At 38.5% G+C, this 72,089-nt stretch overlaps 2 protein-coding genes across 2 annotated transcripts; one reads left to right on the top strand and one right to left on the bottom strand.

The window, feature by feature from the left end:
• The first annotated feature begins 21,917 nt into the window (after positions 1 to 21,917).
• On the top strand, positions 21,918 to 25,669 carry LOC113288953 (prostaglandin E synthase 2-like). The gene is made up of 6 exons (XM_026538114.1): positions 21,918 to 22,459; positions 22,551 to 22,685; positions 22,790 to 22,880; positions 23,144 to 23,238; positions 25,015 to 25,182; positions 25,296 to 25,669. Exons 1-6 carry the CDS (start codon positions 22,072 to 22,074, stop codon positions 25,454 to 25,456), a joined length of 1,038 nt encoding a protein of 345 aa, XP_026393899.1. The 5' UTR covers positions 21,918 to 22,071; the 3' UTR covers positions 25,457 to 25,669.
• Positions 25,631 to 26,723, bottom strand: LOC113288955 (heavy metal-associated isoprenylated plant protein 26-like). The gene is made up of 3 exons (XM_026538115.1): positions 26,491 to 26,723; positions 26,261 to 26,336; positions 25,631 to 26,135 (listed from the first exon to the last, which is right to left on the bottom strand). Exons 1-3 carry the CDS (start codon positions 26,569 to 26,571, stop codon positions 25,819 to 25,821), a joined length of 474 nt encoding a protein of 157 aa, XP_026393900.1. The 5' UTR covers positions 26,572 to 26,723; the 3' UTR covers positions 25,631 to 25,818.
• Positions 26,724 to 72,089: the final 45,366 nt, after the last annotated feature.

Genomic DNA, 72,089 nt, shown 5'->3' on the forward strand with positions numbered 1-72,089 from the left:
GGGCTTCACCAACTTCAACTGAACTGGGCTTGCCAAGTGTTGCTGGGCTCTGTCTTCTTTTGTTGCTGGGCTCGTGGTCTTCTGTGAGCTGGGCTTCGTTGCTGCTGCTGCTGGGCTCTGTTCCACCTATTTTTGCTGGGCTTGAGCGCGAAGCTGCTAAGGACGATCCTAAGGCCCAACTGGGCTGTGCAACTAAAAGGGGACCAAAAGCCTATTTTTGGGCTTCCCTCCAAAAATCAAGTAAGCCTAACCCATGAGTTAACCCACTTGGGCCTCATTTAAATTCAAATTCGGGCTTGTAATAATTAATTTAATTATTTAGTTGGGATTGTAATAATTTTTATTTTGCCTTTATTTTCTTTTTCTTTTTCTTTTTCTTTTTCTTTGGGACTGTAATTATTTTTTTTTTGTCTTTATTTTTTCTTTTTCTTTTTCATTTTCTTTTATGGGCTTGTCTTAATTTATTATTATTGTTTTTATTTTCTTTTATGGGTTGTGCTAATTTATGCTAGGTTTAGTTCAAAATTTTTTCCAAAGCCCAATTTTAAACCAAAAACCAAAATCCCTTGTTAGTCCAACACCCATTCAAAACCAAATCTTCGTAACCCTTGTGGGCCAAATTGTTTCCGATTGCTCTGTCTGACCAACATGTTAGTTGAGGTACCTACAAGGACATGATTGTGACCTATAGAGACCAAACAAACAGACTTGTTAGAATTAATCAAGAAGAACCTATCGAAATTCTGAGTTCTGAGGTAGACAGTCCAGATCAACCAGAAACAATGGGAGAACCCCGTACCCTCAAGGATTATATGTACCCAACTAAAGCCAGTCAACCTTCTTGTATTGTGCTACCCGAGGCTAATGGCCATTATGAGCTGAAATCAAGCACAATACAGATGCTTCCTATTTTTAGAGGTGTTGAGAATGAAAACCCTTACCACCACGTGAGAGAATTCGAGGAAATTTGTGGAACTTTGCGTTTCACTCAAATGTCCGACGAAACCCTAAAGTTAAGGCTTTTTCCTTTCTCCCTGAAAGATAAGGCAAAGGCCTGGCTTTATGCTTTACAACCTCAATCCATCATGACATGGGATGACCTCATAAAGGAGTTCTTCAAAAAGTTTTTCCCGAATCACAAGACTGCGACAATTCGTCAAAGTCTGAATAGCTTTGTGCAATTAGAGGGTGAGACCTTAGCTAGATACTTGGAGAGATTCAATTAATTATTGCTCCAATGTCCCCATCATGGTTTTGAAAAATGGAGACTTGTGCAAATTTTGTATGAGGGTCTAGATGTGTCCACCCGAACAACGGTTGAGTCGATGTGCAATGGTCTATTCGTAGACAAAACTGCTGATGTGTCTTGGGACTTCTTGATTGAAGTAGCTGAAAAGACGCAACAGTGGGAATCCATCCGTGAACCCAGAAAGACTACATCCGAAGCTAAGGCTTTTAGGATTGATGCAGATTTCGAGGGAAGAGAAAACATGGCATCAATAGTTAGGAGATTATATGAGTTAGAACTACATAAAAATTCAAAACCTTCCACCACTACTCTCCGAGAACATGTCGCTTCGTCTGTATGTGCCGCTTGTAACGATCCCAACCATCAATTCCAAAATTGCTCCGATTTGCTTGCAGTCCAGGAATCTAGGCTTGAACAGGCACATGCCATGTTTCAAAAACAAGAGCATAACCCTATTCACAGACCTACAATCCAGGATGGAGAAACCACCCTAACTTTTCATGGTCCAAAGGACCCACTCAGGGAGGACCATCTCAACCCAATCAGAGCTATCAAAACAATCAGGGATCTCAGAACAATCAAGGTTATCAATATCCTAGGAACCCTCAACAACAATCAAACTCTCAACAACAATCATATCCTCAACACAATACCGACAAGAGATTATCCACCCTAGAGGAATGTCCAGAGTCTTGTGCAAGTCAGAAAAATCTTGATCAAAAGATGGCAAATCTGCGATTCCATGAGGAGAGAAAAGGGTACACTTCCTAGCCAACCCCAACAAAATCCAAAGAGGATATTTCAAACAGGCACAACATCCTGCACTGAAACCTCACCCGATCAAGTCCATGCCATTACCACCCTCCGAAGTGGTAAAGTCATCGAGAACAACGTGGGCGAACCTAATGAATCTGATACAAATTCCACGCTGTCTCCACAACCCCAGAAAACCAAAGAATCTGAGCAAGTTGGAAATCTGACAATTCTACTGCTGTGAATGTCCCTTTGCCAACTCATTCTCCTGTTGCCCCCCTCCTCCTCAAAGATTGATCTATCAACAGAAAAGTACCCATTATAATGAGATGTTAGATCTGTTCAAGAGAGTCAACATCAACATTCCTTTTCTTGAAGCAATCAGCAAATCCCTGCTTATGCCAAATTCCTCAAAGACTTGTGTACTCAAAAGCGCAAGCTCAATGTGCACAAACGTGCTTTCTTAGCTGAACAGGTGAGTTCCATCATTCTGAACAAAACTCCACCCAAGTTTAGGGATCCAGGATGTCCAACAATTTCTTGCACTATAGGAGAACACACGGTCAATAAAGCGTTATTAGACCTAGGTGCAAGTGTTAACCTACTGCCATATTCTGTTTATGAGCAGTTAGGTCTTGGGGAGTTGAAGCCAACATCTATCACTCTACAACTGGCAGACCGATCTGTCAAGATTCCTCGTGGAGTGGTCGAAGACGTTTTGATCAAGGTTGACAAATTCTATTTTCCCGTAGACTTCATTGTCTTAGACACTCAACCTGTACAAAACCCAGACTGTCACATTCCTGTCATCTTAGGACGTCCTTTCTTGGCTACGTCCAACGCATCATTAATTGTCGTAATGGAGTGTTGAAACTGTCTTTTGGCAACATGACGGTAGAATTGAATGTGTTCGATATTAGTCAACAACCTGTGAATCTTGATGATGATGATGTGCATGAAGTTAATATGATTGAAGGATTAATACAAGATTCGTTGACTAACATTCTATCCGTCGACCCCTTTCAAGCATGTATGGAGAACTTTAACTCAGATTCCTATGATGATGCATACTGTAGTGACGTCCTATCTCTGCTCGAATCTGTACCTCAAATGGACGTCACTGAAAGAAATATGAAGTGGAACCACCCTTACTCTCTGATTCCAAGCTTATTCCATCCATTGTTGAGCCACCCAAGCTTGAATTGAAAACATTGCCTAGTACGTTGAAGTACGCATTCCTAGGTTCTTCTGATACTTTACCTGTCATTATTTCATCATGTTTAGACACGGAACAGGAAAGTAAGCTTTTAGAAGTACTTAAGGAACACAAAGAGGCCTTAGGATGGACCATCTCAGACTCAAAGGAATAGCCCACCATTTGCATGCACCACATTAACTCGAAGAGAATGCCAAACCATCTAGGGAAATGCAAAGGAGACTTAATCCTAACATGAGAGATGTAGTCAAAGGAGAAATCCTGAAACTACTTGATGCGGGTATCATATACCCAATACCAGATAGCAATGGGTTAGTCCCATTCAAGTTGTGCCTAAGAAGTCAGGCATTACTGTAGTTCAGAACGACAAGAATGAGTTAGTCCCTTCACGTACAACCACAGGATGGCGAGTATATGTCGACTACAGAAGTTGAACACAGTAACAGGAAGGATCACTTCCCGCTCCCTTTCATGACCAAATGCTAGAACGTGTGTCTGGACACAGTCACTACTGTTTTCTAGATGGCTTTTCCGGTTATAACCAAATTCACATTGCTACCAGAAGATCAGGAAAAAACTACATTCACGTGTCCCTTTGGGACGTTTGCTTATAGAATGCCCTTTGGGTTGTGTAATGCACCTGCTACTTTTCAGCGTGCATGATGAGCATTTTTTCTGACATGATAGATAGTTTTCTCGAGATCTTTATGGATGATTTCTCGTGTTCGGTTCTTCGTTTGATAATGTTTAAGACATCTTACCCTTGTGTGTCCAGATGTAAGAAAAGGAACCTTGTTCTAAATTGGGAAAAGTGCCATTTTATGGTGAATTCAGGAATAGTTCTAGGACACATCATCTCGGAAAAAGGCATTGAAGTAGATATAAGCTAAAGTAGACCTCATCACATTACCAAACCCCGCTCTGTGAGGAAATCGATCATTTTTAGGTCATGCTGGTTTTTACCGGCGATTCATCAAAGACTTAGCAAAATCTCAGACCTCTGTGTAGTCTACTCGCCAAAGATGTTACCTTCAATTTCGATGCTGCTTGTGTGAAGAGCTGGGAGGAATTAAAAACCTTCTCACCACCGCTCCTATAGTCCGACCACCCAACTGGGAACTACCGTTCGAACTCATGTGTGATGCCTCTGATTATGCTGTTGGTGCTGTTTTAGGACAGCGTGTTGATAGACTACCATACGTGATATACTATGCTAGCAAAACCCTTAATGATACCAACTCAATTACACACTACCGAGAAGGAATTGCTTGCCGTCGTTTTCGCATTAGACAAGTTTAGATCTTATCTCATAGGATCTAAGATCATCATATACACTGACCATGCGGCTTTGAAGTATCTTCTTTCCAAGAAGGATGCTAAAGCTCGCCTTATTCGATGGATACTCTTATTACAGGAATTCGATCTCGAAATCCGTGATAAGAAAGGTTGTGAGAATGTGGTTGCTGATCATTTGTCTAGATTAACTTGAGTCTATTGATGAGTCCATGCTAATCAGAGAATCATTCCTGATGAACAATTGATGTCTATCAGACCTTCCTTGGTTTGCTGACATTGTTAACTACCTCGCTACAGGTAGGATGCCCTCACGTTGGTCGAGACAAGACCGCTATAAGTTCTGGCTGAAGTTAAACATTTCCTTTGGGATGACCCATATTTGTTTAAGTACTGCCCGACCAAATCATTAGGAGATGTGTCCCCAACACTGAACAGAAAGATGTGATATCTTTCTGTCATGACCAAGCATGTGGAGGCCATTTCAGTGCCAAGAAAACCGCTGCAAAGATCTTGCAGTGTGGATTCTATTGGCCATCATTGTTCAAGGATTGCCATGATTATTGTGTTGCTTGTGAACGCTGTCAAAAGCTAGGAAGCATTTCGAGGAGAAACATGATGCCATTGAACCCCATTTTGATTGTGGAGATTTTTGATGTTTGGGGGATCGACTTCATGGGTCCATTCCCTATTTCTGACGGTAGATTGTACATCCTAGTCGCAGTTGATTACGTTTCTAAGTGGGTAGAAGCCATAGCAACCAGAACAAATGACCACAAGGTGGTACTTTCATTTCTAAAGGAAAAATATTTGCACGTTTTGGTACCCCTAGAGCTATCATCAGTGACGGCGGTTCACATTTTCGTAACAAGTACTTTGAGTCTTTAGTACGCAAGTATGGCATAACTCACAAGGTTGCTACTCCTACCACCCTCAGACGAGTGGACAAGTAAAGTTTCTAATAGGGAAATTAAGCACATTCTCGAGAAGACAACAACCCGTCCAGGAAAGATTGGTCATTGATTGAATGATGCTTTGTGGGCCTATAGAACAGCTTATAAGACACCAATTGGCATGTCCCCCTATCGTCTAGTGTATGGAAAGCCGTGCCATCTACCTGTGGAATTAGAACATCGTGCCTACTGGGCAATCAAAGAGCTGAACTTCTCTCTGGACGAAGCTGGAATTCAAAGGAAACTTCAACTCAACGAGTTGGAAGAATTGAGAAATGAGGCTTATGACAGTGCCAAGTTATATAAGCAAGAAGATGAAGATGTTTCATGATAAGCGTATTCTGCGCAAATCCTTCACTCCTGGTCAGAAAGTTTGCTGTATGACTCCCGATTACATCTTTTTCCAGGAAAACTGCGTTCCAGATGGAAGGGTCCGTACCTAGTACGCACAGTTTTTCCTCATGGAGCTGTGAGCTGAGATGTCTCCAACAAGAACGTTTTCAAAGTCAACGGGCAGAGATTAAGCCATTCCTTGAATTTCCACCCGACATTGAAACAACCAACCTGGAGGACCCGTCTATGTGGACTAAACTGGTCCACTCTTTCCCTAAATAACCAAAAAGTTTTCCAAATGTTTCCCTAAAAACCAAAATTTTTCTTTTCCCATCAAAACCAAATGTCTCCCACAAAACCAAATTTTTCCCAAAAAGTCCAATCCCATTAAAAACCAAATTTTCTTGTAGATAATGTGTTAGTTAAATTTCCTTTTGTATATTTTTGTGCTCATCCATTGTGACTCCTAATATGATGGATTTTTGCCTTGAATAACGGAGTTTTAATCGAGCTTCGCCGTACAATCGGGTATTCTCTCTCCTTTTACTCTACTCAGCATGTTCCTCTTCATATATTGTTTTATAATTCTTTCCATATTTTGAAACATTGAGGACAATGTTTAGTTTAGGTTTGGGGGTATAGAGTAGATACCACGATAATATGCCATAATTGAAAACAACTCCATCTTTTTGAAAAAATTGAAAAATTCCAAAAAAAAAATTGAAAAATCAAAAAAAAAATTAAAAAATCATAAAAATGGAGCTCATTTACCTTGAAATGTTGACTCTTGTGCAAATATGTAATTTAGGAGTCTTAGTCTAGATATTTAGGCACCCTGATTCTAGCACAATTCACATAGTGATAAGAAATTTGCACGCGCACGATCTACCAATACATGTATGGCCTCGATCTTCAAGGTGTTTGATAGGAAGTTACGATTGCCAATCACTTTAGAATACTGAACGAAACTTGACTAGCTTGTTCTTTGGTTGGTTGGGATAGAAGGTGGAGGTTACATTAAGAAAGACAACCATCGAATTTAACTGGGTGCATCAAAAAGGGCTACCTCTTGCAAAGTGTCATGTAATTTTTTTTTTTCTTTTGTTATGTATCAAAAGAGCTACCATATGTAAAAATCAATTTCAAGTTCTTGTGCAAAAAAAAAAAAAAACGATGTATATATTCAAAAAAAATATCAGAAAAATACAAAAAAATCAAGTATTTATCAATTCCATCATCTCTTGTTCCAAAAATAAAAGAGAGTAGTCAATGTAAATAAGAGTCATGTAAATAGTCATTTTGTTGTTTCATTGTAATAAGCAAGGAGGGTGTATGCCATTGATGTACAACGCGAGTAATTGTGAAATACCTCCAACTCATTCACAATTCTCGTAAAGTCCGGACAGCTAGCTAGATTTCGACCTTGGTTCTTAGCCTGAGAAACTATCTCTTGGTGATTAGTAGTCATAACATCCGATCTTTCTTTACACATGTGTAGATACACTTTACACTCTTATCACATGTCTTTATTTGTTATCAGTGCTAGGATTGTGCCTTGATAGCTAGATTGACATCTCCATTTTGCTGTGAGCTTAAACTGACTTGCACATGTCACATTTGATGGAATCTGAGCTTATATTTTGACCTAGAACTTTGTAGGTACGTTCTAAGCAAACCTTCACGAGACTTCAACTCGTCCACTAGGGACACTTAGTGGTTTAAAAGGCTTAGTGCATACGCTAAATGCATTCGAGAGACCAGCGACAGTGGTATAGGTAGGATTTCCTTAGTTTTGTTTTACTTGAGGACAAGTAAAATTCAGGTTTGGGGGTATTTGATGAGTGCTAAAAAGTGCAATTTCTATATATTTTTTTGGCATTTAACTCATCTTTGTGCATTAATTCTACATTTTACCCATATTTGTATTTTCTTGTTTTCAAGATAAATATTTTTTAATTAATTTTGCATTTTTAGGTACTAAATAAAGTGGTTAACTCACGGAGCGAAAAGAGCAAAGGAACGGCAAAGACTCTCGCTAGGAGGAAGCAAAGAATGATGTTTGCAAGAGCCGGATCAACTAGAAGTGGGCTTGAAGAGGAAGAATTGTTCTTAAAGAATATATGGGCTTGGCATACCCAAGGCCCAAAACCCTTACTCAAACACATTTCCACTATCCAAGCCCGTCTCGGATTTCAGCCGTCAGATCGAAGCATTTCAGCATCCTACGGTCGCTCCATCATCGCACATCAAACTCCGAAGCCCCCGCTTTACATCGCAACGCCCATCTCATCTTGGGTCGTCCGTTTTGCTACATCCCTTCATCCGATGGTCGCTCCACGCTTACCTCCGTATCACCGTTGGATCCACCTACCATCTTCACATCCGACGCGTTTCCTCGCAAATCATCACCCCTTGCCACACCCGCTCAACACCCTAACTTCCAAACCCATCGACCTCAAGCCAAACACTCCCTTCTCCCCAAACTATCGACCTCTTCTTCTCTTCCCCAAACTTCCTCTCTTCCATCACCTGCAACTCCTTCACCATCATGCCCCGACATTACCAGAACTCGAGCTCCATCACCACCTTCTTCCCCGACCATCACAGAAACACATCAACCCACTTCCCTGGTTCTTTCTATCTTGTTCTTAGCATCTACACAACCCTAGATGCTACAAACAAGAAAGGCAGAGCTAGAGTTCAGTTACAGTGGAGAGAAGACCAAATTGGAGCGTTGTTCGAGTTGACAGGAGCAAGTGGAAGCATGGGTCAGCGCTCAATTGCAGAGGAGACAACGAATTCAGAGGGTACGGTGAGTTTTCCCCAATTTCCCAAGAACCCTAATTTTATCAAATTTGGGGAAAATGCTTGTAAACCCTAATTGAATGTTTTGGGTATAAATAGAGATGAAGGGTGTGATAGACGCATTTATGTGTCTAATTTGTCCCAATTGTTTATATTGTTAGTACTCTATTTTGTACTTATTTGGTTATTTTATGTCTTTGTAGGTGTTTTTGGAGAAATAAGCTTTTGCGGTGAAATTGGCTAAAAAGTGGTTTTTGCGCTCGTGGGAGAAAATTACTATACGGACTCTCACTTTGGATAAGGGGTAACCTAATTACTAAGGGGCACCCCATTTCAGGGCATGTACTAAAGGGACACCGGAACTGGATAGGGGAGGTCATCTTCAAAGTTTCAAAACTGGATTTTGGCGGGAAAAAAGGCAGCAGCATCAACAGTTTTGGATCAATGATTTGAGCGACCTAGGAGGCGATTAAATGGGCAAATTTGGTACCCACGGACACACGACAGATAAGGGACCTGTTAGAAGCGATTAGACCCATCTAATTGGGCTGGATAAGTCAGAAAATCCACACAAAGTCAAGACAGTGCACACGGTTTCTGTTTAGGGTTTGAGATTAGTTTGAGAGATTTATGGGATATCTTGCTTGGGATATACATCAAAACAGTTGGGTAAAAGTCCTAGAAGATATTTGAGACGAGAGAAGAGCTAGAACAGCCTGTAACGCAACAAAGAAGATTATTCTTCAAACAACCTGTAAAGAATAATGGAGATTTCCAAGGGGTTTGATCGAGTTTCAAGGGTATTTAAAGCCTATAAATAGTTGGTTTTATGTCAGAGAAGGGGATGAAGAGTTAGGGGTCGATTGGGAGGCCAGCAGAGAGGGCAGGAGGAGTTGCAGGAATTGTACCTGTGCTGCTGCTGCCATTAACAAACCTTGAAGAACACGAAGAACGGACTGCTCAGAGCAGTTTATTTTCTGCAGCGTCAACAGCAGCAGCTGGGTGTCGTTGTTTTACTGCAGCTCACTGGTATCGTTTATTTCTGGACGATTTTGTGGGTCACAGAACCACTGTTTTATATTTTTCACTCTTTTAATCATATTTGAGCATCAAGTATGTATTTTGAGAACATGATTATTATGAGTAGCTAAACCCCAATACTGGGATGATGGAGGAAACCATTCTTTATGCATGAGTAATTTTATTTCATTCTTTTATGACTATTTGCACTATAGAATGGAATTATGATTTATTGATTATTTGTGATTTTGTCTGATGATGTATGCTTAATCCATGAGATTCTTGATGCATCATGCTATGATTTACATATAATACTTACAAAATCTATTTTTGGCAAAGTAAGAGTCGATATTTGTTATCAATATAAGCTTTAATTGTCTAGATTATAATTGAATCGCACGAGTATAGAATTGGTGAAATCCTGAGTCCCGGTATCTCTTGATCCTGTGACAATTTTTGTATATATTTTTGTTTATAAATCTATTCAAGACCGAGCATCGAATCCGTATTTACCGCAATCGAAGTATTACAACAATGTCGCCGCCGACGCGGACTTGTAATAGATTGTTTTTAGGTTTATTATTTATTTTATTTTTTTTTACTATTATTTGTTCCTTTTTACGTTTCTTTTTGTCTTTGATTTACAGGTTCGAAGTGGAATACTAAGGACTTGGGAACAAAAAGCTTAAAGCTAAAGTTAAAAGCTAAAGAGAAGAAGAAAAAGACATAATTTTTTTTTTTTTTAGGATTTAATTTTTATTATTATTTTTTTTTGTATATAGCTTTTATTTATTTATTTTAGAATTTGTAAATAGGCTTTATTTTTCATAATTTTGTATTTTGATTTTGGACTTTTTATTTGGACTTTATTCTGGACTTTGGACATTATTTTTAAAACCCTACGGAAGGGTTATAAATTAAAAAAAAAAAATTAAATACAAACTATTTGCAGGGAAGGACGACGATTACTATATCGTCTCGGCCCCTCGGGTTCGCACACGTCATAGGAGTCGTGGCCCGAGTCGACGACAACGGTTCATCGCCCGTCTGGTACGGGAGGTAGTCCAATCGAAACACCCGCGAATCTCCTGCAAGCGGGTTACTGTCTTCCTTAAGGTGATAATTGTTTGAGGACGAACCAGACTGTCTTTATTTTCCTAGTAAAGGGCAAGGCCTGGCCTAAACAAGATAAGGACTCGGATTTCATCACCGTTTCCTTCTTGCCCGCCTTAGGAAAACGAAACCAAACGCGAACCTAAGCCTAAAATTTTGAATAGAACGAGACCAATAGGGTAACGAGCTTAATAGGAAACTCGTTCGAAAAATATTGGTTGCTCTTTAAGCACATTTCAAAGTTCATGATGGTTTCTGTGAGTTGAATGCGTGATTGCGCCGCCTTGTGATAGCGGTGAGGCCTTGGGTATCAAAGCTCCACTGAGCTTCCCTCGCCTCGATTCAACTTACATTAGCTCGGATTGATTCCAGAGGGGTGTGCTCAAATTGTAACGAATTCCTTTTCGAAGGAATAAAAGCTGGTCTAGAAAACAATCTAAGTGGAGCCATCATGCTTTTTGTTTGCTAGATTCTATAGGTTTGATTTGGTCGAGTCGGACTTGTTTGTGATTGCGTAGAATTCCCCTGCAATTAAGAATGTCGAACTGGTATGATAGAAGCCAATACAATGAATATCGACCTGAATTTGAATATGGACATCATCAGTATTATGACCATAGTGAGAATAGTGACTGGGGACGCCAACCTTTTCAAGGTTATGGTTCATACCATGGTGAGCCCAATTACTATCCGCACGCGCATCAGTCATACGAGCAAGAAGATTATAATACTAGTTCTTCGTCTTTAGAGGATACAATCAAACTTTTGAAAAGTAGTCCTTATTATGATCCTTCAGTTCCTATTCCTTCTCTAGAAGAGACTCTCAGGAATTTAGCTAAGTCATCAAGTCAGTTAGCTGAATCGACGTATAAATTAGATGAGGTGAATAATGTAGTTATGGACGAAAGAACTGCAACAACAACTGAATCTGTAGAAGATATCCTCAATAGATTAACTCAAAACTTAGATCCTACACTAAGGGAACTTTCTTTGGAAGAGACCCTGAGAGGATAGCTGAGTCGACACGTAGACTTGAGTTAGAGACGAATGAAAGTATTGCCTCGAAATAACTTGAATTGCCAATATAGTGTATCCAATAATACCCTTGAGAATGAAGATACTTTTTCACATAATCAAGATAACGAGGTTTATAATTGGTAACACTACTTATTTAGATAAGGTTCAATCATCTCATAATATTATGATGATGAGGATAGTAGTGATGAAGAATCTGAAACATGTAGGCATAGTAATCAGGAATCTAGTAATCCAATTGAGCTTTATAGTGATTATATTATTTCTACTTCAAATCCAAAAATTTTATGATTATTCACCTATTCAAAAGGACGAGGATTTGATTAGGGATACCACCGTTTTAGACGATGTAGTTTTTCCTTTTGATTACGAAGCCGATAGTGGTTTAGAGGAACGGGTTCATTTCGAAATACTGTTTTAGAGTCTAAGTCTAGCGACTTAGAAACAATAGTCTTGGAAGAAGAAGATAGACCCGTAGAGAGAGTAAAGATGCACTAACCGATAATAACTTAGAAGAATCTCTTGATATTTTAAGGACTCTGAAATACGGAAATTCAAGAAAAAATTAGAGGTCTATCTAGAGAAACTGAAAACTCTAAGTTTGGGGGTGATTATCACTTCCCTAGTGCCTTACCTTTAACTCTCAGAAAGTCCCCACACTTAGGACTTGACATCAATGCCTCAACCATTTTACAAGATTACTTTCATACTCGTTTTCCTGAACCTAGTGATGTCCATAAGGAAGTTCAGTTGTTAGAAACCCATCCTCTGGTTGATGAGGTTAGACCAGGCTATGATACTAAGATCGACTTTGTTTTCCCACCAAATATTTTTGAAACAATTGTGGGAACGTATAAATTTCAAATGTGTCAATTATTAAGTTCTGAGACTAAACCTAATTACTTTAGGATATTAGAATCGACACATTTTCTTAAGAATGACCACTACTCTCACTGTGGTCAATTATGTAAGTCAAACCTGATTGACTTAGAGGATCCTCAATTATTTAGGTTATTATTTTGTGCTTCTAAGTTCTTATTTAAGTACTTACAGACTCTAGGACCTAATAATTCGGATCTCAATTTTGAGGAGTTGCAGCCTAAAGAATATATTTAGACCCTTTTATAGAATCTGAACCCGAACCACAATTAGATATAGATATCTTAATCAGGAAACTAGGTAAGGGAATGCTAGTCTTGTACATTTTCTTGGTTCACTGCAGTTTCCTTTTGTCAGCTCTTTTGGTGTTAAAGACCCACAGTTATTCCGGCTACTGTTATACGATTCGAGTTGACTAATACTTTTCTTAGTCTGGCTGAAGACTTTAAACTTAGCACTTCTTGGGAGGTAACCCAATCTCATGCAACCAGGTAATCCTTCCGTAACTCTTTCATTTCAAATGGTAACAGTTTCTCCTTGTTCATGCTTTTAATTTCATCTTTAGAACATTGAGGACAATGTTAGGTTTAAGTTTGGGGGTATGGGAGAAACTTTTTTAGTATGAATAAATAAACTCCAGAGCTTAGAAATTTATGCCTATTGAGGATTGCACTAACTAATCTAAGTGGATGGAAGCATTTTGATTGTAGGAGTTTGAGGAACCAATCTGATTAGATGGAATCATCTAAAGAGTCTATTCATAAAAGCACAGAGCTCAGGTGTTAGAAATAACATGATAGTTTCACCATATCTTGATGAGTCCTTTTCACTTCTATTTTTATTTTGTTTTGTTTTTAAACTATGTTTCTCTAAGTGATAGGTGGGCCCCACGATTCAAGTTGTTACCAATGCTAGGGTGAATTAGAGTGATTGAGATACCATGAAAAAAAAAAAAAAAGTTGAAAAAAAAAGAGATAAAAAAAAAAGATGAAAAAAAAAATGGTAGTTACCAAAAAGTAAAAAAAAATAAAAAAAAATAAAAAAAAATTGAGACCAGACCATTTGACCAAAAGGAATAAATTCAATAAAGTCGACCACTGGTACCCTTGTATATGCCAGTTGTGTTGACCTAGAGTTAGGTTATCGACCACTGGTACCCTTGTATATGCCAGTGTGTTGATATTAGTCAGACTAGTATCTCAATCCATTAGGATAGGTTCATTTTTGCGGAGGCCTTCAGACAGATATGGGAAACGTCGTTCACTTAGTAAACATCAAAACCATCTATGTTTTCTATATTCATCTTCTTGATCTATCCATGTGATTAGTTTAGACTCCGAATATGATGTCCATAGTGCAACTATCTGAGTAGAGCTCTGTCACTTTATATGAATTTTAGTATGCTTGAGTGCAAACTCGTGTACAGCAATTGGAATTTCGCATCAGGGTACTTCTTCCTGTAGTCAATAAGTATGCCAACCAAGGAGATTCTTTAGTGCCTTCCAAGGTTCTGCGTAGATAGCTAAGCTCTGGAGTATTAAGGTTTTGTGGGTACACCTCTGGTAAACCCCCTGGAGACAACACTCCGCCACTAGGGCCACCTAGTGGTTTAACGGCTTACTGCACGTGCTAAGTGTAGTCATTTTATTTTAGATTAGATTTGCTCGAGGACTAGCAAATAATAAGTTTGGGGGTATTTGATAGACGCATTTATGTGTCTAATTTGTCCCAATTGTTTATATTGTTAGTACTCTATTTTGTACTTATTTGGTTATTTTATGTCTTTGTAGGTGTTTTTGGAGAAATAAGCTTTTGCGGTGAAATTGGCTAAAAAGTGGTTTTTGCGCTCGTGGGAGAAAATTACTATACGGACTCTCACTTTGGATAAGGGGTAACCTAATTACTAAGGGGCACCCCATTTCAGGGCATGTACTAAAGGGACACCGGAACTGGATAGGGGAGGTCATCTTCAAAGTTTCAAAACTGGATTTTGGCGGGAAAAAAGGCAGCAGCGTCAACAGTTTTGGATCAATGATTTGAGCGACCTAGGAGGCGATTAAATGGGCAAATTTGGTACCCACGGACTCTACAAGACATAAGGGACCTGTTAGAAGCGATTAGACCCATCTAATTGGGCTGGATAAGTCAGAAAATCCACACAAAGTCAAGACAGTGCACACGGTTTCTGTTTAGGGTTTGAGATTAGTTTGAGAGATTTATGGGATATCTTGCTTGGGATATACATCAAAACAGTTGGGTAAAAGTCCTAGAAGATATTTGAGACGAGAGAATAGCTAGAAACAGCCTGTAACGCAACAAGAAGAAGATTATTCTTCAAACAACCTGTAAAGAATAATGGAGATTTCCAAGGGGTTTGATCGAGTTTCAAGGGGATTTAAAGCCTATAAATAGTTGGTTTTATGTCAGAGAAGGGGGATGAAGAGTTAGGGGTCGATTGGGAGGCCAGCAGAGAGGCGCAGGAGGAGTTGCAGGAATTGTACCTGTTGCTGCTGCTGCCATTAACAAACCTTGAAGAACACGAAGAACGGACTGCTCAGAGCAGTTTATTTTCTGCAGCGTCAACAGCAGCAGCTGGGTGTCGTTGTTTTACTGCAGCTCACTGGTATCGTTTATTTCTGGACGGATTTTGTGGGTCACAGAACCACTGTTTTATATTTTTCACTCTTTTAATCATATTTTGAGCATCAAGTATGTATTTTGAGAACATGATTATTATGAGTAGCTAAACCCCAATACTGGGATGATGGAGGAAACCATTCTTTATGCATGAGTAATTTTATTTAATTCTTTTATGACTATTTGCACTATTATGAATGGAATTATGAATTTTATTGATTATTTGTGATTTTGTCTGATGATGTATGCTTAATCCATGAGATTCTTGATGCATCATGCTTATGATTTACATATAATACTTACAAAATCTATTTTTGGCAAAGTAAGAGTCGATATTTGTTATCAATATAAGCTTTAATTGTCTAGAATTAATAATTGAATCGCACGAGTATAAGAATTGGTGAAATCCTGAGTCCCGGTATCTCTTGATCCTGTGATAATTTTGTATATATTTTTGTTTATAAATCTATTCAAGACCGAGCATCGAATCCGTATTTACCGCAATCGAAGTATTACAACAGGGTGAATGTTAGAATGATCTCTGGACTAGCCAGTAGACATTTGTTCTGTTTCATTGCAATTCTAATTTCAGTTCTTCTTATACAGTTAACAGTGAATGTGTGCATGTTGTTTTCCATTATCTTGAATGTTGAATGTTGCTTGAATTATCACACTTAATGAATGTTATTGTTGTTTACAAGTTTAGCATGAGCTAAACTGCATTAGGCTAAGGCTCAGTTGAAGCCTTATGCACTGTCAAATGACAAGTTGCTAGGATAGTTAACTCCTTGCCCTGTTTTGCTTGAGCATTGGGAAGAGATTAATGCTCATAGTGCCCGTGATTGATTGTTCTGTCAAAAGACAGTCAATGCTAGGGGCAAACTAGTGAGCAAATTAGTTTTTCCTCCCATTCTAGATGTATGCATAGGATTTTCAACTCAACCTAGAAATATGTTGTTTGATTAGGACACAATGCTAGGGGCAAACTAGTGACCTAAGCCTTGGCTTAACCACAAATCCTTTGCAATCACTTATAATTTCAGTTCTATTTTGTTCCCTGCTAAATTTACCTTCCTTCACTGTTTTTCTTGCATTTTGAAGTTGTTGTGCACTGAAATCAGTGCATAAACTCCCCCTGCCCTTGGCTTACAGCCTTGGTTCCCTGCTATTGTTATTTTATATCCTCTTCCATTTAATCTTTGTTGTGCTGCCATCTTGTGTTAACTGCTTTGCTTTGTTAACTGTTTTAGTTCCTTGCATCTGCCACATTACCTTGCTTTGCTCACTGCCATAGTGCTTTGCACCCATTGATAGCTTAGGAAAACTTCTTGTATGCTTCCACTCCCTGTGGACTAACCCCTACTCATCCCTATACTATAAAGCTTGGCCTTGTATACTTGCAAGTTTTGTGTGCAACCCCATTTTCACACCAATACACAATCTACTATGTTGACCTAATATAAGATAAATCTTAGAAATTTTGAGAAGCTAGATCCGGTCGCCAACTGCTCTAATACAATAAACCTTGCTGGTGACTTGAATCTATTACATCTCGTGAAACAAATGTCATCCTATAATGAGGTAATTCTCACCCCCTTTTTGTTCTGTAGTATATCTAGAAATGTTGTTAGTAAAACTGGCAAGTATTCTATTTACCTCCGAATATCTTTTGTATGTTGTGTCTTATCCATTATTAATTGCAATAACTTCGTGGAGACTACTTTGGCGATAGAGGTATGTACAATCTTCTACTGCATAAAATTCCATTGAAGCTTAAACACAAAAACTAGAATAGGATTGCATCACAATAACTAATTAATATGCTTGTTCTATGTGTATGAATTCTCCGTGTATGTTTTCCATGACCTAGAGTATCCAGTAGTGTCTTACTTCTGGCAATTTATTAAAATGATTGCCTGGAATCTCCAAGGTTTAGGAAACATTCCTACTATTAACAGCCTGAGAGATATTTTAAATCAACATAATCCGGACTTAATTTTCCTATCTAAAACAAAAAAACAAAACTGACTTAATTTTCCTATCTAAAACAAAAAAACAAAACTATGAAATGTAAAACATAATGCGAAGAGTAAATGTGTTAAATTTTTGGCTTGTCCCGCCTAGAGGAACAACTGATGGTCTTTGCTTAATTTGGAAAAATAGTTTGAACAGTAATATTCTGGATCATGCTTTTAATCACATAAATGTTGAAATAATTAATTCAAATGCTAATATAAATTAGATATTAACTTGCTTTTAAGGAATCCCTTATGCTCCTCTTAAAGAAGATTCTTGGGACATTATAAAGCAAATGTCGACTAGGATAACATAACCCTGGATCATAATAGGTGACTGAAATGTGGTCTTACATGAACAAGAGAAAAGTGGCAATCACCCTTTTAATCAGGGAGAAGCTACTAAGTTTAGAAACATTATAGATAACCGTGGTCTTCTTGATCTAGGATTCACAGGATATACTCAGACTTGGAATAACCATGGAACTTGTTTAGAATTTACAGAACAAAGACTCGATAGGGCATTGGCGAACAGTGAATGGAATGTAAAATTCCTAAATTCTAATATCAGACATATGAGTCCTTTAACTTCTGATCATGTGCCAATTTGTTTGAACACTCATAACATATGGAATGACGCTCCTACTCCTTTCAAATACTTTGGAGATTGGATGAAACATGATGACTGTAAACTCCTTATTCTGGATTATTGGAACAATCCACATGCTTTCTCTTTTGTTAAAAATCTAAAAAATGTGAAACATACCCTTATAACATGGAACAAAAACACTTTTGGTGATATTAGAACAAATATAGAAAAGACTAAGAAAAAGTTGGAGGAAACTAATAGAAAGCCAATCTATTTAGAGAAAGCAGTTGATTTAACAAATCTGAACACTGAACTCAAAAATGGCAAAATATTCTTGAAAAATTATGGAAGGATAAAAGTAGGGATCAAAACCTGGCTTTAGGTGACAAAAATACTAAATTTTTCCTTAGTAAAGCAAAACAAAGATTTAGAAGATATAGAATAGAAACATTGAAAAATGAAAATGGTGACTGGATTAATAGTAGAGAAGACATTGCTGATTGTATTACAAATCACTTTAAAGATATTGCAACAACAATTAATCCTAATATAGACATAAAAATGATTGAATTAATACCAGAATATAAAACTGATAGGGATAACGAAATGCTACAAGAAATTCCAACCTTGTTGGAGATTAAGAAAACGTTGTTTCGTATGGAACCAAACACAAGTCCAGGGCCAGATGGTTTTCCTCCCATCTCCTTTCATCAAAATTGGGATCTCATAGGAAATGATCTTACACAAATGATACAAAATTTCTTTAGAACTGGTCATCTGTTAAAGGAAATAAATGCAACTTTTATCTCGCTTGTTCCTAAAACCATTAATCCCACAACCCCAGCTGAATTCAGACCAATTGCCCTAAGTAATACTATATACAAGATTGTTTCAAAATTAATGGAAAATAGAATGAAAGGAATGCTCAGTAAGATTATATCTCCTTTTCAATCGACATTCATTCCAGGGAGACAAATTTCAGATAATATAACAATTGCGCATGAACTTATCCACACTATGAGAAGAAAATATAGCGAGAATGGGCTTATGGGTCTTAAAGTCGATATGTCGAAAGCATTCGATAAAGTCGAACGGAAATTTCTCATTGCCATAATGACAAAAATGGGTTTTCTGAATTTTGGTGTAATTTAGTATTTGAGTGTATTTCAACGACAACTCTTTCTGTTCTGCTTAATGGTTCTCCCATTGTTTTCTTTAAACCCTTTCAGGGTTTATGACAGAGAGATCCTATTTCCCCCTATCTCTTCTTGTTTTGTATTGAAGCCTTGTCGAGAACTATTGTTAATGCTGAATCTACTGGCCTAATAAAAGGAATAAAAATATGTAAAAATGCACCATCGGTGAGTCATCTTTTGTTTGCCGATGACTATTTAATTTTCTGTGCGGCTAATACTGCTACCAGCACAAACTTAGTTAAATTGTTTTCTGACTTTGGAGAAGCTTTAGGTCAGCTAATAAATCTTAGAAAGTCTGGAGTCTTTTTTAGTCCTGGAACTAATCCAGACACAAAATATGAGATACAACAAATTCTAGGTGTTAAGGATATTCCTTTGGATGATAGATATTTAGGATCTCCCTTATTTACTAACAAATCCAAGATAAAATGTTTTGAACCCTTGGTCGAAAAAATGCTTAGTAGGCTGGTTGGTTGGAATGAGAAGCATCTAAAAACTGTCGGAAAACCAGTTATGATAAAAAAAAATGTAACTTCTTCGTTAACTGTCTACCAAATGAACTATTTTAAAATACTTATGAAAATTTGCAAAAAGTTAAATAATCTTCAAAGAGATCATTGGTGGGGAAAGAATGAAATGGTAAAAATGAACAAGGAAAAAAAGGTGTCTATTTAAAAGCTTGGGGGTCTTTCTGTAAGCCTCTAAGTGAGGGAGGGACGGGGTTTCAAAATATATAAAACTTTAATCTCGCCATGTTGGCAAAAATAGGGTGGAGATTGAAAGAAAACCCAGAGTCCCTATGTGCTCAACTCTTAAAAGCTAAGTATTATCCTAACACTGATATCCTTCACATGAAAACAAAACCAAATCAGAGAGACAGTTGGGCTTGGAAAGGCATCTTAAACGGTGTCGAACAAATTCAGAAGCACTTGTTGTGGAAAATAGGAAGATGAACTATGGTTAATGTATGGAATGATTACGGGATTCCAGAAATCAATCCACCCATACAGAAACCAAGTAGGGGAACTGAAAACATAAAATGGCAAGTCAATTGATAACTGATGTGAAAACTTGGACTATGCACAAACTGAGAGTTTGTTTCAACCAAAACACAATAAACTGTATCCTAAAAATAAGCCTACCATCTCAGGATATGGCAGATACTTTTCAATGGGGTCTAACTACAAAAGGTAATTTTACAGTTAAATCAATGTATAACAAAATGAACTCTACTGGTGTTGATAGCAAGGATTGGAATCAAATTTGGCAACTGAAAGTCCCCTCGGTTAAAAATTTTGTATGGGAAGCAGCTAATGCTATTCTACCAAACAGTTTGAGGGTTGCCGCAGTCCTTCCCTATATAAATAAAACTTGTACTCTCTGTAATAGTGGTGAAGAATCTCTAACCCATTTATTTATGAATTGTATTTCGCAAAACAGGTTTGTATGCACCTAAACTTTAGCATGGACTATGTGGTTGAAAATAACAACACTTTTCATGATTGGCTAAATTTTTGATTTTCAAATACTAACAGAAATGGTTTCGTGATGCAGTGGCCAGAGTTTTGTAATATCATTACTTTGCATATTTGGAAGTCTAGATGTAATTGGGTCTACAGAAAGGAAAAACAAAATAGCGCGGTTATGGCAAATGAGATAGTAAACTTCATAAATAGCATTTCCACTATAACAACTCCAATTTACAATATCCTTCAAACTCTATATTACAATCCAATGAATGATGACTGTCTTAATATATGTACAACAACAAACAGAAATACTGAAACAAAAATGGCGTACAAATTGAGTATAGCCTTGACCATGATGAATCCCATTTCTTCTCCCGGTATTGGTATAACTCTTGCTGATTTTGCAGGCTACACAATTGAAGTCAGGGGAGATACCTGCAACTGCAATATTAGAGAAAATTAGAAAGAAAAGGAGCAGAAATAGCTTTCCAGTGGGCAAGAGAATGGAGTGGTCATGACGTGGCTTTTCAAAGTGATTCCATGCCTATTTTGATGTTGCTTAAAGAAATGTGTATTGAAGCTAGGAAACATAGATATACTATTAGTAATGACTTCCAAAGCACCAATTTGGAAGCCAAAAATTTTAAAATATCAGAACTTAATTTATCTACTAGAGTTAATGTAATGTGGGCAGCGAACACAACAGCCTATTATAATACTTTCGATCTCCAAGACAGTTGGAAAGGAGAGGATTTAGGAAACTTGTTTAACTTCTTTAATTCTCAGTACTTTAACGAAAATATATCATGGTCGAATCCTGTTCCGATTATGGTTAGGTACTTGGATTTGTAATGTTAGAAGGTTTTTTCCTCTTCTTTTACGAAAAAAGAAGAAGTGCATTTAGGACATTTTTCGAAAAGTGAGAATGTTATAAATAAATTATTAACATTATGAGAACTTAAATTTCACCTTTTTTTTTGAAAATAATCAGATATATATACCAGAGAAGAAACTAATCTGTAGATTCAGACTCATTTGGAATCAACTCTGGTAGAGTTGTCCGTCCGATGACTGAATCCGTGTGATTATTTACTTCCGAAACAGAAACAAAGTTTGAGTTCATATTACATTGGTCATAGGCTTTAACATAATCAAAAGTAATAGCTGGAATTAAAAAGGAAGGTGTAACAAAAAAGCTGGTAATCACAATTTCACCTTGCCCGATTCATACGCACATTTTTGCCGATCGGAATTTTGGCCGCTCCTCGAATTTCTAACTGGGCTTCTGGCTGATGGTCTCAGTTGCTTTAGTCTCCTTTGGATTGTTTACCCAGACCAATTGATCGGGTGTAGTTGTATTTTCTTATAGAACGACGAACCAAGTTTTCCATTCCTCCTTTCTTCTTTGTATTTTTTCCTCTCACTCTTTCCTTCGATCTAGATAAAAAGTGGTCTCAAGAGAGAGATTTAAAATCAATTGCAAAACCCCTGATTGAATCAATTCTGGGTTTAGAAAATGAGAGGCAACAATGGTCTCACATCATATATTCTTCGACGAGCTTTGAATCCATTAGCATCTAACCAATCTTCTTCTTCTAATGTATTATCATCAGTTATTCATCAAAACCAACAACATTACAATCTTCAAAAACTCTCTTTCTATAGTAATACTAGTAAAACTTCATCATCTGGTAGTAAATGGTGGTTGCCCCATTTAGGTCAATATACTGGAAAAGCTGTATCTGTTGGTATTGCTGGAGCAGTTTCATTCTCGATTTTAGCTTCTTCACTTGTTTCTTCAGAACAAGATTTACTAGCTAAAGAACCTCCTAAACCTGAATTTCTCCCGAAAGAAGTTGTTCTTTATCAGTATGAAGCTTGCCCTTTCTGTAACAAGGTTAAAGGTAACTGTTACACCCTAATTCTTGTATGAAGTTTTTATCAAATTTTGTTTTTGAAGCTTTGGGCTAATGGAAATTTGCAATTTTGTGGCAGCTTTTTTGGATTACTATGATATACCATACAAAGTTGTGGAGGTCAATCCATTGAGCAAGAAAGAGATTAAGTGGTCAGAATATAAGAAAGTTCCCATTTTGACTGTGGATGGGGAACATTTGGTAGATTCTTCAGGTTTGTTTTTAATCAATTCAGTAGTGGATTTCTCTTTTCATTTTGCATTGAGAATGTTGGATTGTTGTTTATCTTGGATGTAATTCATGTTTGTTATATGGCAGATATAATCAATAAAATGAGTGCAAAGATTCATCCTAAGCAGTCTGTGGATTCAGATTCTGATGGTGAGACTGAAGAGAAGAAGTGGCGCGGGTACTTTTCCTTTCTTTGTTTGTACTAGGATTCCAGTGTTTAATATAACCAAATAACTCTACTCTATGAATTAGTGTTGCCACCACATACAATCTATTAAAACATGTTGTGATTGTGCTTAGAACTGATGTTGTTGGTTTTGGTTTCATTTCATTCTCTCGTTGGTGGGTACAAGTTAAAAGTTGGGTATACGTTTAAAGTTTGTCAAGTGGTTTTGGATGCTGGATGCAGTGAATTGACAATGATCTCTTCTTATACTGTAGGTGGGTCGACAATCACTTGGTTCATGTTTTATCACCAAACATATATCGGAACTCTTCTGAGGCTCTTGAATCATTCGACTATATCACATCCAACGGTAAGACAGTAAAACAGTTCTATATAAAACTGTCTGCTAAAATAGCTTAGATGTTTTAGACTTGATGTTTTAGAAAGTAGCAGTATTTAGGTATCTCTATCTTACTTTCAGTGGTTAATCTACTTTTCCAACGTCGTGCATATTAGAATAGGCATGCCAGTTTTATTTACCTTTATCTTAGAAAGGTATGGAACAAATGCGAAGTGTCTGGAAACGATATTTCCTGAATAGTCCCATGGAATCAGTCAATGTGTTTGTAGTCAGCCTAACAAGCAACAACCCAAGCCTTTCACTAGCTACACGTATTTGCTTGGGTTGCTTTTTAAGTCAATGCCGAATTCATCCCCTAATTCAGAGAAAGGTGATGTACCGATGCTCTACACGTTCATTAGTGCATTATCCGACTCTGTGGAGAATTAGCTTATGAGTTAGTTTTGCTTCATCATACAGCCAAAACTCTTCATTCTGTCACCTGAATGCTGTTTAGATCTGGTCATTTTGTAATTTCCATAAAGTACAGGTCTAGGAGTGCTTATGCTAAAAACAAATCATGGTTTGACATTTTCTTGTAAATTTAAGGTAACCACCAGTTGTTAATCTAGTATTCTTCTTAGTGTGGATTATTTGGTGATCCGTCAATGTCATTGGTTGCTTAGTGAAATATGGATTCTGTGATACTGGGATAAATTCAGTGTTCCACTTAAGCTCTTTCTATGTGCTAGAGATAAAATTTATTGTATGTTATTCTGCCTCTTTGAAGTGAGAAAACAATGTATGGCTTTATGCATAAGGGGGTCTTTAGATTTACTGTATTAAACTTCTCTGACCAGTTTGTTCTGTGTACAAGTTAATGTGGAGTAGTAAGAATGATGAGTCATTCTGAATGACTCTTCCTGCTCCTTGACTAGGGAGTTTTAAGTCATAGATAACCGCCACGACCAGATGTTATGATTCGAATATGTAACTTAGCATTTCAAGAGCGATTTGATACCATATAGTGTAGAGGACGACAGTAGATAGGACTGCAAACGATAGGATAACATGTCAGTGATGGATTCGAGGATATGGTGTGGAAGGAAGGATGTTCAGCTTTTACATGTGTATCTAAGTACACTCAGTCCGTCGCTACAAGTTAAGTTACTCGTAGTTTTAGTGTGGATTATGACACAAACACCAACATGTATAGACTACAGCAGGGCTCGATGTTGCCTGATCAAATGGTTGGTCGCCTCTGCCACTTCCAATACTGGGAGTTTGCGGTTTACGAAAGAAATGGGCTAATACTATGTGTCCTTCTACACCATAAGCATATTGTCAAACTGCAGGATTAGCTTATTATTTTCCTTATACCGCGTCTGCATATGTTCATTGATCGAGAATATGATTTAGTCATCTAGCTATACTAAACCTCTACATGTAGCGGTTACCTGAACAAAACTAGAATCTTCGTATGCTATGACCGTACATGAACTGTTACTTTGTTACCAACAACTTCTGACCCATATCCCGTTATATCTTTGAAATGCTGGATAAGTTCAATGAATCCTATGGATTTAGTACATGATACACCATACCACGCTGGAGTTTGCATTGTTTTTGTTTTTTAATAGTGAGACTAGTTTACAATATATCAATGTTTACTGTTGCGCAGTTTTAGTCATCTTAATTCTCTGTCTTGGTTTGAGGTCTCTCCCTAAATGTTGCAAGATTTCATATGAAGTTGGTATAGATACCATTTTCTCATGTCTTTTGCTTCTTCTTATTCCCCAAACCTAGGTAATTTCAGCTATACTGAGAAAATAACAGTGAAGTATGCTGGTGCGGTGGCAATGTATTTTGTGTCTAAGAAACTAAAGAAGAAATACAATATCACTGATGAGCGAGCAGCACTGTACGAAGCTGCAGAGACATGGGTGGATGCCCTAGATGGCCGAGAGTTCCTTGGTTAGTGTATATTTACTACTGTTGTACTATCTCACTCTTAATTTTATTGGAATTCTAAATGAAAAAGGTAGACAGAGTTGTTAACGTGTTATACATTGTTACGTCTCTCACAGGTGGTCCAAAACCAAATTTAGCAGATCTTGCTGTGTTCGGCGTCTTGAGACCCATAAAATATCTGAGGTCTGGTAAAGACATGGTGGAGCACACACGCATAGGTGATTGGTATTCAAGAATGGAAGGAGTTGTCGGGGACTCCTGTCGAATCAAGGCATAGACTACTTTCCACAGTTCTAGTCATAGAGCCATAAACTACCACTGGCAATTTTTGTTCAAGTTGAGTGCATAAATAGCTTCTAATGACAGTCCTCAAGTGTTTGCGGATTGATCATTCAGTTCCGAAGATTTTGTTAAATTTATACTTCATAATACCATGTGAAATCAACAATGATTGATTCAAGAACTAATGAAAGGCTGATTCTTTATTTGCAAATATTTGATCACAAGTAGAAAAAGCACATAAACTACTTCCAGTAATGGTACAAACTGATAACTTAAACAAATCCAAAACTATAACAAACTAAACCCTAGAGTACAAAATTACTAACATCATCATCATCCTTATCAGCAATTTACTAACTACATGACAACACAAGCATTAGGATTCTCATCACTGAAAGCAGTTGAGTATTTAACTTCAGTAGAACTAGCACGAGCAAGATTAGAAGCTTTGGAATCATTATTCATCATAATATTTCTGACATAACCAGGTGGTGCTTTCTTATCATAAACACCAGGTGCATATGGATGATCCACTTCACCGTATGGTACATACGGCCATATTTCTGCTTTCTTTCCTGTACGCCTTATAACTCTGCTCAACACTTTCCTTGGTTCTACGTATCCAATTACAGTTAGCTTGTGTTGCTTTGGATCTATATCTATACTTGATACACCTAAAATACCATCAGATCATGAATATCAATTTAGTTTCATCCAACGGTCATAATTTGTTGAAACTCATAATTCTATCTTTAGAATTTTTTTTCAATTCAGTCTGTGTTCAGCTCATAATATATACCTTTCATTCCTTCAACTGATCTTCTGATTTTCCTTTCACATCCTTCACAATCAATCTTCACTTTTATCTCCACTGTCTAATGAAACACAAAAACAAAAGTTAATCAGTACCGTTGATGAAAACAAGAAAAGCTTATGTGTCTCACTGTGAAGTGAACAACCAACCCAGTGAGGAAAATCTACAACAGAACAAGCTTAGTCGAACAAAATGTAATTTTTGAGTGGGTTTACCTGTAATTCCTTCAACTTTTTCATCTTTCTAGATTCATGAGAAAAATCAAAACGGTGAGAGAGATGATCAAGAATACCCATGGTTTGTGCCTGAATCTATTTGAGGATAAGAAGCTTGAACTCAGCCAATGAATTTGAGATACAGTACTGCTGCTGCTTGCAGAGAAGGAGAGACCTAGAGAGCTAGATAGATAGAGAGAGAGAGAGAGAGGGATATTAACAAAGTAGTGAGGTGGTGTTAAGAGTTTAAATAAGGGTGAAGAAGAGTAAGCCTTTTGTAATTATGTGGTGTTGGATAAATAATAAATTGGATGATGAAGACTTTGAAATGTTGACACTAAAACACTGTTTGGACTGACCTAAGTAGGATCGGCGAAGTTTCGCGAGAGCGCACCGAATTAAAAGTAAAATTTCCTATCTAAACTGCTATCAACAACATATATAATTGGTGCCAGAAAGGCTCAACAGACCGAGAAAAAAAATCACAAAAAAAAAAGTCACACATAATTACCAGTGGTCTACTCAGGGCCTACTGGAGCACATAAACTCCCGAGAGGCAGGGCCTACTGGAGCACATAAATTTTTAAAATATGTGAGGAGCGTTTTTTGTTGTTGTTTTTTTCGCGGTCTGTCTAGAATAGCTGAATTGGTGCAGGGTTGTAGACTTGTAACCAGTGTGACTTTTGTTTTTGCAACTTGGTGCTATATATTGTACCTAAGTCGACTAAGAGCCATGATAGGATGCCCACCTTTATGAGACTCATCTTTGCATAAATAATGGTTATTTTTGAGCGAAAAAATCTATATATACAGCAGAATATAGGTTTATTAGGGAAGTGAGAGGTTGAAACCACTTTGGGTAACAATATGTTCTTTTATGCTTAGCAGTAGTTCTACTGCGAGAGAAGATTCATTCCTGTAAGAGTAAATGCATTTTCTGCAAAGCTATAGCTCTAAGTTAGCTGCACTGGTGTGGGGAGCAACGTGCCTTAACTAGAATGGGCATCCTAATAAACAGGTGTGGTCCTCTGATCACTCAGTGCTTCAGCTAACATAACTCATATTGAAGATAAGATGGAGACATCCAGGCATAGATAGACATCATCCGTCTTAACTCCATTTTTTGTTGGTTAAACTTCAACATAGAAGTCATTAACAAGCTGGTTAGGAAAAGATTAGGAAATTGATGTAATCCTAAGGGAATTAGAAGTCATCTAGTTCTAAGAAAATGAAAGACATGTAATAAGGTAATAGGACTAGGAAAAGGAATTCATAGTTATATATATATATATGATCACCAAAGTTGTGGTTGATCACATGAGCAAGATTAGAGCTTGTGTTTAGTTTTGAGAGATTTTCTAAACATCAATAAAGAGAGTTGTCTTTATATAAGCTAAGTTTCATCTTTCAGTTGCCATTAATTGGTATCAGAGCTTGTTTCCGATACCAATTGAAAACGAAACCACCATTGTGGGTGCAAAACAGTTCACGCCACCATCAATACAAGTTCCAATCCTCAACGCCACAAACTACACAATATGGGCCATGAGAATGAAGGTACTGATGAAAATCTACAAAGTTTGGGAAACAATTGATCCTGGTACATTTGACCCAGACAAAAACAATGTTGCCATTGGATTACTCTTTCAAGCAATACCAGAATGTCTTGTTCTACAAGTTGGCGAACAGGAAACTTCAAAGAAAATTTGGGATGCAATAAAGGCACGTAATCTCGGAGCTGATCGAGTTAAAGAAGCCCGTCTGCAAACCTTAATGTTTGAATTTGAAAGAGTGAAGATGAAAGACACTGATACTATTGATAGCTTTGCAGGAAAGCTATCAGACATAGCCTCAAAAGCTGCGTCACTTGGACAATCCATTGATGAAGATAAACTGGTAAAGAAGTTTCTCAATAGTTTACCAAGATCCAAGTATATTCATATCATAGCTTCTCTCGAACAAGTCTTAGATTTAAAGAAGACTAGTTATGAAGATATAATTGGAAGATTGAAAGCATATGAAGAAAGAATCCTTGATGAAGAAAACAATGGAGAAACTCAAGGAAAACTCTTGTACACAAACTCTTACCAACAAAACTCTGCGAGAAGAGGAAGAGGTCGTGGAAGAGGTGGTAGAGGAAACAGAGGCCGAGGAAGGGGAGGAAGGTTTAACTCACAAGATAGAACAACAAGTCAGAATGATCAAAACCAAGGGAAAGAAAAGAAGGATAGATCAAACTTTATTTGTTATAGATGTGATAAACCAGGACACTTCTCCTCTGTATGCCCTGAAAGAATACAAAAGATGGAAGAAACAAACAAGAATGAAACAAGGGAAGCAAATACAGCTCTTTTCATGCACAAAGTTGTATTCTTAAACGAAGGGAACCTAATACCAAAGAACTACGAATCAAAGGATGGAGAAGAAGGAATCTGGTATTTAGATAATGGAGCCAGCAATCACATGACTGGTAAGAGACACTACTTTTCTGAACTCAATGAAAAAATCAAAGGACAAGTGAAGTTTGGGGATGGATCTTCTGTAGAAATTGAAGGGAAAGGATCAATTATATTTCAGAGCAAGACCAGAGAACAGAAGCTTGTCACAAACATCTACTTCATCCCAAACTTACAAAACAACATTCTAAGTTTAGGACAAGCTACAGAAGTTGGATGTGATGTTAGAATGCGACAAGATTATCTAACAGTTCATGACCCAAGTGGAAGACTTTTAGTTAGAGTCTCACGCTCACAGAATAGACTCTACAAGATAAGTCTCATGATTGGAAGGCCATTGTGTCTGAATATGAGACTGGAAGATCAGACATGGAAGTGGCACGCAAGGTTAGGACACATAAGTTTCAGAACCTTAAAGGCAGTGTCTTAGAACAAGATGGTTCGAGGACTACCACAGATAAATGATGAAGCAAAAATCTGTGAATCATGTTTAGTTGGGAAACAAACTCGTCAAGGTTTCCCAAAAGCAACAACATTCAAAGCCTCAAAGCCATTAGAGCTTCTTCATGTTGATTTATGTGGTCCTATTACACCACAAACCCTTGCAAATAACAAATACATATTTGTTATTATAGATGACTTCTCAAGATATATGTGGTCTATTCTTATGAAAGAAAAGAGTGAAGCATTTGACAGATTCAAAGCTTTCAGAAATCTGATAGAAAAAGAGCTAAAAGAGGAGGTCAAAATGCTTAGAACTGATAGAGGAGGAGAGTTCAATTCCGTAGAGTTCAACAAGTTCTGTGAGTCAAATGGATTCAAAAGGCAACTCACAACACCATATACACCACAACAAAACATAGTGGTGGAGAGGAGAAACATGACTTTACGGAGACGACAAGAAGTTCTTTAAAGGCTATGCAGGCACCTAATTATCTATGGGGAGAAGTTGTACGACACTCCACATACCTAATAAACAGGATACCTATGAAAGCTCTGAAAGACATGACTCCATATGAAAGCTTGCGAAAGAGAAAACCAAACATAGATCATTTAAGAGTGTTTGGTTGCAAAGCATACGCAAAAGTTGATTATGCAACTCTTAAGAAACTGGATGATCGATCTCAGACTCTTGTGCATCTAGGAATTGAGCCTGGATCCAAAGCCTACAGATTATTCAATCCAACAACGAAAAGAGTGATAGTGAGTCGAGATGTGGTATTCGATGAAAAAGCAAACTGGAACTGGAAAGAAACTAATGATGGACCAAGTAGGGATCCAGGAATGTTTCACATGAGATGGGGTCAAGTAATTGATGAAGGAGAAGGACTAATAATCATCAATACCAATGGAAACAATGATGTTAATAAAGAAGAAGAAGAGAATAATGAAACCACTGAGAATAACGAAGAAGTAGAAGAAGAAGAGATCGATGAAATAACATAACCCATTCCACTGCGAAAATCAACAAGACAGATACAAAAGCCACAGTATCTGGAGGATTATGTTCTTCAAGCTGCAGAAGAATGTGAGATTATGCTACTTTCTGTTAATGATGAACCAAGGAATTTTCAGGAAGCAAAGGTCTCGACTAAATGGACACAAGCATGTAGAGAAGAAATTATTTCAATCAACAGAAACAAGACTTGGTTTCTAGTTGATAAGCCAGGTGGGGTAAAAGTGATTGGTCTTAAGTGGATCTTCAAAATAAAACGGAATGCTGATGGTACTGTCAACAAATATAAGGCAAGACTTGTAGCTAAGGGATACGTTCAAGAATCAGGCATAGACTTTGATGAAGTTTTCGCACCAGTTGCTAGACTAGAGACAATTCGTCTCTTAATAGCAGAAGCAGCATCAAACTCATGAGAAATTCATCACTTAGACGTTAAGACAGCATTCTTACATGGTGAATTGCGAGAAGATGTGTATGTTGAACAACCAGAAGGTTTTGAAGTAAAAGGACAAGAGCATAAGGTTTATAAGTTATCAAAAGCTCTATATGGTCTAAGACAAGCTCCTCGAGCCTGGAATACAAAGTTAGATCAAATCTTAAGAGAAATCAGATTTGTTAAGTGCTCTAAAGAAACATCAGTATACAGAAGAAAAGAAAAGGGAACGCTTCTTGTGATTGCAGTATATGTAGATGATCTATTTTTGACTGGCAACTCCCTTAAGGTGATCAATGAGTTCAAGAGAGAAATGTCATCAAAGTTTGAGATGTCAGACCTCGGAAAATTCACTTATTACCTTGGCATAGAAGTCCATCAAGGAGTAGATGGGATTCAGATTAAAAAAGAAGCTTATGCAAGGAGAATTCTGAAAGAAGCAGGACTTGAAACTTGTAATCCAACTAAGATACCAATGGAGTTTGGACTTAAAGTTTCAAAGGCACAAGAAGAAGCTGAGATTGATCCAACGAGTTATAGAAGAAATGTTGGATGCCTTAGATACTTGTTACACACAAGACCAGACTTGGCTTTCTCTGTGGGAGTAGCAAGCCGTTATATGCAGACTCCACACAAGTCTCATGGTGATGTAATAAAGCAGATATTGAGATATCTAAGAGGAACAATCAGCTATGGATTGAAGTATGGTCGAGGGGGATCAAAAGGAATTCTTGGGTATAGTGACAACAGTCATAATATTGACCAAGATAATGGAAAAAGTACAACTGGTCATATATTTTATCTAGGAGAAGCACCTATTACATGGTGTTCACAGAAGCAAGACACTGTAGCCCTCTCATCCTGTGAAGCTGAGTTCATGGCCGCAACAGAAGCAGCTAAACAATCAATACGGCTTCAAGAACTGTTGGGTGAAATCAAAGGAAGAGAACCTGAAAAAGTTCTCATCAAGATTGATAATAAGTTTGCAATTGCACTCACTAAAAATCCAGTGTTTCATGGTAAGACTAAACACATTCACAAAAGGTATCATTTCATACGAGAACGTATCAAGAAGGAGATCATCAACGCTGAACACATACCAGGAACTGGGCAGACAGCAGATATATTGACAAAGGCATTAGCTCGGATCAAGTTTGAAGAAATGAGACAATTGATTGGAGTACAAGATATGTCACGGGTAAGGTTGAAGCTTAACGGGGAGAATGTTGGTTAAACTTCAACATAGAAGTCACTAACAAGCTGGTTAGGACAAGATTAGGAAATTGATGTAATCCTAAGGGAATTAGAAGTCATCTAGTTCTAAGAAAAGGAAAAACATGTAATAAGGTAATAGGACTAGGAAAAGGAATTCATAGTTCTATATATATATGATCACCAAAGTTGTGGTTGATCATATGAGCAAGACTAGAACTTGTGTTTAGTTTTGAGAAATTTCTAAACATCAATAAAGAGAATTGTCTTTATATAAACTAAGTTTCATCTTTCAGTTGCCATTATTTTTGACTAACATTTCATTTCACAGTTGAAACTTCTGCATCTCATCTTGTTTACGTTACTGTATTTATTTTCCAAATGTCGGTCATTTTTCCGAATAGAGTTTGGGATATTTTTAAGATTCTGATCTTTCCAGATATTTAAAGGAAACTAGAAAGAAGTTTAGTACCATGTAGGCCACTCACTGCCCACCACAATGACCAACATGACAAAAATTCTTACTTTTCCTTCTGATGCTTTCCATTACCAACGTCTTTTTCCACATGAAAATGAAATAATTCATGAGTATTGTAAAGTATCCATGTGATGATTCATTAAACCAACGGACGAAAGGTCATTCACTGAATAATAATGGAATAAGTGTATCTAAGTGATGTCTGCGGCAATTATTTATGTTCCCGAATATCCATCAATCACAGTTTTTCATTTGTCGACTTACCTGTAAATAGTTTGCGATATTTCCAAAGAGTGACAATTTTTTTTTCTTTCATAGAACGGTAAAATTATTCAACACCCTCTTTCGTTCCACTTTGTGTTGAGTTTTTCAAGCAGACTAATTCTTTTCCAAATTTACCCTTATTAATGCTTCTTTTTATAATTTTATCCAGAGTAATTAAGTTGGAGTAATTAGTTACTCGCTGATTACAAAGTGAATTATGTTTGGATGTAATTCCAAAACAGGGGTAAAGTAGTAAAAATTTGGGTAAACCATCATCTAAAATGGAACCGAGAGAATATTTAAATTACCATCATTAAAATAAGATTTACCATCAATTTTCAAAGCAATACAAGTTCGAAATCATTGCATATTACTCCCTCCGTTCCACTTTAGATGATATTGTTGGAGTTTTCACGCAGATTAAGAAATGGAGAGTGGGGCAATTTATCAATATTCCCATAAAAAATCAAGTTCCCTCAAGTTATAGGTGGAAAATAAAAGCTATTGGTATTATGAGAATAGGGGATGATCCAAATCCTAAGAACAGAGATGGATATGGAGCATAATTTTTGAACTTTTTTTTGTTCTTGTTAAAATATGGGCTAGAAGTTGGGTGTCTTTCTAACCTATTACCAGGATATGACTTGCATACCTCTAATCCGATATTTCAGCATATGGACCAGATAAGGAGGAAAAATTCTTCCAATTTCTTTTCAAACTAGGATTTCAATCCTTTACATGTCCATGCATAATCCTCATAATTTGAATTAGATGGATCAAAATATGAGCCAGATAGGGAGGAGAATTCTATATAGTCGGGTATGAGTTCATGTTCCACTCCTCACCCTGCCCATGATCCAAGTAAGTTGGATTCTACGATTCCAAATATAGGCCAGACAGGGTGAAGGAGTTCTATGAATTTTGTTTCGATTTCAAGTTTCATTCCTCACCCAGCCTATGACCCAGTTAATGACAACATATCCCTACCGTCAAATTTTTCATCGAAGTCGATAGTGTTAGCAAGATTGGTAGGTCGAAACTTGAGTTTAATTACTTTTCGACCCAAAAAAAAAAGACGGGTTTAAGTTATGCTAGTTCGCGAATTAAAAAACTTAATCTAGGTAATGTGCGTAGTACTCAACAACCCTTTAATTCTCATTCATATCTCAGTCTTCGACTTATAAGATTTCAATGTCTGTATTTCAACCTCTAGATAATGGAACAACATATATATTTATGTTAGTGCCATAACTCAAAATGGAAAAATCGATAAACTTTCAGATTGAGTTTCATGTGGATTTCAATAAGTTATATTATAAAAATTATTCGTAGACAGTTGATTGAAAAATTGAAAGAGGATCCAAACAATATTTGAACATGGAAGTTCCTCAAATTAAAGATATTGATGGTCCTAGAAAATTCAATTTGGATGCATCTCATATTATTTCTGGTACTCTTGTTGAGGAGGAGGATCTCATTGAAGTTGTAAAGTGCGTTTTTGAAAATAAAAATGTGGGAAATGATTTGGGTTTTAATCTAATATCTTATATGGTTACACGTTTTCCATAATGGATCACAAGATTATACGTTGAGGAATAAGGATGAACGTAGGTGGAGTAATCCTGAGGAATTAATAACCAAACTAGGAATTGGACTTGTGTTTCTTTCTCATGCTCTGCGAATCGGTGTCTGTAACCCAATGATTCTTTCTTTCGTTTCTTTTTAATCATTTGTTTCCCTATCACTTATTCCATGATTCATTGATCTTTACTTATCAGATTTCAATGTTTTTCCTATAAAATAGTTTCATACTTATTCTATATATTTTTATTACTAAACTGATGTTTTATTCATACTTTCAAATTATCTTAATTATGTTTTCTAACTAATCCTTAATCTTCCAAACGTGTTTACAAGTTGTTTTCTCCTTAATGACGTTTGCCTTTTTTGTTGTTGTGATTACATCGTTTGCTCTGCTAGCTAAGATGCTTTTTGAAGCCAAAGTGTTTCCATTGATTCATCATGATGACAGTTGTCAACTAAGCAAGTACCGATCCATTGACTATCACAAGAAAATTCAAACAAAGAAGAGGGGAAAAAATATTTTTCAAATTTCAAAAAAGTCGTGGCATAATTGATAACGGTTTCCTTTTATTACTCGGCGGATTAATATTTTTTCTACCTATTTTTGTTATTAGATTATCTGGTCATAACCTCTAGAGATATCAGAAATGGGTATAAAAACTATTAATCTGCCGAGAAAGATCTGCAGCGGCTTAATACAGTGTGGTGTTCAAATCTGGACTAGGTCCCGGGGGTTTTCTGCATTTGCAGTTTCATCGTTAACAAAATTTCTGGTGTCTGTGTTATTTCTTTTCCGCATTATATTTCCTATATAATTGAAATATTACAGGTTGTGCGTTAAGTTCAATCAATTCTTGAATCCGACCTGTGGGTTGTTGATTGAATTGATTGACACTTGGATATTGGTTTGTGATACTGTCCAAGTTATTTATCTTATTCAATCGGGCTCGCAAATTCCTATTTGTTCGATTGCAGATTGAATTGAGAAATTGAGATATAACTCTTTGATATACATTTCTATAGATTGAGTCTGACTGTCTAGTTGATTCTATTGAAAGTATATTGGAGTTTGTCTATTCAGATTGCCGAACGAAATATTGGGTGCGCTTTTTCAATTGGTATGAGAGAAGGCAAACACATTTAAGACCTTATAAGTCTGTGTTTGTAGCGATCTGAATATGGATAGAAGAGCTATCTCTGACAAACGCATCACCAGAAATAAAAGTTATGTTTCTATGAAATCTATTAAAAAGAAGGATTTTTCAATCTCGAATATAGACGAACCTAGCGTTCCGACGAAACAGACTTCCATTTACAAGTGCTACCCGGATTACCTTACTGACGAGTCTGACTCCGAAGTTAAAAGGGAAGCAGCCAAAGAGAGTACATTGATTCTAAAACTTGTTAGAATCCAGGCTGATAATTTCAACAGGTTGAAACACAAATTCAATGCTCTTATTGGTATGGTAAATGAGCGTGATTCTCTTTTAAAGGTCCTTCGAGAGGAAAAAGCCTCAGTCTGTTCTTCACGAACTCTGCTTGAGGAAAAACTCAAAGAGGATGCTTTAGAAATTAAACTTATTTTGAGTAAACTCTATGTTCAAGAATGTTCCAAAGAGTCTACTATACCAATTGCCTCTGGTTTAACTGAAAAAAAATTCAGTTCCAGAAGCAAAATCGAAATCCCTTTCTGTTGAAAATGATATGCTTGTGTCTTCCTCTAATCAAGGAATATCCACATCACATGGAAGGAAGACATCTCCCAACGATGGTGTTAAGACTGCTCTGTCTAATCACTCAGGTGATCAGAAAGTGTGTCTCTTTTGTGATTCAAAAGGACATGGTGAACAAAAGAGGAAATCTAGGTTGAATGACAATTCTATTGTTCGTCTTCAACACACCTTAGATTTAATTCTCAAAGGTGTAACTGACATTCATATGTCTAGACCAATTGGTTTTAGTACTCACCCTGTGTACCTTACCAGGAAAGTCAGTTCGATGTGTTCCTCAAATGTTCAAATGGGAAACAGTCTTCCTAAACCATTTCGTCCAAGAAGAACTCAAGGATATTTTTCTATTAAAAAGGGAGATAATGTTGTTCTTGATGTGAAAAAGGTACCAGAAGAAGGAAGCAAAAGGGGAGATGTGGAAGACAACCTAAATCTAATAATTGAAGGGTATAAAGAAATCATTAATAGGCTGTCAATTCCCTCTGGTCAAAATTCTTCAGGTAAGAATACTTATTATGCGTCATTCTTTGATAGTAATTTTTATGATAAATTTTCACATCAAAAGGGTTTTCCTCCAAAGATCATAAGAAAGAGGTTTGACCGAAAACAACATTCATTTGATGAGCTCAAGTCTCATACTTGTGCTAATTAATCACAAGGTTGAATTCTCAGTCAAAAAAATTCCTGGTTGAGTGAGATATAATCAGGTATACTTGATGACAAAGTGTTTTCTGATTCTCTAGCTATTTTCTTATCGTTCCTAGCCAGATTATCATTCACAAACATGTTTGCATAAGTATTTGTATTTTGACAAATCGTTTTTCGTTTTGAAATTTTATTGTGTCAAAAATTGCTATTCTTATGCTCTAAATTTTTCTCTTGTGAGAATGTAAAATTTATTGAGCTAAATTTTGTGAAATTTGTCACGTAGCAAAACATTGGTGTATAAGCAGTTTTCCTATTTTTCCTTTGTTCGCCTCTTGGGTATTTTCCGTCCATGGGTCAAGTTTTTGTTCGTACGGGCACCCATGCTACTTATCAGGGACCAACTTTGGAAACACTAAACTCTGTTTCCTTGAAAAACCATTTGAATACCAATACCTGTTGAAAGAGCGGGGGTTTAACAACACCATTTGAATATTTCGCTTAGCAATTTGTATGGACAAACTCGAATATACTTTTAAGAGATCAACAAGACTCAATCAATTAAAAGTATATTAACGATTTTATATCTTTCTATTGATTTGATTTACTCAAGCAGGAACTGCGAGTTCTAACCAAATGCAAGGAATAACTTGGATGGTACCAAAGACCAATATCCAAGGATCAATCAATGACAATCAACAACCAAAGGTCGGATTACTCTAATTGATGATTTAACACACAACCTGTATTATTTCAATTATAAAAATAAAATAATATAATGCGGAAATTGAAATAACACAGACACCAGAAATTTTGTTAACGAGGAAACCGCAAATGCAGAAAAACCCCGGGACCTAGTCCAGATTGAACACACACTATATTAAGCCGCTACAGACACTAGCATACTTCAAGCTAACTTCGAACTGGACTGTAGTTGAATCCCAATCAATCTCCCACTGATCCAAGGTACAGTTATGCTCCTACGCCTCTGATCCCAGCAGGATGCTGCACACTTGATTCCCTTAACTGATCTCACCCACAACTAAGAGTTGCTACGACCCAAAATCGAAGGCTTTGACAATAAAGAAATCTATCTCACACAGACAAGTCTATCAAAGGATCAATCTGTCTCCCACAGATAAACCCTAAAGGTTTTGTTTTGTCTTTCGATAATAATCAAGGTGAACAGGAACCAATTGATAATCCGGTCTTATATTCCCGAAGAACAGCCTAGAGTTATCAATCACCTTACAACAATCTTAATCGTATGGTAGCGAAACAAGATGTTTCAGAATCACAAAAAATAAGACGAAGATGTTTGTGATTACTTTTTATATATTTCCTATCAGAGATATCAATCTCAATCCAATCAATCTTATTATACTCGTACGATATAAGATGAAAGATCAAATCACACAACTACGATAAAAGTAGTATCGGTCTGGCTTCACAACCCCAATGAAGTCTTTAAGTCGTGAACCTGGGTTTAGAAGAAGAAAATCAAAGGTTAAAGGAGAATCGACTCTAGCACGCAAACTAGTATCACACGTAAGGTGTGGGGATTAGTTTTGCATAATACTAGATGTGTCCTTTATATAGTCTTTCAAATTAGGGTTTGCAATCAATGTTAGATTAGTAACAAAGCATTCAATATTCACCGTTAGGTGAAAACCTGATTTAGATTCAAGCTAATATTTATCAACCGTTAGATATAAAACTTAGCTTGTTATACACACTTGACAATACACGCTTCTAGGTTTGTTAACTGTAACCAAACATATGCATTTGTTGGTTCAACAATAGTTAACCAAAAGGTTAGCCATATGAGCATTTTATATCAACCATGTTCTTCTTCACCATAACTAGTTCAAATGACTTCAAATAAACTAGTTAGAGATTTGTTCAATTGCAAGGAAATCTTATTGTTTGTGGGTGAAAACCGTTTCTGCTGATTTCGGTAATTTCGTGTGAGTGTGGGTGAGAAACAAATCTAAACCCAAAACAATGTGCTGCACAGAAGTAATTTTGATTCGAGAGATCAATCTGTACAACCCTGGCCTAAAACAAGAAATAGCCGTTTCAGGTTTGCTTCGGTCACAAAGTGAAGGAGAAGGGTTGGTCTTAGGGAAGGAAGCGAAGAAAGTGTTGAGGCCAGAATAGTTGATTCTAGAACTGTGGATGTTTTGCGAATTGTATCCGAGAGTTGAACTGGCGAGCTAAATGGAAAGCTACCAGGTGATTTCTGGATGTGTATTGTTCTCCTGACCAAAACTTTTCTTTTGGTGGAAATAGGGGAAACCTATTTATACAAGTCGTAATGAAACGTACTCTGGCCTCGTAAGAAATGGAAACGGTTGAGTAATTGAAGAAAGTGGTAACGGGTAACGCATGGAATTGATGTTTCCATAATGAAGAAAACGTTTCACCATTACTTATTGTATTTACTAACCGCCTCACTCTTATGACACTTTCTTGTAACGGGCGTATTGCACGCCGCACGCTGTAAACCGCCAGACCAATACCCTGATGAGTTTCCCCCAGTTTGTGATATGTTTGATGTCTTTATTGTTTGCGTGGAAAACGTATAACACGTGTGGCATGGTGGCATGCCAGTAACCGTGGCATAGCGACGTGCTAGTAGCCGTGTCATGGTGGCACGCCAGTAGCCGTGGCATAGCGACATGCTAGTAGCTGTGGCATGGTAGCGTGCCAGTAGCAGTGGAATAGCGATGTGCTAGTAGCTGTGGCATGGTGGCGTGCCAGTAGCCGTGACACAGCGACGTGCTATCAGCTGTGGCATGGTGGCGTGCCAGTAGCCGTGACACAGCGACGTGCTAGAAGCTGTGGCATGGTGGCGTGCCAGTAGCCGTGACACAACGACGTGCTAGCAGCTGTGGCATGGTGGCGTGTTACGTGCCAGTAGCCGTGGCATAGCGACGTGCAAGCATCTGTGGCATGGTGGCGTGCCAGTAGCCGTGGCATAGCGACGTGCTAGCAGCTGTGTCATGGTGGCGTACCAGTATCCGTGGCATAACGACGTGCTAACAGCCGTGGCATGGTGGCGTGCTAGTAGCCGTGGCATAGCGACGTGCTAGCAGCGGTGGCATGGTGGCGTGTCAGTAGCCGTTTCATAGGACATGCTAGCATTTTTGGCATGGTGGCGTTCCATTAGCCTTGGCATAACGACGTGCTAGCAGCTGTGGCATGGTGACGTGCTAGTAGACGTGGCATAGTGACGTGCTAGCAGCTGTGGCATGGTGGCGTGCCAGTAGACGTGGCATAGCGACGTTCTAGAAGCTGTGGCATGGTGGCGTGCCAGTAGCTGTGGCATAGCGGCGTGCTAGCTCTTTGGCATGGTGGCGTGCCAGTAGTCGTGGCATAGCGATGTTCTAGTAGCTGTGGCATATCGACGTGCTAGCAGCTGTGGCATAGCGACGTGCTAATAGCTGTGGCATAGCGACGTGTTAGCAACTGTGGCATAGCGACGTGCTAGCACCTGTGGCATGGTGGAATGGCCAACATGCTCGCCCATATTTTAGGCGCGGCCAAATTAGGGGTTTTGGCATAAACCATGGAATTTGGAATTGCGACCAGAGTTGCCACAAGTTTGGTGGCAAACTTGTACAGCTGAGATTTGCATCTCGGGAGGAAGGGCAACCGTTGATCGTGGCTACCTTTCGCTGGTGGTCAGAGGTGTGGTAGTGTGACTGGCATGTCTTGCACATTCTTTTGGCACGATGACCAAAGAATTCGGCGTCGTAGCCAGTTTAGGGTTTGGCGGCACAAACCAAGTGATTTGGCGTTGTGGCCAAAAGTCTCCACAACTTTTGTGGTTTGGTGGGGAGTTTGGACGGCTGAGATTTGCATCTCAAGAGGAAATATGGCCATTGATCATGGCCACATCTTGTTTGCATAGCGGTATTGACAACGTGTTGGTGGTATGCCAGTAGCCGGTATAGCAGTATGCCAGTTGTTGCGTGGTCAAAGTTAGCATCATGGACGGATTTGGTTGCGTCTTTCCTGGATTAGAGATTGAGTGTGTTGAAACCCTAATTAGTGCGTGCAGCGCGTTTTGGGAAGCTAGTACGTTTTGGGAAGCTAGCTTAGTAGTAGCGACCTCTTTTGAGACGTGACAGGTTTGGAGCAACCTGATTGGTCGATGAAAAAGGGGCCAACAAGCAACATGGGGTCGGCCTTGTTTCGAATGCGCGTGGCGCATTTAGGGCGACCTTATTGGTCGATGGGAAGTGGGGACGGCAAGTTAGGGCGCGATCACACTTCCAGCGCGCTGTGAAGGATTTAAAGCGATCTGATTGGTCGATAGAAAGGGGGCCGTCAAGCAACATGGGGCCGGACTTGTCTGGAATGTGGGTGGCGAATTTAGGGAGACCTGATTGGTTGATGGGAAGTGGGGCCGGCAAGCTAGGGCGCGGACACTCTTCTAGCGTGCTGTGGCGGACTTAAAGCGACCTGATTGGTCGTGTGAAAGGGGGCCGGCAAGCAATATGGGGTCGACCTTGTTTGGAATGCGTGTGGCACATTTAAGAGACCTGATTGGTCGATGGGAAGTGGGGACGGAAATCTAGGGCGCGTCCACACTTCCAGCGCATAGTGGCGGATTTAAAGCGACATGATTGGTCGATAAAAAGGAGGCCGACAAGCAACATGGGGCCGACCTTGTTTGGAATGCGCGTGGCGCATTTAGGGAGACCTGATTGGTCGATGGGAAGTGGGTCCGGTCAAGCTAGGGCGCGCCACACTTCCATCACGCTGTGGCGAATTTGGTTGCCTAGCTTGGCTAGGCATGGTTTCGACCAACGGGATCTAGTATATCGCACGAGGCGCAAAACCCTAATTTGCAATTTAGTTGGGTTTATGAGTTCTTTGCAAGTTATCACAATGATTAGATGGATTTTCGTATGTTGTCATAAAAATCTTTACCTACAGAATGCAGTATGCTTTCTTTCTGAGCCGTTCGTTCAATGGCCTTAATTTTGGTACTTGGAGGTTTCATGCTACTCAGCTGCGAGTGAACATAAATCCGTCATGCCATACCGACTTAAGGGTTATGCTGAGGAACATAGCACAGGAAAGTACTCAGCGAGTTTAGTATTGGCGAGGCGCCAGAAAAGGTATATTGAGCGGCTCAATAAATATGTCGGTGGAGAGGTTAGTACTCGCAGCATCGTTTCCTTGCAGAGTGACGTCACATCTGATGCAAGGTTTACAATTTTAACCCTAAGCTAAAAATCACCATCAACATTAAGTCCCCTGCTTAGCTCGGAACAGGGGCCTTGTTGCGAGGTAAGCATGAGATGGTGATAGACGAGGGCAAAATCGAAATGGCAAGTTATGAAAATATGGTCAGGAAGATCCGACTAACCTTTTTCGGGAGGTAAAGAGAATCCATAACTCTTGCATGGGTGACTTTCCGTAAATTTTGTGTTGTTGGCTACGCCGCGAGGTGGTATAGATGGTTGCTGGCTGAGACGCAGACTGTTGGCATCAGCTTAGAAGGGAGTCGCTAGCATAGACTTGGCGTGAAATGGAGACGTTGGCATTGCGCGGCTTGAAACGGAGCCGCTGGCATCGGTCAGCTTGGTAAGGCTTGGCTTGGCGCGGCTTGGCTTGGATTGGGCGCGACTTGGCTTGGCGCGGCTTGGACGTAGTTTGGATTGACGCGGCTTGGAATGGGAGTCGCGGGTATTGTGCGGCTTGGTAAGGCGTCTGGTAAGCGCGTCTGGTAAGCGCGTCTTGTAAGTGCATCTGGAAAGCGCGTCTGGCATACGTGTCTTGTAAGTGCGTCTAGCAAGCGTGTCTGGTAAGCGCGCCTGGCATGCGCGTCTGGTAAGCGCGTCTGGCATGCACGTCTGGTAAGCGCGCCTGGCATGCGCGTCTTGTAAGCGCGTCTGGCATGCGCGTCTGGTGAGCGCGTCTTGTATTGTCTTGGCCGCGGACTGTTGGCGCTGGAACTTGGCTACCAAGCGGTGATGATAGCGCTAATGGATTCAGTCCGTGGGACGGTGGAAATGGCACTTGGAAGGCTTGGAGGGTGGATCACGGAATGCTGGAGCGTTGGCGCTAACTTAACCACAGAGTGCTGGAGTCATGGAGAGTTGCATGTTGAGCGACTGGTGTTCCTCGTGTTGTCACGCTGTTGGTTCGGTCATGGAGCGGAGATATTGGCACACTACTTGTTCGGCTATGGAGCATGAGTGTGGTGCGCCCAGTCATCTATTCCCGTTCATGGAAGTAAGGAATCCTTATTCTGTTCAAACTCTAAAAACCGCGTTCATATGAAAAGGGGTATCGACCCTCTTTTGTTTTTGTTGTTCGTCCAGCTCCGTGATTTCATCTGCAGTATCTGGCTCCTCTTCGTCATTTGTTAGTGGTGGTAGAGGGAGCATTAATGGTAACAAAGCAATCTCCAAATCAGCATCAAGGCGAGCCAGGAGAACTCAAGGTAGGTGCTCTCGCATGTATCCGCCCAACAGTTCGATCGATCTTCTCCAGAATGTGTAATAAGGTTCTGACTTCAGAAGGATGAGTATCTGACAGTGGATTTCAAAATTTACCAAACTCCATTGCACTCTTGGGATGGATGGATTAAATAATGTAAGGGCTAATTTTTGAGATTGTGGTTGCGTTGTTGGCTCATCCTTGACTTTAGGTTATTTGGTACCTAGACTTTTGATTGCGATGACGATATACCGTGGATGCTTGTATGGTCGAAATCTTCCGCAACCATTGGGTGAAGTAGATGAGTTGAGAGATGTTCCGTTGCCGATGTGATGCTATCAAGTCCTCAAGGACTTCGTTCTAAACGACATCCTTCGAACCATCTTCTGAACCTTGGACTATTGTATGGAATGGGATGCAGTGAGCAGGGCCCAGTTTTACTTCTGTTAGATCCGATGGTGTGGCCGGATATGTGAATGTATCTCTGTGGCATGCTTTTTGGGACTTTGATGCACGTGTACGACTTCATGTTGAGAAATTCTTACGGCTTATAAAACTCCGACAGTGATGATGTTGAAATCGGAAATAACCTGGTTGAGAGCAGTAAAGGCGTCCCTTTCTGGTAGTCCCCATGTGTAATTATCCTGAGCCTATTTTCTCGTGGAAGATGTGCTTCTGCTGCATTCGCTGGTAAGGTGGTGACTGCGTTTAAGCTTCTAAATACGAAGGAGGCTTCAGTCTTTAGGTGTGGTTTACATGCTTATATCCGGTATGGTCGGTGAGTTGACCATGACAAGGATATCACCATCTCGCATCCGTAGTGGTGACTCTATTACTTCATCCATGTGAAACTAAAACATGGAGAAGTACAGATTATCTTTCTAGCGATTGTTTCTATGGTGAAGTTGTGGCTGGTATCGAAAAACGAGCAGTAACAGTTCTTGGCAGCAGATGTGATCAGAAGAGACTACACCGCGTGGGAACCAAAATAGGTCGGCTGGAATTGTATGGGCGTCCATGGAAGCAAAGGGATCGGCTGTATGCGTAAGCGAGTAAACCGTCCATGACCACGAGGTTTGGCGAGATGGATCAAAAATCGGCCACAACTGCGATCCTTGGCTGGCTGTGATCACGATCCTTGACAGGGAGGAGTGTGGTGGCTACAGGCACGAACTTTGGAAGGAAGGAGTGTGGCGTTGAAGCGGCTTCGGCTCTTGGAGAGGATATTGAAGCTTATGGAGCAAAACGCTGAAGCTTCGGCTTCAGATCCTGGAGCAGTTTATGGAGAGGATGCTGAAGTGGAGCGACTTCTGGCTCTGGAAGCGGAGCGGCTTCCCGAGAGAATATTGAAGCGGTTTCCAGAGCGAAACATTGAAGCGGAGCGGCTTCTGGCTCTAGAAGCGGAGTCGGCTTCCCGAGAGAATGTTGAAGCGGTTTCCAAAGCGAAACATTGAAGTGGGGCGGCTTCCGGCTCTGGAAGCAGAGGCGGCTTCCCGAGAGAATGTTGAAGCAGCTCTTGTAGAAAACTCCAGTGATGGTTCCATTAACCCTTGACTCCGAAAAACGAATTGATACGATATGGTATGGGAAGACGTCACAAATGGTGTTAGTCGGCAAGTAGTGTTTTTCTCCTTATAGGAAAGAATGCGCTTCTTCTGCTCGATTCTCCCTTGCACCTCTCAGAGCCTTGATGGCTACAATGTTGAAGTCGAAGGCCGCGTCAATCAGCGTACTGTCAAACTCGACATCCTTCAAGTGAACAGTGGTTAGGAGTCTCCAGTTTCGTCTATTAATCGTGCTTCCTAGGAGAGGTTGGGGTTCGGGAATGGATTTCCTGGATGGAAACAGCTGCTTTGCTGATGTAGTGCAGTTGAGGGATGCGAGTATGTCTTGACGATGCGCCTTGTAGAAATACAGAATCTCACAAAAATGGTTTATCATGGACTGCACGATTTGGATGGAGTCCCAAGAAATTATGCAGCTACTGATTGGAAGAGGGTCTCTGTGAACCCAAGAGGGTTGCTGATTTTATTTGCCTTGATTTTGGAGAAGTCGTTCCTGATCTCTATGTGTGATAAAATTGGATTGCTGATTTTTCTACTGGGCGTTTAGGAGCAACGCGAGCCTCTTCATATATAAAGGCGCGTCCTGCTAGAGTGCTTGCGCCAGATGTTAAAAATATTCTTTGTCGGTTCCATCTGGGGTTGACGTGACTCTTGTGGTAACCGCTCTGCTAGTGTCTTGAGGAAAATAGGTATCTCTTTATGAGTTGTAGCCATGTCTGTCCGAGCCTTACGAGAACCTTTTGTATTTTCATCAAATCAACAGTGGTAAGAGGAGATCGGCTTCTGCTGGCTCCTCCAGTCTCCCATCCTGATGGTGGAGTAGCAGCGGTTCTGGTGACGGTTGGAGCTGTCACACTTGGAGAAACGTTGGTAGCAGCGGCAGCGGCTCTGGCTCTGATGATCGGAAGCGTAACACCCGAAAGAACGTTTTCCGCGCCGCTGGTGTTGGCATGTGGCGTATTAATCCTACTGGAAGAAACGTTAACACCGGGAATAATTTCAATGCCAGTGTTCTCAGGGTTTGTTGCTGATCCGGACCGTTTCCGAGGATGTAATCTCGAGTTGGGAGTTCCACCGGGACATGTGCATAAACTTTGAGTTCAACGCTCCTTGGTTCGTTGAGGGTTTCACCGAGATACAAAGGTTGCAAATTGAGGCGACCGAAGGCTCCTCCGCGGATGTGATCAATCAACAGGAAGAAGAAATCGGAAGGTTGCGCAAAAAGTTGAAGATGAAACAGGCGGCTCTCCAAAGTACGAAGGAGGTTTTCTCTAAGAAGAACAAGCCATTGTTGAATGATTTTCTTTGAACATCTTCTGTCTTCTAGACCTCTTTTTCTTAGTTTTTTTTTTTTGAAAGGCAAACGAAACTCCTAGTTTATGGTTTGGTTTTTGGATTGGTAGATGATTGTTACCTATGAGGGTTTTGGCTTATTCTTTGGAATGAATTTTTGGAATAATACCGTTTTGATTATGACTGTTAGTAGCATTAATATTCCAGGAGAGTCATGGAACCGTGAATTTTGTATGACGGTAGAAAGTATGGGATGATATTTTTTTTGGGATAACATGGATGTCGGTTTCCAATGTGAAATCCTGAAGTAGTAGATTGTGTACTCTGTCTAATAAGACTTACTTGCTTTTAGGGTCTCCCACCAAAATGGATCTTCCGGGCGTACGTCTGAGCTTCATGAGCGACGTGGCTGTGTCCGTGATAAGTCCCCAGTCATTCTTCATCGTGTGATAACTGACAACTGAGTCATTGAACCCCGCGCGATCGTTTGCTTCTACCATCTTGATGTCTGGGTTGAAGAATGAAACTTGGAATTGGAAATTGATATTGTAACCGAGAGATTAATCTCCCAATGTGGTCGCCAATTGTTTGTGGGTGAAAACCGTTTCTGATGATTTCAGTAATTTCGTGTGAGTGCGGGTGAGAAACGAATCTAAACCCAAAAAAATGTACTGCATGGGAGTACTTTTGATTCGAGAGATAAATCTGTACAACAATGTCCTAAACCAAGAAATGGACGTTCCTGGTTTGCTTCGATCACAAAGTGAAAAAGAAGGGTTGGTCTTAGGGAGGGAAGCGAAGAAAGTGTTGAGGCCAGAATAATTGATTCTAGAACTGTGGGTGTTTTGCGACTTGTATTCGAGAGTTGAACTGGCGAGCTAAATGGAAAGCTACCATGTGATTTCTGGATGTGTATTTTTCTCCTGACCAAAACTTTTCTTTTGGTGGAAATAGGTGAAACCTATTTATACAAGTCGTAATGAAACGTACCCTGGCCTCGTAAAAAGTGGAAACGGTTGAGTGATGGAAGAAAATGGTAATGAAAAACGCCTGGAATTGATGTTTCCATAATGAAGGAAACGTTTCACCATTACTTCTTGTATTTACTAACCGTCTCACTCTTATGACACTTTCTTGTAACGGGCGTATTGCACGCCGCACGCTGTAAACCGCCAGACCAATACCCCGATGAGTATCCCCAAGTTTGTGACATGTTTTGATGTCTCGAGTGTTTTCGGGGAAAACATATATAAGGTTTCTACGTGTGGCATGGTGTCGTGCCAGTAGCGGTGGCATAGCGATGTGCTAGCAGCTGTAGCACGGTGGCATGCCAGTAGCCATGGCATGGCGATGTGCTAGCAGCTGTGGCATGGTGGCCTGCCAGTAGTTGTGGCATAGCGACGTGCTAGAAGCTGTGGCATGGTGGCGTGCCAGTAGCCGTGGCATAGCGACGTGCTAGTAGCTGTGGCATGGTGGCGTGCCAGTAGCCGTGACATAGCGACGTGCTAGCAGCTGTGGCATGGTGGCATGCCAGTTGCCGTGACATAGCGACGTGCTAGCAGCTGTGGCATGGTGGCGTGTCACGTGTCAGTAGCCGTGGCATAGCGACGTGCTAGCAGCTGTGGCATGGTGGCGTGCTAGGAGCCGTGGCATAGCGACGTGCTAGCAGCTGTGGCATGGTGGCATGCCATTAGCCGTGGCAAAGCGGCGTGCTAGCAGCTGTGGCATGGTCGTGCCAGTAGCCGTGGCTTAGCGATGTGCTATCAGCTGTGGCATGGTGGCATGCCAGTAGCCGTGGCACAGTGGCGTTCCATTAGACGTGGCATATCGACGTTCTAGAAGTTGTGGCATGGTGGCGTGCCAGTAGCCGTGGCATATCTACGTGCTAGCAGCTGTGGCATGGTGGCGTGCCAGTAGTCGTGGCATATCGACGTGCTAGTAGGTGTGGCATGGTGGTATGCCAGTAGCCGTGGCATAACGATGTGCTAGTAGCTGTGGCATAGAGATGTGCTAGCAGTTGTGGCATGGTGGCATGGCCAACATGCTCGCGCATATTTTAGGCGCGGCCAAATTAGGGGTTTTGGCATAAACCATGGAATTTGGCATTGCGACCGGAGTTGCCACAAGTTTGGTGGCAAACTTGTACGGATGAGATTTGTATCTCAGAGGAAGGGCGACCGTTGATCGTGGATAACTTTCGCTGGTGGTCAGAGGTGTGGTAGCGTGTCTGACATGGATTGCGCATGCTTTTTACACGATGACCAAAGAATTCGGTGTCATAGACAGTTTAGGGTTTGGCGGCACAAACCAAGGGATTTGGCCTTGTGGCCAAAAGTCGCCACAACTCTTGCGGTTTGGTGGCGAGTTTGGACGGCTGAGATTTGCATATCAAGAGGAAAGATGACCATTTATCATATCCGCATCTTGTTTACATAGAGGTATTGGCAACGTGTTGGTGGTATGCCAGTAGCCGCGGTATAGCAATATGCCAGTTGCAGCGTGGCTAAAGTTAGCATCGTGGACGGATTTGATTTTGTCTTTCCTGGATTAGGGTTTGGGTGTGTTGAAACCCTAATTAGTGCGTGCGACGCGTTTTGGGAAGCTAGTACATTTTTGGAAGCTAGCTTAGTATTAGCGACCTCTTTTGAGACCGTGACAGGTTTGGAGCAACCTGATTGGTCGATGGAAAGGGGGCCGACAAGCAACATGGGTCCGGCCTTGTTTGGAATGCGCGTGGCGCATTTAGGGAGACCTTAGTGGTTTCCTAACTTGTCTAGGCGTGGTTTCGACCAACGGGGTCTAGTATATGGCGCGAGGCGCAAAACCCTAGTTTGCAATTTAGTTGGGTTTATGAGTTCTTTGCAAGTTATCACAATGATTAGATGGATTTTCGTATGTTGTCATAAAAATATTTACCTATAGAATGCAGTATGCTTTTTGTCTGAGCCTTTCGTGCAATGACCTTAATTTTGGTACTTGGAGGTTTCATGCTACTCATCTGCGAGTGAACATAAATCCTTCATGCCATACCGACTTAAAGGTTCTGCTGAGGAACATAACACAGGAAAGTACTCAACGAGTCTAGTATTGGCGAGGCGCCAAAAAAGATATATTGAGCGGCTCAATAAATGTGTCGGTGGACAGGTTAGTACTCGCAACACCGTTTCCTTGCAGAGTGACGTCACATCTGATGCAAGGTTTTACGATTTTAACCCTAAGCTAAAACCCACCATCAACACTTATGTACTACACAAGACACAATTGAAGCAAAGATGATTTGATTCACAAGAATCAGTTCATGAACTTTTATAGCCACGGTTTGCAAACTGCATTCCTTAGTCTTTTTAAGTTTAAGTTCAGAAATCATCTTCAGATATATAACCTTCTCAAGTTCGCAGACTAGGTTCGCGGACTTAAGTTACCGGGCAGAGTTTACAAACTCCAGCAGAAATTCTCGGGTTTGAAAACTTCTCCGGTTCGCGGACTGAGTTCGCGGACTTAGCTTCACGCAAGTAGTTTGTCAACTCCAGCAGAAATTCTCGGGTTTAAGAACTTCGGCAGTTCGCGGACTTGGCTCACGCCATTCTTTCGGTTCTCTTGATCAACAAAGTTCGCAAACTTTGGTTCAAGGAATAAGACTTATACATAAATGTGTTTCCACAACAATGCTTATGTCCACCATTGATTATGTAATCTAAACTCTCATTTCAATCATTGAAACATTCTTAGAGGACGTTATATAGTTGTTACACCATTTCTCGTCAAAGAAATTTCCAAGATGATTGAAACATATCATGACTTTCGTCACTAGGTAAAGATAAACTTGATCGAAGCGAAAAGATTACCAACACATATTTCGAGATATAGATAGGCGAGGTATACTCGGCTCAAAATACCAAATGTGTATAATCAAAGTATATATATATATATAGCATACGACTTCTTGTCTCAAAAAGTAGGAGATAGAGTAGATAGACTTTTGAGTGACAGATAAGTCTAAGTCTTCACATACCTTTTTGTCGAGAAGTTCCACCGGTTGCTTGAGTAGTTCTTCTACTTGTATGATAAATCTCCATGAAGTCCTTGAGCTCAACTACACTTTCTATCCTAGTCCGAGAGTTAGCTATAATAGACTAGAAATCAAGACTTATAGTTTTGATCACTAATACTGACAAACATGCTTGAGATAACAACGTATGCGAGTTCGACCGAGCAATGCTCTAACACTTGTTGCTTGAGTATGCTACTCCAGGTCTTGTTTATCTATAATGGATGCTCCTCCGGGTTCTTGGGATTTTCCGGAAGATTATATTGATAATTGTATTTACTTCAAGTTAGAAGTAAATAAGAAAAGAACCATTGTTAATGCTGACAACCTTCATCCTGGTGCATCATGCTTTTATGCATATAATAGACTATAACCTACTCAAGTTCGAAGTAAAGAAGAAAATAACCATTGTTAATGCTTTGTTTGCAAAAGATTGCATTCCTTATTATATAAATGTATTAGTTTATGGACAAACTTATTTTAGAATATAACCTACTCAAGTATGCAAACGGGTACGCATACCTAAGTAGCCGAACTTGGATTGTGTTCTCCGGTATGCAAAAGGGTACGCATACTGTCGTCCACTTCCAAGATTCAGTTGAATCCAGTACGCGTGCAGGTACACACACTATAGTACCCGGACTTCTACTGACTTCGCCAGTACGCTTACAAGTACGCATACTCTAGCTCCCGGACTTTACCTGACCTCTACAGTACGTATACGGGTATGCATACTACATTCCGGTCTTGGATCAACACATATGCAAGTACGCATACTGTGCTTATAATCCAATTATGGTTAAGTGTTCTAAAGTCCCATTTCAATCATTAAAACATTCTTAGAAGACGAAAATAGATGTCTCACACAAACTATTAGCTTGGAAGCAATTTTCAAGTGATCTGATCAATATGAAACATTCCGAGTCTACATCAAATGACTGTCTCACAAAAATAATATAAGATGTTACAAGGCGATTTTCACATGATCATCTTTTGACTTTCGTCAAGAATATAAGATGAACTTAGTTAAAGAAAAAGCTTACCAACACATATTTCGAGAAATATGTAAGCGAGTTAAACTCAGCTCGAAATATCAAAAGTGTATAATTGAAGTCTATATAGCTATACGAATTTTGTCTCAAATAGGAGATAGAATAGATAAAATTTTGAGTGATAAATGAGTTCAAGTCTCCACGTGCCTTTTGTTGATGAAGTTCCACAAGCTCCCCTTAGTAGTTCTGCGTCTTTAATCGATGAATGTCGTGAAGCCTAATGCTTAACTACACTTTTATCCTAATACGAGACTTAGCTATAAGTAGACTAGAAATCAAGACTTATAGTTTTGGAAACTAAACTTGACAACAAGCTTGAGATAGAAACGCTTGCGATTTCGACCGAACAGTGCTCTAACAATCTCCCCCTTTTTCAATTTTAGTGACAGAACTATCAATACATATGGATCACAAAATAAATAAACTTTGTAGCTTCTCATCCAAATGCTTGATATCCTTGGTTCTTCAACATTACTCGAAATATTCGTCACTTCCAAGTACTCCAGTGATTCTGAATGTGTTCATCTCAGCATCATAGTTGTTGAAGATCCGTAGCTATAACAATGAGAAAACAGTAGCTCTCAATCATTGTTATATAGTGTCATAGTATTATTACAAAACATCAAAGTCCAATTGTATCACAACTTTGACAACAATACTATGGTGATATGTATCACTCCCCCTTAGTCAATACTTCATCTCATATGAAAACCTCTCCCCCTTACATAATGATCCGTAAACCATATGTATTTGTAGTGTGAACTACACATTAATTCTCCCCCTTTTTGTCAATATAAATTGGCAAGGGTACAAAAACTAGTGGGATCATAATGAAATTCTCATAGAGATACTTCATGACCAAAAGAGAACAACATATCAAATTGTTTCGATGATTTCACATAGTCGAAACTTAGTGTATTCATCAAGGAGTTTATAAAGATACAAGAAAACTCCTACAATATTCCACAGCCACACCCCCCACAAATATTTGGAAATTAAGCACAAGTTCAATTAAGAACTCTCCCCATAAAATATCATTCCCGAAAGAATTAAAAGAGCGACCTTATTTTCACAAGAAAAGAAGGATTTCTTTGGACATTAACAAATCACATGAAACATGAATGTGTATCCAAAATACTCAATTAAATTAATCACAAGAGAACCCATGATTAATCTAATCGGTAATGCTCAACATAAGAAAACTTACGGAGCCACACAGTACTTTCACATAGAAGTGGATCAGGGAAAGACCAATATTGCGGAATATTCAAAGATTCATTCTATTTTTCATCAATATTTTCCTAAAGACATAAAATAGACTTAATCTTTGCAATCAATAGTTCATCCTATCTTCCATCAATATTTGCATAGTGACATAATAGGCTTAACTTTTGACATATATGGGACAATCATAGTTCACGGACGCAAACACACATATCCCATAACAAGTCGCAATATATAAAACTATAAAGATTAATACTGCAAAATCATCCTCCGAATAAACTTTAGAATTTAAATAAATAAATCCAAAAACATTGCAAGATGAAAATTGTTGGCAATATCTATGTGTACTCACAATAATTGCTATTCCAAACCCTTGTTATCCTTCTTAAAACACAAGAATAAATTCTCATAAGAAGTTTCCTAGAAAAAATAAAGACAACAATCAAAAATGAAAAGACTTCTAACCAACAAAACCGATCATGAACAGAAATCAAGGATCACTTCCGGAACCCCCACGAGTCTTGAGTCCTTGGAGCTTGTGATTGACAGCATCCATTGCTTCTTCAGAGAAGATATCCTCATTAAGAAGATCTTTAACAAGTGTCTTCATGAGAACAAGGTCTGAATTAACCTTTTTCAACTCAGTTCTTAACACATCAAGACCCTTCATAGTATCAACGAGTTGCAGTTTTGCTTCCTCAAAGTATTTAGGAAAATCGTAAACCACTTCATCAGAAATCTCTTCATCGTCCTCAATGTCTGAATAATTACCAGGAGATTGAGAAGAGGATTCCTCAACTTCTACAAGGGTTCTTTTCTTTTTTACATCGAAATCGAAATATATAGCATTATCAACAAAATCTTCTAGCAAATCCCAAGAACAAGATGGATAAGACATTCTTGATAATAAAACAACATGAATGAGATAACTCAACTCAATAGGAAGGACATATAAACGATTTCCGGAAAACTTCTAGGGTTTCCAAAGTTGATTCGTGACATGTAACACGGGTACCCGTACGAACACAACTTGACCCATAGGTGTAAAACAAAAGAAAATTCAAACCAAGAAAACTGTTTGGAAAGCAATATTTTGCTAAGTGAATATTTTCACAAAACTCAGCTCAATAAATTTTATATTCTCACAAGAGAAAAAATCTAGAGCATGAGTGTAGGATTTGTGTCACATTAAACTACAAGAAGAAAAAATAATGATAGAAACAAATGCAAATACTTGTGAAAAAATGTCTATGAATGATGAACCATCTAAGAACGATAAGAGAATAGCTAGACAATCAAAAAACATTTGGACAACAAGTATACCTGATCACATCTCACTTAACCAGGATTTTTTTTTTTTTTTTTGTGATTGAGATTTCACAGTTAAACCTCTTTTTCCTAATCTTTGGAAGAAAACCTTTTTGATGCGAAAAGTTATCATAAAACTTACTATCATCAAAATACGACACATAGTATGGATTTTTACCTGAAGGGTTTTGACCAGAGGGATTTGACAGCCTGTTGATGAGTTCTTTGTACCCTTCAATTATCATATTTAGGTTGTCTTTCATACCTCAATTTTTATTTCCTTCTCCTGAAACCTTATTCGCATCAAGAACAACAGTGTCTTCCTTTTAAGCGGAAGAAGATACTTGAACTCTTCTTGGACGAATTGTGTTAAGATTATTGAAAAGATGAGGGTACCCAAATATACCTCAATCTAAAACTTTTCCTACCTATAAGTCATTTCTCCGAAAGTGATTGTCTATGGACTGAGTCGAGACAATACAACTAGTCGGTTCACACTTCGTCTGATCATCTATGGATGTGATATCGAGACAATATAACAACGAAGTATGTTTACTTGATAAAAAGGTTCGGACTTAACCAAACACAATAGGATTCACTTATCAAGTAAATAGGAATTAACGTTTGTGTGATTTACATTAATTATAATAAAGCAATTATAATTCGGATAATAAAAGTAAATGACACATCAAGATTTTGTTAACGAGGAAACCGCAAATGCAGAAAAACCCCGGGACCTAGTCCAGAATTGAATACTCTCAGGATTAAGCCGCTACACAAAATTACACCAACTTCGTATAGTTGAGACCAAGCAACTAAACCTATATTTCACCTAGTTCCTTATGTATTCCCACACCTCTAACTTATAAATAAATCATGTACTTGGATCAATTCATTTGGTTCGTATTCCAAACAGTAAAAGAACAACAAATCTGTTTGGTATCAACTCTCTTCAACCAAGTGATATGAGTCGGACAAAGGATCTTCTGTTTATCTTAACATAAACTCCTTCGTCAGGTCCTTAGATCCATCTTATGTTCAATTACCAAAGTAATCGTTAATATTTTGTGATCAAAAATCTTAATCCAAAGAATTGTGTTGATTCCGATATACTCAATTAACCAATCCAGTTCTATCACAAGGATAAAACCGATTATTAATTGGATCCTCTTTTTACCGAAACAAGTATTGTGCACACCAAAGACTATGAACTCACAAATCAGAAATCTTCAATATCTTATTCGTCTTCAAATTTTCTTAGATCTTCAATAAACACCTGCACACAATCACTTGAATCTCTTGTGATTAATCACGCACAAAACGGAATCTGTTAACAATGGATTATCACAAGTTCGTCTTTAGAACTAACAACAGTTTAAAGATCCCTATCGAAACACTGAACTAGTTTGAGTGAATCTTATATCAGAAGAGAAGATTCTCAAGCATAAAAAAACTAGGTGCAATTAAAGTTCAACCACCGTTAGTCAATCAAATCAATGAAAACAAAAGATAAACTGCAATATATAGTTTCCCACCTTGGTACTGACTATAGATTCTCAATCCCAAAGAAGACATTAAACCGAGCGGCCGTAAGAGATTTCTCCTAATTAGGTTACTCTCCTCTCCGAATAGGTGGCTTCACCAGTAGCAGCACAACAAGAGGTAGTTTGTTGTTATGAAGGATTAGTTTGCTAGAAATGCAAACTTCAATTTTTATAGACGAGGAAGTTTGGACACCATGGAATTTCCAAAACAGAAAATATTCTCAAGATATTCATTAAAGCACAAATTCGGTTTCCATAATTCCTGAAAATGCTCTGTCCAAAAATAATGATCGAAATCTCTCGGAAAATCTCTAATTAGTATATGCACATTACTAATTCTTATGTCCCTACAAAATGAAATTAATAACCTTAATTAAAAGATTCTTAACTTATTTATGTTTCAATCCTGGGATTCTCTTCCCTTAACTATTAAGGAATAACTTTGATCAATTAAATAATAAACATTCACAGCACGTGTTTAAAGTATGTCGACATCCTAACTTTGTAAGTTCTCTTTCATACTTACAACCTTGAAACCGATTTGCCACACTTCCAAACAAGTTTAGAATTGGTTCATCTTACTTTCAAGAACTATGTGATTGATCAAATAATATTGAATCATAAATCATGGGTTTAACGGTTCTACCAAAACAAGTTTCGGTTCAACCTCCATGTGAGCATTGTGCATAGTCACACTAGCTTTCCAAAATTCGGTTGACTAGGTACTAGGATCGGTTCCCCATATATATATGGTATTTAAATTTAATGTATTACACATGTCCATAGGATCGGTTCCCCTTTCCCTAAAAACGTGTTGCACATGTCCATAGGATCGGTTCCCCTTTCTCCTATAAACCTGTTGCACCTCATACAAGGATCGGTTCCCCTTTGTGATGTACTGCACCTCTTACTAGGATCGGTTCCCCTTTTCCCAGTTTTTGTCAGACATAAAATCACCAACCCTCATACCATCTCAAGTGATTGCTTAAGATCGGTTTCACTAATAAAAGTCATACCGATACATAAGTCAGGCCTTTGTGAATAGTTCTACCAGGAACACAAACAAGTTGTGAGCGGTTATACTCAATCACACATATTGGTTGTTCATAATATAATCAATGAGTAACAAAACCAATAACACCTGGAAATTTCCTTTTCGGTCCACAAACAAGTTTATGAACTTACTTCCTTAGAACACATGTAAACATTGTTCCCTAGGATGAAATCCTCACCTCATACCCATACATAATCACAATAGCGTTCAAATGATTATGGTGATGTATTATCTATAAAGTTTAATGGTTAAGCAATAAACCTCGTAATGTATTCCTTAATACTATGTCTATCTAGAGTTCAAATATGCTTCGCAGTTTTGTTTTCAATATGCACGACTTGAAAGATACGTTAGGGAATGAAACAGTTCAAGTCAAATATCACTAACCTCAAGTGTAAGGATGATTGTTGTCGTTGTATCTCCTTGCTTCTTCACATCTTCAAGTCTTCGCAATACTTGTAATGTCTCATATCCTAATACTTTCAAGCTAACCTATACGAAGTTGACTCTAGTACATAATCAAGCGACTCTTAGCATGAGTTTTGATTCGCTAAAATATGACAACCAAACTTGACACGCCAACTCTTGGTGGGTTCAACCGAGCTATGCTCTAACAATTACTGTTAGATACATGAACATTCGAGGAACAAATAGAACTGACTTTCCTGGTAGAATTCACAGGGTGAGTACAATAACTAATTGGTTTAGACATACGAATGTCAGTTACACCTTTGAGAATTAAATCTGACGTGTGTTGAAGTTGAACAATAGAATTCTCATTCAACCTAGATTTCCTCATATTCAACATGTCCTTTTGAATCATAAAAGAGACACACTTTATGATCACTTGAGTGATTAGAGTGAACAGACTTAACACCATCGTTGGGAGATTCCTTCCTTTTGTGGAATACGGAGATTCCTTGATTAGAGGAAGATACATGCACATCTTTTTTAACAGGAAGGGATTTCAATTTAGCTTTTAGGAATCAATTTTTTACAGTTGAATCAGAAGCAATTGGTATAGTGGACTCTTTGGAACATCCTCAAATAGAGAGTTTACTCAGAAGATATTCAGTTTCCAAGGCATCCTTTTTAAGTTTAGCATCGATTAAGGTTCATGAGGAGCAAACTTCGGTGTTTTCCTCGCTAAGAGCTTTTAATTTAGAGTCCGATTTTTTACTATACCTATAAGTGCATTGACGATGTTTTCAACCGATTGATTCTATCATCCTGGATTCTAACAAGATTTAGAATCATTTCATTTTCTTTGGCTGCTTCCCTTTCTTCAACAGAGTCAGATTCGTTCGAAAGGTAATCGGGGAAACACTTATCAGTGTAATCCTGTTTCGTTGGAACACAATGTTCATCTAAATTCAAGATAGACGAATCTTTATCTTTAATATATTTTATGGAAACAAAACTTTTATTTCTTATGATGCGTTTGTCTGAGATAGCACTATTGTCCATAGAGTCAGATCGCTACAAACACAGACTTATGAGGTCTTTAAACGTGTTTGCCTTATCTGATACCAATTGAAAAAGCGGGGTCTAACAACCACACCCAATATTTTGCTTAGCAATCTGCATGGACTAACTCCAATATATTTTTAAGAGAATCAACTAGATAGTCAGACTCAATCTTAAGAAAAGTATATCAAAGATTTGTATCTCAATTTCTCAATTCAATCTGCAATCAAACAAATAGGAATTTGCGAGCCCGATTGAATATAAGAAATGAAAGTATCAGAAACCAATATCCAACTGTCAATCAATTTAATCAATAACTAAAGGTTGGATTTACAATTGATTGAACTTACGCACAACCTGTGATATTTCAATTATATAGAAAATATAATGCGAAAAATAAATAACGCAAACACCAGAAATTTGTTAACGAGGAAACCACAAATGCCGAAAAACCTCGGTACCTAGTCCAGATTTGAACACCACATTGTATTAAGCCGCTACAGACACTAGCCTACTCAAAGTTAACTTCAGACTGGAATGTAGTTGAGACCTAACCAATCTCACACTGATCGTGGTACAATCACGTTCCTTACGCTTCTGAATCCCACCAGGACTCTGCGCACTTGATTCCCTTAGCCGATCTCACCCACAACAAAGAGTTGCTAAGACCCAAAGTCGAAGACTTTATAAACCAATCTGTCTCACACATAAAATTCTATTGAATAGATAAATTTGTCTCCCACACATATACATATGAGTTTTGTTCCGTCTTTTGATAAATCAAGGTGAACATAAGCCAATTGATATACCAGACCTATATTCCCGAAAAACATCCTAGAAATATCAATCACCTCACAATAATCTTAATTGTATAGCGAAACAAGATATTGTGGAATCACAAACGATGAGACGAAGATGTTTGTGGTTACTTTTTATCTTGCCCATCGGAGATTAAATCTCAAGCAAATCTTATAGAAGATAGTACTCAATCACGATAGAAAATAACAAGATCAGAACACGCAATTACAGAGAAAATAGTTGGGACTGGCTTCACAATCCCAATGAAGTCTTCAAGTCGTTAACCTACTGGGTTTTAGAAAAACCTAAGGTTAAAGGAGACTCGACTCTAGTCTTAACTAGTATCACACATGAGATGTGGGGATTAGGTTTCCCAGCTGCTAGACTTCCCTTTTATTTAGTCTTTAAATCAGGGTTTGCAATCAATGTTACCTTGGTAAAAAATCATTCAATATTTACAGTTAGATGAAAACCTGATTAGAATCAAGCTAATATCTTTCAACCGTTAGATCGGACTTTGCTTGTTAGACACAAATGAAAAGTGACTTCATTTAGATCTAAGTAACCGTACCTAAATGTGTACACCTTTGTTGGCTCAACAATAGTTAACCGAAGTTAGCCATATGAACACTTTCATATCAACCTTATTCATCTTAATCATAACTAGTTCAAATGACTCAAATGAAACTAGTTCTAGAGTTGTTCAATTTTTTATATTCTCATAGAAGTATACAAGACACAATTTAAGCAAAATCGATTTTGATTCACTCGAATCAATTCATGAACATTATAGCCACGGTTTACAAAAGATTGTGTTCCTTATTGTATAAATATACTAGTTCATGAAAAAACCGATTTTAGAACATAACCTACTCAAGTATGCAAACTGGTACGCATACCTAAGTAGCCGGACTTGGATTGTGTTCGCCAGTATGTAAACGGGTACGCATACTGTCGTCCACTTCTAAGCTTCAGTTGAATCCAGTTTGCGTACAGGTATGCATACTATAGTACCCGGATTTTAACTGACTTCACATGTACGCGTACAAGTACGCATACTCTAGCTTCCAGACTTTACCTGACCTCGCCAGTATGCATACGGGGATGCATACTACATTCCGGTCATAGATCAACACATATGAAAGTACACATACTTTGCTTATAATCCAATTATGGTTACGTGTTCTAAACTCCCATTTCAACCATTGAAACATTCTTAGAAGACGACAATAGCCGTCTCACACAAACTATTAGCTGCGAAGCAATTTTCAAGTGATCGAATGATCAATATGAAACATTTCGAGTCTATATCAAATGACTGTCTCACACAAATAATGTAAGATGTTACAAGGAGATTTTCACATGATCATCTTTTGACTTTCATCAAGAATATAAGATGAACTTGGTTAAAACGAAAGCTTACCAACACATATTTCGAGAAATATGTACGCGAGTTAAACTCAACTCGAAATATCAAATGTGTATAATTGAAGTCTATATAGCTATACGACTTTTGTATCAAATAGGAGATAGAGTAGATAGAATTTTGAGTGATAGGTGAGTTCAAGTCTCCACATACCTATTGTTGATGAAGTTCCATAAGCTCCCTTATTAGTTCTTCATCTTTAATCGATAAATTCCATGAAGTCTAATGCTCAAGTACACTTTCTATTATAATATGAGACTTCGCTATACGTAGACTAGAAATCAAGACTTATAGTTTCGGCAACTATACTTGACAACAAGCTTGAGATAGAAACGCTTCCGAGTTCGACCGAGCAGTGCTCTAATAAACACCCTCAAGATAGGGTAACAACTATCGAATTGAAAATCTTTTCCCACTCTGTTGCACCATTCAACCCGATACATTTGCTCCACATCAAATTCGTTTTGACCATTTACTCGGTTTCGATTGCCTTTAATAAACGCATCAACAAACAAGATCACATCCTTACTGATTACTCAAAAGCGACGACACAAAGTATTTGCATCTCGATTGTTGAGATTCAATGTTTCTACTTGAAATCTCTGAAATATGTTTTGGCATAAAGTATCTTGTTGATGGTGTGCACCATTGATTTGATATTGTGTAACAAGAACATAATTCCTGCAAATACATTAATCTTCAGCTAAGCTAAATTTGCGACCTCGAAATGGCATATTAGATTTATGGAGTGAAAGAATGAAGATTGAAGAAATGATGTGATTAGAAATGAAATTTGATATTGTATTTATAGGGTGATGAATTGTTGACCGTTGGATGAGATGCAGTGGGTGGCCGAGTTTACACCGCTAGCGGTCTACTATTGATCGACCGGTGTATATTACACCGAGCGGTCGAGACTAGACCGCTCGGTAGGGACTCGACCTGACCTGGAAAAGTTGCAAACTTATGGATTTGCCATTCCCATAGGAACCGGCCTTAGATCTGGTTTTGAGGATCCTAAACTGCCTACCATTTCTACTGAAGATTGTAGCTCTATAGAAAAACCTTTTAATTAAGAGGAGGTCATGGATGTGGTGTGGCATTTTGGTTTCAGTAAACCCCTATGGTCCAATGGATTTACTCTGGAATTTTATAAGCATGCTTTGGGATGTGATATTAAGCATATGACTTAATGCATGTGGTCAAAGAATTTGAACCCGCAAGTGCCTTGGATTGAAGATTAAATTGTATAAAATCTCACTTTAATTCCAAAATATAATGGTGCAGTGTCACTCCACAATTTTAGACCTATAAGTTTCATTGGGGGTACTTAAAAGATTATTTCTAAGCTTCTTGCTAAGAGATTGAAGCTAGTTTTACCTTCAATAACTTGTGACTTTCGACAAGCTTTCGTGCTTGGTAGACCGACTAATGGTGGTATTTTAATGAGAAATTTCTTGTGGGGTTCAACTTCCACTATTAAGAAGAGAAGTTGGTTTCTAAAATAGAGAGGAGGAATATTGGCATCAAAAAATTGAAAAATGTCAATTCAGCTTTTAACTCAATATAGATATAGAGATATGGCTCAAAAAACAATGCCCTTTAGAGACACGTTATTTTTCAAGAATTTGGTGGTGGTAATCATGTTTCGTTTTTCCTAACTCTTTTTCTTCTGCGCTTGGTGATAGCATATGGGATACTATTATGTAGTCTAGATCTCTAACATGGCTAATATAAAATTACCTGTCAAAAATGAAGCTAGTATTTTAGTCTGGAAAGATATTTGTGCATATGAGATCTCTTCCCAACATAAATTTCTCTCTTTTTTCTTGCTCTCAAGGTGGAAGAGTGCTACTGTTAAGGATTTGGTTTCTTCTGAAAATGCTTGAGATTTACACTTTTCTAGAAATTTGAATGAAACCGAGCTTGGTAAATTTTTTCAACTGCTTCAAGTCATTGATGTCGTTTTTCTTTTTTGAAGACGAAGATAAAAAGTTTCGGATATCTAAAGAACAATACTCAAAAGCTAATGCTTACTCTACTTATGACATCGATGTATTTCTAAGGTTTTCTCATGCTCAACTTTGGATTCAAATGTCCTTTTGAAGGTTTATTTCCTTATGTGAACATTATTCTACAAGGAAAATCAACTTTCGATTTTATTTTAAGGCCGAGAAGTGTAGAATGTTAAATGCTTGTTCTGTCAGTTCGAAGTTGAGACTAGTAATTATACTCCTCTACGTTGTTGGCTGGCATCTCAAACTTGTGATTATTTTTTCAAAAGCTTCCTCTTTTACTCTTTTTTTAGTGAGTCAGTGAAGAGTACACTTATGCAGTGGAATGGCAGTAAATGTAAGAGTAAGAGAAGAAGATTTGGTTTATGCTTCCTTTTGAAATCCGGCGAAACTATTAGCATGAAATGAATGACAGATGTTTTGCGAATAAGAGATGGAGTATAACAAAATTATTTTAACAGTTAAATTTACTCTGTAGAACTGGTCACCTCTTACTTATTTTTTGACGGGTATCCTTTATAATCTCTAATCTATAATTAGAGATTCAGTCTTACACTTGCTCATAAGGTTTAGTTTTTTCCTTCCTTATCTGGCTTATGGAATCTCTTTGTACTATGTTGTTGTCTGTGTCTGTGACTCCCTTGTAGTATAAATTTGCTCTTTTCCTAAAAAAAAGAAAACTACTGGAGTAATAACGCGTTTGTTTACCGAAAGCAGAAGTTAAAAGCAAGGATATTTTGTTTCATAAAAAGTGAACTTTTTTTTCGTTCTGAAATGCCTTTTCTTTTTCGTTTGGTATCTTACTCATTGCTTATGCATGAATTTTCTTTTCTTAATATAACATTCACTTTCGAAAAAAACTTCAAGAAATTAAAAAGTTATTTCAGGATGCGCATTCAAACACGTTATAAATATCCTCGTGTTACATGACGTGTCACCATGTCTGTATGACACACCATTTGTAAAGCAGGTGGCTAGAAATATTGAAGACACACATTTATCTACGTGTATTTATTGTACTTAATCTTCTCATGCATATGGACCTATAAAAGAGTGATGCCTGACCTATTATGGGATGAACTGAGCTAGTAATAATACACTGCCCCCTTTCTTATTAAGTTCTCTATTACGATTTTTAAGCTTCTTATACTAAGAATAGAAACCCACTTACTACTATTTAGTTAGTGCCTTATCAGCCAGACCCGGTTCTGAAGGGGGACATATTGGGCTCTGGCACAGGGCGGGAAATTTTTGTTAGGTTTTAGTAGGTTACATTTTTGATAGCCTAATATATTTTATTCACATAGATCTTGAACATGATTGAAACTTCCGCCTTAAACAAGAAAGTAGAAACATACTGTGGAAGAAACCCTACCCTAGCAAGAACGCCGAGAAGCTCCAAAACTCCATTCTAATCACGGGTGCTCAGGTAGTTCTATAGTTTGTAATCTAATATAAAGTTGTAGACTTGTAATCGCTTGCAGATACCCATTGCTAGGTTGCGGTTTTGGGTTATAGGTTAGCTTGATTTCAATTTGTTAATGCTTATACTGGAGAACAATTGAGTGACAGATTTCATGTCTATTTGTGAAAGAATAGGCGATGAAATGTATCCAAGATCTGATGTTCTAATTTATAAACGTAATTGCATTTTTTTAAGAGATCTTATTGGATGTTTTTCATATGAAGTCTCATAATCTACTTAATAAAAAAAAAGTGAAGTCTCATAATCTTATGGTTTCGTTTTTGTTTGTTGTAAATTTTTCTCTTTGATCAATTTATTATCCTATTAGTTTGTCCTCTCTAAATCTCAATTTATTAATTATTAACTGTTTTGTTCCATGTGCAGTTAACTTATAAAAATGCGTATTAAGTCAGTTATACTGGGTGAAAGTGGACATTCCAGGAGAAAACGTAAGGAAAAAAGTGATGCATTTGTGCAATTTTAACCGGGAGCCGTAGATAAGTTTGTCGCTAAAAATGCATGTAATTTAGTTGGAAGCTCATCAACCGGAAACTACGGGGTTTAAGACGGAGGTCATGTAACATAAGACGGAGGTCATGAGAATGTTACGGGTGAAAATAAATGTCCTTGTTGATATAAGCCAAAATGAAGGTGTTAACAAAAAAAAACAATTCGCATAAAAGGGCGTTCTGAGCTTTTTCGCACAGGGTCGTCAAAATATCAGAGACGGCCCTGTTATCAACTGTATGTCTAAGTAATTAGTACATAGCTGTTTGGTGTATAGTTTGTATACAAGAGCACTTAGTAGTAAACTAAGGTTGGTTGTTCCAACATAAGACCAGTATATCACTAGTACCGCATAGTGAATTTACAAAACGTTATCAGCACGAAATAGCTCGATTGTACGTGGTTTTCCAGCGTTCAATCGAGCTAAAGGAGTGGCCTTATGTTCTGACCATTTTCAGGCTCCGTTTTGGCAGGTTTGACATTTCTATCACATTTATTTTAAAATGTCGTCAAATTTAGTTAGCCTTGATTTGATGCCACTTGAGGATATGGTGAATACTATCTCTCATGGGCGCTCGATGCTGAGCTGCATCTAGAAGCAAATAAACTTGGTCATACGATCATTGGGGGAGATTGTACGTCAGACGAACGCGCTAGGTCTGTAGCTTACTTGCGCCGTCACCTCTCCCCAACCCTGAAACATGAGGTAGCAAACTGTAGAGAACCTCAAAAGTTATGGAATACCATAAAAGGGAAATATGACCATTTTAAAGTGGTCACCCTGCCAAAAATTCGTAATCAATGGATTCATCTGAGGTTTCAGGATTTTAAATCCGTATCGGCTTACAATTCTGAATTGCACAAAATCGCTGCTCAATTTGAGATGTGCGGTGAGCCGTTATCAAAAGAACCCAAGCTAGAGAAGACGTTAAGTACATTTCACGCTTCTCATATTGTACTTCAGCAGTTATATCGGGAACGCCGTTTTACACGGTATTCTGATCTAATATGTTGTCTTCTCGTGGCTGAGCAGAATAACGAATTGTTAATAAAAAATCACGAGTCCCGTCCTTGTGGTTCTGCTCCGGTGCCCGAAGTAAATAGGGCATCGTATTCTGGACATGGTCATAATCGTGGTAAGTAGGGTTATCGTGGAAAGAAGCGTAAACGCGGAGGCTATAGGCATAGAAATGCCAACAACCATCCGTATAAAAAAATGCGGAAGCGAAGCAAGATAAAGAAAAGGGGTCGACTTCCAATTCTCAAAATAAGTCTGAAAATCCGCCCAAGAGAAATGACGAGGGTTGTTATGCTGTGGTTCTAAAGACCATTGTTATAGATCCTACCGCGCTGATCTCTGTGAGCTTCACCAGAAAAAGGAAGCAAACGTCGAGATGAATTTGGAAGAACGCAATATTTCCACTGAATCTCCAAAGTTAGAGGTCTCTGACTACCTACTCGAATTTGAGGGCAATGAATACCAGACTGCTTTTGACCAGTTTGCTGATGGTTTTTTTTAGTGTAAATTAAAGTTGTAATATCCTGTTTTAGTGTGTTGCCTGTACTTTCTACTTACCTCTTTTGGTATTTTTGTCTTGTACTAATTTTTGGGTTTACATGAGTGTAGTATGTATGAATGTATGTAATATACGTGTGTTGCTGAAATTATTTTGTGCAACTATCTTATACGTTCTTTATGTATATGAAAGGATATGGACTCTGAGAGCAACTCCGATGGTGAATTTTGTATTGTTGATAGTGGAACGATAAATTCAATATTTCGAAGTACCAAGTATTTTGTAACCTTGAAAAGATTCAAGGATAATATTACTACCATCAGTGGTTCAACTAACCTTGTAGAAGCTGTTGGTAAAGCTTGTGTCTCATTACCGTGTGGTACCATATTCACTATCAATGATGTGTTATATTCCTCTTGATGCCATAGGAATCTGTTGAGTTTTAAAGATATACGCAATAATGGATACCACATTAAAACGGTTGATGAAAACAATAAGGAGTACTTGTATATTACATCGCCTAACAGAAGGCATATTGCTGAGAGGCTTCCAGCTCTCGCTTCTGGGTTGTACCATACAAAGATTCGAAAATTTGAATCTTATTCGGTCATATTTCGAAAGCTTTATGACCCGAATACGTTTGTGTTATGGCACAATCGACTTAGACACCCAGGTTCTACTATGATGAGTAGAATTGTTCAGACTTGTCAATGACATCCTTTGCAGAATATTCTGCTTAACAAAGAACTTGGTTGTACTGCTTATTATTTTGGGAAACTGATTACGAAACCATCCTTGACAAAAGTAGTTCTGGAATCACCTGCTTTCTTGTAAAGGATACAAGGTGATATATGTGGTCCTATACATCCCTATAGTGGACCCTTTCAGTACTTTATGGTTCTGGTCGATGCTTCAGCTAGATGGTCACATGTTTGTTTACTTTCGACACGTAATTTAGCATTTGCTCGGCTCCTTTCCCAAATTATTAAATTACGTGCTCATTTTCCTGATTATTCTATCAAGTCCATCCGACTTCATGGTGCAACGGAGTTTTCTTCAAAGGCATTTGACGCATATTGTATGTCGTTAGGAATTGAGGTTGAGCATCCTGTTGCTTATGTGCATACACATAATGGTTTAGCAGAATCATTCATTAGACACCTGCAACTCATTTCCAGACCCATGCTTATGAAAACTCAGCTCCCTGTTTCTTCTTAGGGACACGCTATCTTGCACGCTGCTGCACTGGTACGTTATTTACCTTGTGCAAATAATCAGTATTCCCATTTACAACATGTGTTAGGTCATACACAAGAAATATCTCATTTACGTATTTTTGGTTGTGCAGTTTATGTTCCTATTGCACCATCACAATGCACCAAGTTTGGCCCACAACGTCGACTTGGGATATATGTTGGATTTGACTCGCCATCTATAATTCGATATCTTGAACCATTAACAGGGGATATTTTTACGGCAAGATTTGCAGATTGTCATTTTGATGAGACAGTCTTCCCGCCGTTAGGGGGAGGAAATCTACCGCCCGAGGAACGACGTGAATTATCTTGGTATACACCATAATTGTCTCGTCTTGATGTACGCACAAGTCAGTGTGAAACTGAGGTACAAAATATCTTACATCTTCAAAGTATTGCAAATCAAATGCTTGATGCATTTACAGATACATCAAAAATAATGAAAGTACATGTGCCATCTAAAAATGCTCCATCACGCATTGATGTTCCTGTAGGAAAATATGTGGATGCGGCAGCAAATAAGTCGTCTGAGGTACGACGTAAGCGTAGATGACCAGTTGGGTCAAAATATTCTTCTCCTCGAAAGAGGAAAAGCCAATCTCAATCATTGACTAATAGTTCTCTTGAGGAGACTATTAAAGAAGGAACCAAGCTCTCTGAAAATAGATCTACTGACGAGGAGAATGTCTCGACGGAGACAATGGAACCTCAAAATGAGGAAGCCTCTATTAATTATGCATGCAATAGAGAAGTTTGGGATCGAAGAACAATGATTGTTGACGACATATTTTCGTTTACAGTAGCTACTGACATTGCCTTGGATAATGATGGTGTTGAACCACACTCTATAGAGGAATGTCGTCAAACGGAAGATTGGACAAAATGGAAAAAGGCAATCCAAGCAGAATTACTTTCTCTCTCTAAGCGCAATGTTATTGGTACTGCAGTCGAACACCAGATAATGTGAGCTCGGTTGGCTGTAAATGGGTTTTTGTGCGCAAGCGAAATGAGAAAAATGAAGTCGTTTGCTATAAAACGAGACTAGTGTCACAAGGTTTCTCACAGAAACCAGGGATTGATGACGAGGAGACATATTCCCCAGTAATGGATGCAATTACCTTTCTGTATTTGACGTGGTTACTGCGTATCTATATGGAAAACTGGATACAGATATTTATATGAAAATCCCTGAAGGTTTTCAGTTGTTTGCAGATAAACCATGTCATTTGTATTCACTAAAACTAAATCGAGCCTTGTATGGTTTAAACCAATCTGGGCGAATGTGGTACAATCTTCTGAGTGAATACTTGCTAAGTCAGGGATATGCGAATAATCCGATATGCCCATGTATTTTCATTAAAAAGGAAAACAATGGGTTTGCCATAATTGTTGTATATGTAGATGACATCAATCTTATTGGAACTCCTGAGGAACTCTCCAAAGCACAAAAATGCTTAAAGAAGGAGTTCGAGATGAAAGATCTCGGTAAAAAAAAGTTTTGTCTTGGTCTACAACTTGAGCATTATGAGGGAGGAATTCTTGTCCATTAGTCAGCGTACATAGAGAAACTTCTCAAACGCTTTAATATGGACAAATCATATACGCTCAACACTCCAATGGTTGTGAGATCTCGTGATCCCAAAAGAGATCCATTCCGCCACAAAGAAGAAGGCGAAACAATTCTTGGACAAGAAGTACCATATTTGAGTGCCATCGGTGGGTTATTGTATTTAGATCAGTGCACTAGGCCAGACATTTCTTTTGCAGTAAATCTCTTAGCCAGGTACAGTTCTGCGCCAACAAAGAGACATTGCTAGAGCAAAACACATTTTCTGTTACCTACGCGGCACTACGAACATGGGATTGTTCTACTCAAAAGACTCAGAGAACTACTCGAAGATTAAGGGATACATAGATGCTGGTTATCTTTCAGACCCCCACAAAGCAATCTCTCAGACAGGGTATGTGTTTACAAGCGGTGGAACAACATTTTCATGAAGATCTTGTAAGCAGAGCATGCCAGCTACCTCCTCCAACCATTCCGAAATAATTGCTCTACATGAAACAAGTCGAGAATGTGTGTGGTTGCGATCATTAGTCAATCATATCAGAAGCTCTTGTGGTCTACCGTCCATTACCAGTACACCAACAATAATTTGTGAAGACAATTCAGCTTGCATAGCACAAATTGAAGAGGGCTACATCAAAGGTGATAGGATAAAACATATTTCGCCAAAATTATTCTACGAACACCACCTACAGAAGAACAACGAGATTGAGATCCATAAGATACAGTCTTGTGAGAATTATGCTGATCTATTCACCAAATCATTGCTAACAAAGCTCTTCCGGAAGTTGGTTTACGGGATCAGAATACGCCACATGTACAAGCAAACCAACTGACGGAGATTTTGTTCAGGGGAGATTTGGACTATAATGCGTTGTACTCTTTTTCCTTAGTCAAGGTTTTGTCCCACTGGGTTTTCCTTGTCAAGGATTTAACGAGGCAGCATATGCGTTTCCAACACTATTCTAAGAATTTTTCTACGTTGTACTCTTTTTCCTTCGATCGGGTTTTGTCCCATCGGGTTTTACCGAAAAGGTTTTAACGAGGCAACATATTTAGAATGGTGGTCATCCAAGGGAGAGTGCTACATGAGGTGTCACCATTTGTGGATAACAGACCATTTGTAGAGCAGGTGTCTAGAAATATTGAAGACACACATTTATCTATGTGTCTTTATTGTACTTAATCTTCTCATGTGTTGGAGCATTGCTCGGTCGAACTTGCATGCATTGATATATCAAGCATGTTTGTCAATGTTAGTGATCAAAACTATAAGTCTTGATTTCTAGTCTATTATAGCTAAGTTTCGGACTTGGATAGAAAATGTAGTTGAGCTCAAGGACTTCATTGTGATTCATCATACAAGAAGAAGAACTACTCAAGGAACCGGTGGAACTTCTCGAAAAAAAGGTATGTGAAGACTTGAACTTATCTGTCACTCAAAAGTCTATCTACTCTATCTCCTACTTCTTGAGACAAAAAGTCGTATGTTATATATAGACTTAGATTATACACATTTGGTATTTCGAGCCGAGTATACCTCGCCTATCTATATCTCGAAATATTTGTTGGTAAGCGTTTCACTTCGACCATGTTCATCTTTACCTAGTGACGAAAGTCATGATATGTTTCAATCACTTTGAAAATTGCTTTGACGAGAAATAGTGTAACAACTATATAACGTCCTCTAAGTATGTTTCAATGGTTGGAATGAGAGTTTAGATTACATAACCAATGATGGACATACGTATTGTTGTGGAAACACATATGTGCATAAGTCCTATCCCTTGAACCAAATTTTGCGAACTTTGCTGATCAAGAGAACCCGGAAGAATGGCTTGTTGACAAGTCCGCGAACTACCGAACTTCTCATCACGAGAAATTTTGCTGGAGTTGGCAAACTTGTTGCGTGAGTACCAGTCCGCGAACCGACGGAAAGTATTTGCCGAGATTTTCTGCTGGAGTTTGTAAACTCTGCCCGGTTGCTTAAGTCCGCGAACCTAGTGTGCGAACTTAAGAAGGTTATATATCTGAAGATGATTTATGAACTTAAACTTGTAAGGACTAAGGAATGCAATTTGCAAACCGTTTCTATAAAGTTCATGAACCGATTCGAGTGAATCAAATCATCTTTGCTTCAATTGTGTCTTTTGTAGTACATAATATTTCCTTGTATGTGAACAACTCTCTAACTAGTTTATTTGAGTCATTTGAATTAGTTATGGTGAAGAAGAATATGGTTGGTATGAAATGCTCATATGGCTAACCTTTTGGTTAACTATTGTTGAACCAACAATGTACACATTTGGGTATGGTTAACAAACCTAGAAGAGTGCATTTCATTTGTGTATAACAAGCTAAGTTTTCGATCTAACGGTTGAGAAATATTATCTTGAATCTAAATCAGGTTTTCATCTGACGGTGGATATAGTTTGCTTTGTGACCAAGGCGAAACCCTGATTTGAAAGATTATATAAGGGGACATCTAGCAACTCTGCAAAACTAATCCCCACACCTCACATGTGATACTAGTTTGCGTGCTAGAGTTGTTTCTCCTTTAACCTTTGGTTTTCTTGTTCCGAAACCAGGTTAACGACTTAAAGACTTCATTGGGATTGTGAAGCCAGACCGATACTACTTTTATCGTAGTTGTGTGATCTTATCTTGCATTTTCTATCTTACGAGTACAATAAGATTGATTGGATTGAGATTAATATCTCTGACAGGCAAGATATAAAAAGTAATCACAAACATCTTCGTCTCATTGTTTGTGATTCCGCAACATCTTGTTTCGCTACCATACGACTAAGATTGTTGTGAGGTGATTGATAACTCTAGGCTTTTCTTCAGGAATATAAGACCGGATTATCAATTGGTTTCTGTTCACCTTGATTATTATCAAAAGATGGAACAAAAACTTTAGGGTTTATCTGTGGGAGACATATTGATCCTTTGATAGAACTTTTTTTATTGTCTAAGCCTGCGATTTTGGATCGTAGCAACACTTAGTTGTGGGTGAGATCAGCTAAGGGAATCAAGTGCGCAATATCCTGCTGGGATCAGATAAGTAGGGAGTACAACTGTACCTTGGATCAGTGGGAGACTGATTGGGGTTCAACTACAGTCCAGTCTGAAGTTAGCTCGGAGTAGGCTAGTGTCTGTAGCGGCTTAATATAGTGTGTGTTCAATTCTGGACTAGGTCCCGGGATTTTTCTGCATTTGCGGTTTTCTCGTTAACAAAATTCCGATGTATGGGTTATTTCTTTTCCGCATTATATTTTCTTATATAATTGAAATATCACAGGTTGTGCATTGTTCAATCAATTAAAATATGCGACCTTTTGGTTGTTGATTTAGATTGATTGACAGTTGGATATTGGTCTTTGGTACCATCCAAGTTATCTCTCTAGTATTTGATAAAGACTCGCAGATTTCTATTTGCTTGAGTATATATCAAATCGAGAGATTGAGATATAAACTCTTTGATATACTTTTATCTAGATTGAGTTTGACTGTCTAGTTGATTTTCTAGAAAGTATATTGGAGTTTGTCCATACAGATTACTAAGTGAAATATTAGGTGTGGTTGTTGTACCCCCGCTTTTTCAATTGGTATTAGAGCAGGCAAACACGTTAAAGACCTTATAAGTCTGTGTTTGTAATGATCTGATTATGGACGAGTCTATCTCTAATAACGTACCAGTTCAGAAATTACCAGATGATTCTAAAATCTTGGATTCACCTGAGAGAACTATCACATCTAAGTCAATATATAAA

This window comes from Papaver somniferum, chromosome 6, assembly GCF_003573695.1.
Source record: "Papaver somniferum cultivar HN1 chromosome 6, ASM357369v1, whole genome shotgun sequence".
Classification (NCBI taxonomy): domain Eukaryota; kingdom Viridiplantae; phylum Streptophyta; class Magnoliopsida; order Ranunculales; family Papaveraceae; genus Papaver; species Papaver somniferum.

Coding starts and splice junctions, on each gene's coding strand:
- LOC113288953 (XM_026538114.1), top strand. CDS start 22,072: ATGAGAGGCAACAATGGTCTCACATCATATATTCTTCGACGAGCTTTG. Junction 22,686..22,789: donor ACATTTGGTAGATTCTTCAG/GTTTGTTTTTAA, acceptor GTTATATGGCAG/ATATAATCAATAAAATGAGT. Junction 25,183..25,295: donor AGATGGCCGAGAGTTCCTTG/GTTAGTGTATAT, acceptor CGTCTCTCACAG/GTGGTCCAAAACCAAATTTA.
- LOC113288955 (XM_026538115.1), bottom strand. CDS start 26,571: ATGGGTATTCTTGATCATCTCTCTCACCGTTTTGATTTTTCTCATGAA. Junction 26,337..26,490: donor AAAAGTTGAAGGAATTACAG/GTAAACCCACTC, acceptor GTGTTTCATTAG/ACAGTGGAGATAAAAGTGAA. Junction 26,136..26,260: donor ATCAGTTGAAGGAATGAAAG/GTATATATTATG, acceptor ATGGTATTTTAG/GTGTATCAAGTATAGATATA.